This window comes from Camarhynchus parvulus, chromosome 10 (assembly GCF_901933205.1).
Source record: "Camarhynchus parvulus chromosome 10, STF_HiC, whole genome shotgun sequence".
Taxonomy (NCBI): domain Eukaryota; kingdom Metazoa; phylum Chordata; class Aves; order Passeriformes; family Thraupidae; genus Camarhynchus; species Camarhynchus parvulus.
The window spans coordinates 14,363,868-14,416,819 of NC_044580.1; the positions used below are offsets into that span (position 1 = coordinate 14,363,868).

General features: G+C 50.0%; 1 protein-coding gene across 2 annotated transcripts; it reads left to right on the plus strand.

Annotated features, from left to right (window-relative positions):
* The first annotated feature begins 397 nt into the window (after window positions 1-397).
* Window positions 398-32,687, plus strand: ST8SIA2 (ST8 alpha-N-acetyl-neuraminide alpha-2,8-sialyltransferase 2). Of its 2 annotated transcripts, XM_030955370.1 has the most exons (6): window positions 398-561; window positions 14,095-14,157; window positions 16,071-16,199; window positions 16,716-16,973; window positions 19,903-20,196; window positions 30,295-32,687. In XM_030955370.1, exons 1-6 carry the CDS (start codon window positions 464-466, stop codon window positions 30,578-30,580), a joined length of 1,128 nt encoding a protein of 375 aa, XP_030811230.1. In that variant the 5' UTR covers window positions 398-463; the 3' UTR covers window positions 30,581-32,687. The 2 variants fall into 2 exon arrangements, with proteins under 2 accessions (XP_030811230.1, XP_030811231.1); XM_030955371.1 differs by lacking the exon at window positions 14,095-14,157 and having other exon boundaries at window positions 399-561.
* The last annotated feature ends 20,265 nt before the right edge of the window (window positions 32,688-52,952 follow it).

Here is a 52,952-nt window from a genome sequence, read left to right on the forward strand (position 1 = left end):
GCCGCCCCGCCTGCGCGGTGCCCACCCCCTCCCCGGCCAGGACCGACCCCGCCGCACCGCGCGGTGGGCGCAGGGGAGGAGACGGCGGAGCGGCGAGGAGCGCAGCCCGCTGGCAGGGGCTGGAGGGGCTGACAGGGGCTGGAGGGGCTGACTGGCCGGGGCTGCGGGGGGCTCGCAGGGCGCGGCGGAGGCGGCGGCTGCCGGCTCAGCCCGGGCCGCGGTGCGGGACGCGCGGGCCGCGGGGCCGCGCCGCAAACTTTAGCGGCGGGGGGCGGCGGGCCGAGCCCGCCCCGAGCGCCCCTCCCCGCCCCTCCGCAGCCTCCCCGCGCCGGCGGGGCGGGCCGGGGGCGCCGAGGGCGGAGCGGCCCCGCCGGGCGGCGGCGGCGGCGGCGGCGCCGAGCCGGGACGCGGCGCCGGGCTCCGCACCCCGCGGAGCGGCCCAGCCCGGCCCAGCCCCGGAGCCATGCCGCTGCCGTGCCGGGGCTGGACGCTGGCGCTGCTCACGCTGCTCGTCGGTTTCCTCATCTTCGCCGATATCTCGGAGATCGAGGAGGAGAGCGGGTAAATCCCCCGTCCCCGCGCGGGGAAGGGGCGCGGAGCGGTGCTGGGCACCGGCGAGGAGGCGGTGGCGGCGGCGGAGGAGGGGGCGGGCGCCCGGACAGTTTCTTTGTCTCCGGCTCTCCGGGGTTTGCCGTGCCCAAGTGGGAAGGGAGCGCGCTGCGCTCCCGCGCGGCACCGCGGGGCCGGGGGCAGCCCCGGGCGGGACCGGCCCGCCGGGCAGGACGGGGCAGGATGGGGCACGGGGCCGGGGGCAGCCACGCCGGGCCGGGCACCGCCGCGGGAGCAGGTACCTCTCCCGCTAGAGACGCGGTGGTACCGGTCCGAGTAGGGATGCCGGAGCAGGTACCGGTCCCTTTAGGGATGCTGAGATACCTGTCCGGATAGGGATGCCGGAGCAGGTACCGCCCCGTTCCAGACACTGGGGTGCCGGTCCGGGTGGGGATGCTGGACCAGATACCACTCCCTTTACAGACGCTGAGGTACCGGTCCGGGCAGAGATGCTGGAGCAGGTACCGCTCCCATTAGAGATGCGGAGGTCCTTTTAGAGAGGCTGAGGTACCAGTGCAGGGATGCTCCATCAGGTACAGGTCTGGGTAAGGATGGTGGAGAGGGTACCAGTCTGATTAGAAATTTTGGAGCAGATCCTAGTCTGGAGAGAGGGATTGTGGCACGGGCAGTGCTCAGGTGCTGATGGACGGATGGAGCAGGTCCCTAAGTGGGATATTGGTGTGAGTGGTCTGCTGGACAGGGATGCTGGGGCAAATTGCAGCCCAGGGGGCTTTGGTGCCACTGCTGGTCCAGATGGGTGTGGTGGAGAGGGCACCAGCTGATGGGAGTGGTGGATAACAGAGCAGTCTGCAGGTGGATAAGGGACCAGTCTGTGGGATAGGAGGGACTGAGCAGGGATCAGTTGGGTGGGGGTGATGGAGCAGAGAGCTTAACCCACTGGTGTGTCCCTGTGGGATGCATTAGGGGCTTCGCGATCACCCCTTACTCATCTCTGTCATGGTTGGTGTTTACCTGCAGGTGCCATGTATGGCAGGGGCTAAAGCAGCCCCTCAGTCTGAGGAGCAACACCCTCCCCATAAACCCTATCTCTGAGGTCTGCTTGGAAATTTAGGGTATGAGAGGAACAAATGCAAAGAGCAGGGTTTGCATAAACTTGAGGAACTTGCTACAGCAATGTGGAAAACCAAATAATTTTAGTAATGAGGTGTGCACCCAGGGCGCCCAAATGGCACAAAGGTCTTTCTGTTTGGGACCAGCTGGCTTTGTCAGCTTTTACACTGAAACAAGCACCTTTATGAGATGATAAATGAAATGCAGTGATGTTTGTTTATTGTTTCATTGTTATGTTATGCTGAGTGCCACAGGCAAGAAGTGCTTAAAGGTCAGCAGCCTTGTCCAGAAACATCCAGCACCAGACTGTGGGTTACCAGGGTAGATGAATTGTTGCTCTGCAATGAGCTGGCACTATCTATATAATAATAAAGGAAATTAAAATCTTCTGATGCATCCTCCCCATTGGACAGGCTGCTCTGATCCCCTTGCTTTCTTCCCATCTCCTTTTCCGGCTCCTGTTCTTTCTTCTCTCTCCTCCCCTATCTGCTAGATCTACCCACTAGAACTTGCTGTGCCCTTATTGAAAATCTATTCTGTTTTGTTACTTACTTGTCCTGTTTTTCAACCCGGTTCATTAGGGATTCCCAGTATTGTGTATTTTTTCTCCCCTCTTTTCTATACATGGTATGGAAATTGGCTGTTTGCTGGCTGCTTATCTCCAAGCCCTGGCATCTGAGTTTGTTGCTGTAGTTCCTCCAAGGAAGTTCTGCCAAGCTGTGCGGCGGCAGGGACGGCAGCAGGGTCAGATGAGTTCTGTAGGAATAGCGGGCAGCTCGTTCCACTCAGCCTCAGAAATGGCAGGGCAGCAGGGAACTGGCTGAGGAGAGGAGCACCCTGCACCCAGGGGGTGAAGGAGTGTCCTGGGTCCCAAGCCCTCTGATGCACATCATCGCCAAACCTTTCACCGATCAGTGCCCACATCAGCTGTGCTTCCCATAGGGGAATAAACAGAGCAAAGGTGGGACCCTGCTGCGTTAATTGTATATTATTTAATCATTAACTCAGGCAAGCTGAACCTTTCTCTTGCTTTCTCCTCTCCCACCCACTTTTCCCCATTGGATCTCTAGAGAGTTTCGGGTTTGATGAGCTCCTGCATCCCAAACACTGCTCACCTGGCACAGAAGCCTGGCACAATGGGCACTCCATCCCTGTGTGCTGCCATGGTGCCAGGAAGGTGAGCACAGTGCTCTGACCTGGCTGAAATGTATTGCTGTGGTGATATGGAAAAGCAGAGTGCCCGGTCTGCAGCAGGTCAGGGGATGATAGCGGGTTTTCAACTGTGGGAGCCACATAATAGTGTTTTTGTTAACAACTCCTGTAGGTAAAGGGAACTGTGTGACAGCAAAAGTGCACAGCAGTGTAGAGAAGAGACCCTTCCAAAGTTTTCCAGGAGCTCTCTGTGTGTCCAGGAGGGAACAGCTCCTCTCTGTGAGAGGTTTGGGAGGTGCTGTACATTCGTGCAGCCTTCTCCCACATCAGGAATGTTTGGCTGTTGGACTGTGTGGCTCAGCATCCTCCTTCACACCCTCGCTGTGGTCAGTGCAGCAGGGCAGGAAGGAGCTGCCCAGCTGTCCCCTGGCAGGCTGGTGGCGCTGGGGGTGGCTGGGAGACACAGGCAGGTGCAACTCTTTTCTTCTTTTTCCTTGGCATGGAAACGCTCTCTAATTATTGTGAGGAGCGAACAGCTTGCCCACTTTTACACGTACCCTGCCCCCTGCCTGTGATTTGGATTGTCTTTGGAAGAACGTTCCTCGCACGGGTAGGAGTGGGGGGGGAACAGATTTCTCTCACCTGCAAACACTGAGAAATTTCAGAAAGAAAGCACAAAACGTTCATTAGGTTAAAAGTAAGAGAGAATATAACACTACTGGCAAAAGGACAAAAACCCAAAGCCATGCTGTTTCTCTGGACAATAAGTTCCCCACCTCGCAGGTGAAGGGAGATAGGAGCCGAGGGCAGCTGGAGCTGCTCTGCCTGTCACAGGCTTCTGAGAAAGATGTTTGTGCCTTAAGCAGTCCCATCTCACTCCCCTAGACATCCTTAGACCACCTCCCACAGCCAGGCGATGCTGAAACAAAGAGGTGTTGAGGCAAGGATGAGAATTCAGCAGTTTCTCGCTCCTGATGCTGTGTCGCTCTTGCTCAGCCCGTTCCTCCCACCCTGCAGCCACCCCTGTGCGCGGGTTTTCCCCCTGCTACATCCTTGTCACTGTCTGGACGTGTCACCTACGGCTGTGTGGCTTGTGTGGCAGGGCTGTGGGATGCTGGTGGGATGCTGATGGGATGCTGGCGGGATGCTGGCGGGCAGGGACACGCTGGCCGGTCTGTGCTGCTCCGTGAGGTATTGCTGTGCTGAGTGGTCTTGGCACTTTGTTTCCGAACAGGCAGCTGGTTCCGGGCTGCTGAACTTTTCCTGCAGCCCGGTGGCGCCTGCGTTTCCATGCAGCGCTCCCGCTCTTTGTTTGGCTGGCAGGAAACAAAAGACGCGCTCCGTCTGCCTTGGGGAGCGCTGATGGCATCGCAGCCATCCCTCCATCCGCGCCGGGATGGGGCAGCGCCACACACCTGTCCTCGCAGAGCAAAACAAAGGATTTGGCATCCACTGGGGTCACTGTTGTCGCTGGTGAGGAGGAGAATTCTGCTCGGGTTCAAGGGAACTCTCTTTGTTAGTGTGCGCCTGCTGTTGCAGTTCTGCAGGGGTCCGGCTGTGTCCTGATTGTCTGTAGAGGGAGCTGGTGACCCGCTGCCACCAGGTGACTTCTCGAATTAGCGTCTGAGCCATCTTAGGGAGCACTTGACACTTGGTCTTAATATGAGCCAACCTTTTCCCTGCTAGCCCAGACCCCACGCCTTTCCATCCTGATTACAGGAGGAATTATGTTCTGCTCGCTCCAAGTGACGGATGGGAGTCTCTGATATTGCTGGCCTGCCTGCCTGGGAGCTTGTCAGTAAATTGCCACTTTTTCCTCATGTGCCCTTTTCTAACACCTGCCTTTCAAAGGCTCAGGAAGAGACATTTTGTGTCCTTTATGGAGGCTGCTGCACTTGCTGTGAGCGGGCTGCAGTCGTAACATTTCTTGTCAGGGTTGGTCCAGGGGGTATAAATGTCCTGCTTACATCTTCCAGGCTGGGATTCACTGCACCCAGCCCAGAGTTAGTCTAAGACTTGCTCTCCAGCAGAAAGTTTTGCTGGAGGAAATGCTGCATTCTACCAACAAGTGCTTTTGTGCCCTCACACAGTGGGCAGCAATTATGCAGGTTGGGCTGGAGGAGGAGTGGCTCTCAGCGGGAGAGGAGCCCATAGACATCCTGGAAGTGTTCATGTGTATGGAGCCAGAGGAGACCTTTGTGCTCCTTGGGTATGGCAGGGCTCTAATAAAAGCTCCGTGACACATCAGGCTGGAAAATAAAAGCAATGTTGGAGCACTGATTTGAGTAAGAAAATACTCAGGGTAGGCTCTGATTGCAGCTCTTCTGACAATAACCTGAAGTACAAGCAGACGATTCCAGGCTGGCTGCAGAGCTCCCTCTCCTCCCCACGAAACTCTCCCTCACCTCCTGCCACAAAAACATGTCCTGTGCTCCTGCCTGGAGCAGGTTTGGGAAATGAATGTCCGCATTAAGCTGAGCTCTGAGGGAATGGTGGAATAGTGGAGGGCTGGGATCAGCAGGATGGAAAGCGCTCACAGACCCCCAAGTGAAACTAAAGGGAAAAGCCAAAAGGGCTAAGGGATTTCCAGTCTGTTGAAAAGTTACTCCTTAGCCCAGCATTGGTTATCAGCAGCTTACAAGACCCCCAAGGAGGAAATTTCTGACCTTGTTGGTGAGGAGAGCTGTGCTAGGAGGATGCACATCCCCAGCCAGCCTCTCTTGCATGCACGATTGCTGTAGCCAGGCCAGTTCATGCAACCAGGGCAATGGAGACAATAAAGCAGTTCCCAGTAGGGCTTCAGGTTTCCTTTTTGCCCAGGTGGGCTTTTTGTGTCCCACCTCTAACCCTGCAAGTGCAGAATTGCAGTTGGGAGTGCAGAGGAACCCTTTCTGTCCCACAGAGAACACGGAGCTGGGAGTGCTGGCTCATTTAGGGAAGGTTTGTTGAGCATCTCACGGTGACTTCAGAGATTCAGCCTCCTCTGGGACCAGGGCCAGCCGTGACACAGCAGATCCTGCTGCTGCCACCACCCCTCCCAGCCTTTCCCAGGCATCTCCACCCCTCCCAGCCTTCCCCCAGCAGGGATGAGCTCAAGGGGTTGCCTTTCTCTCACATGGCAGATGGGCTTTTGATCTTCCGGGAAAAGCATTTAACAGGAGTGCCTTTATCTTTCCTTGGGCTTTCTGGCTGTCCTAATGATAAGATGAGGAAATGGCCTTAACTAGCACCAGAGGAGTTTTAGATTGGATAGCAGGAAAAAGTTCTTCACTGAGAGGTCTCTGACAGGTAATTGGTACAGGCTGCCCAGGGAAGTGGTGGAGTCATGATCCCTGGAGGAATTTAAAAGATGTGTAGGTGTGGCTGTTAGGACATGGTTTCATGCTGGACTTTGTGGTCTTGGGATGACTGTTGGACTCAGTGATCTTTAAGGATATTTTTGATCTGTATGATTCTGTGATTCTACAGGTATTTTGCTTTTTCATCCTTGAGAATAGCAACACTTAAATACATCAGGCACAGATCCTGTAAAAACCAGTTGTTCCAAAACCAAACTAAAATTGGACTTCTTGTAATTGCCTCCCACATTTGTTTCCCATGGGCCTGGGTCATCCTCGGCAGTAAGAAATAAGCCCAAAGTACAAGATTAGACAATAATTATTTTGCTGTTTCTCTGGCTTCCATCCCCAGTGGCCTCAGGAAACAAGCAAGTTCCCTGGCAAAGTAAATTCACTGGAGGTGCAGAGTTTCAGGTGTCCTTCAACAAACACCACTGCAGAGCAGACAGGTGTCAGCTTCTCAGTCCCTTGCAATGCAATAGAAAAAGAAAGAAAAAAGAAAGAGGGAAAAAGGAGAGGATCTTTACAGCTTCTTTTTCTTCACATTTCCACTGTAAATCCTTGTGTTGGCTGGCAGCAGCCTTGATGCTGGTGGTGGCCTTGGGAGATGCATCTTCATCAACAGCAGCAGAATTGGCTCTGATTGGGAAGTGCAAGGGCTGATCCAAGGAAATGGGCACAGCACTGCTGAAACCTGCCAGAGCAGTGACAGCCACGTGGGGTGAGAGCTCTTTCCAAACTTAGGTCTCAATACTTCTTGCCATTGCAGATCAGGTCCTTGCTATTGCATGCAGAAATCCACTGGGAATATCCCAAACAAGCACAAACCCCAGCCCAGGCTCACTGTGTTCATGCTGAGCATGCTGTCCTTCCCATGCAGTGCTCTCCATGGGCAGGGCTGCTTTGAAAAGCACATTTTGTCACAGCTTTGGATGCTCTCTCCAGGCATCCTCAGTCCACCAGCATCCCAGTGGGCTCCCATGTGCCTGGCAGCTCTGAATCCAAGGGTGTTTCTTACAGCCAGGCTTTGCCAGCACCTTCAGGGATATCACTCAGCTCTTGGCCAGCAGCTACAACAGTGGCCATGTTTCCCCTGCAAAGGTTAAGCAGCATCATGGGCCATCCCCAGCACCTTTTCAGACACCCAGAAGCACACTGAACTGGCAACCAGCAGCTGCTCAGTGGGTAATTAAACTTCCTACTGCTGCCTGAGTTTCCATGATAGCTTTGTGAGCAGGAGTGGTGAGAGGAGGCCCAGCTCTGAAACCACCATGGACTTCCCAGTATTTGGCAGTTTGTCATTGTGATCTGGGATCTACATCACTGTGGAGGTCCTGGCATGGCTCAGTTGCTGGTTGTGGGGTGCAGCTCTCACCCAAGCACTCCCAGCCCTCTTTGTGGAGGCACCAGATGTTATTTATGTTATTTTGGGGATGCTCATACAGAAGAGCTGCCCCAGCAGGGTGTCTCTGCTCAGGAGAGGTCCCCAGCATCTGCATCAACAGGGGAAGAAGAAACCACATGAGACCTCCAGTATTCCAGAGTGCTGCACAGAGCACTGGGAGAAGGGATGAGAGGGTGTAGGGGAATGAGCCCAAGGGCCCACAGCCCCACATGAGAATATTTCATGTTGTACCATCTCCCAAGGTATGTGGTGCCCAAGATGCTGCAGGAGCCCCTGGGATTTCTGGTTTATGGGGCACGGATGCTCAGGGTGACAGGTTCTGCTGCAAGCCTGATGCTCTGCTGTTTGTGCTCCCTGAGAGCTCTGCTCTGTTAGCAGAAAGAATTATCTCAGGACAAATGTGTGGTGTAGACATGTTTTGTAAGCAGTGGGGCTTTTGTCTCAGCTATTTTCTAGATCTTGTCTGAACTTTTTTTTACCTTCTCCCTTCCAGAAGGAAAAAAACAGAGAAAGAAACTGAATTACACAAGCACATATGAAATACACAAACACCCTGCCCAGTCCTAAGCCCCTCTGGATGTTTTTTGCCTGTTTCAATGACTGTTTCTTTGCTGGCTGTTTCATTAACACAGCCAGAGAAAAAGACCTGATGCAAGGAATAATGTTTTAAAGATGAGGGAGGGAATAAGGTCCTGGCAGTACTCAGGATGGGGAGGGGGGAAGTGTCTGCCTTTAGAGCAGAGATTGAACAAGAGCATCTTGAGGTGATTGAGTCAGGCCGTGCTGATGTTGTGGCAAATGCATGTGGATGTGAGAGCTGACGCTCCACAGGTGCCAGAGATCCTTTTGTGGCTCAGGAGAAGCTCATACTGGGTTGGGCCCAGAGCTGAAGGCAGGGACAGGGGTTTGGTTACCCCAGTGATCCCCAGCAGTGTCCTGGTGAGAGGCTGCCACGGCCATCTCCCATTGCCTCGTGTCCATTTGCTGTCAGAGCTGCACCATTCCTGCTGAATTGTCACTGCTTTTGTCTCAGAAGTGTTTCAGACTCATTGGCATGTTCCTTATCAAGCAATGGATGTCTGGTTTGCAGACTCATGTGTCCTCAGCAGGCACCTGCAGTGGTTACACGCCGTGGCTCTCAGCCGGACAGGGCTGCCAGGGTCAAACCCTGCTCACATTTAGTGCAGAGCTGATGTGGAGCCACTGGCACACCTGCCAGGCAGGGATGCTGAGCACCACCAACCTTCCCATCCTCTTGTGGTCCCTGGGAAGGAGCCTGCAGGGTGGGTGATGTTGTGGAGGTGGGATTGGGGTGTGGGGAGAGGTGACCAAGTTAACAAGGCTGCTTTGCATGGCACTGACAGATCTGCATTTCCCATTTATGGGTTATGTCCATCTCCATCAGGTATAGGACTGTTCCTTCATTGACTTCTCCCATTTGTCTCAGATTCATTTGATTTCATCTTACCCTGACAGTGATTATTTTTCTTCCTTTCTCTAAAGAAAAATCCAAACAGAACCATCTAGGAGCCCATACTGGCAGGGGAGATGGGATAAGAAGGGTGTTGAAGCCCTGGAATAACCAAGGAGAGAGCTCAAAGCTAATGTCAGGGGGGCAGAGACATTATTCCTCATGACAAGTGCCATGAGCAGCAGTGGGGCCATTGCCTGGTGCCTCACTGGTGCTTGCTGGAAGATGCTGTTCTGCCAGCCTGGCTGCTCCTCAGGTACCAGCCCTGCACAGGGACCCCAGCTGGCCCAGGTGATGTTTCTGAAAGCCATAATACAGGCACACTTTCCCAAATGGGATTGTATGACTTGCTAGAATTAAGCTTGGAACACTAAAAGTAGCACCTGATATTTAGGAAATTTTTGACACTTGGGCTGCCAAGCTCTGACAATATAATCAAGTGAGATTTTTTAAACACATGGAAGTGTGATTTCAAATATCTCATCAAGAGTTATTGCAGGATCTTCTGTCCTAGCAGACAGCTGCTTTGGAAATGTCTTCCCAATTAATCCCTTGCTTGGCTGGGGAGTGTGGGTACCACAGCTACCACCCAGCAACCACCACTTCTCTTCATCACAGTCTCCTTCCTTCCACATCCCAGGGTGGAAGAGCCTCCAAAACGACTGGTGACATGGCACAGGCATGGCCTGCAAGGGTCTGATGTGCCAGCTCCCCCCAGTATTCAATGGGATGGGATGCAGGAAGGGGAGATGATGCTGGAGCCTGGAAGAGCAGCATTCCTGGAGGGGAACAGTGCCAGGAAAGTGTACAAAATACAAAATAGATACAGACTGCCTTAATGGGCACAGTCTGCAGCCATCTCAGGAGACTGCCTCTGCTTTTTGGGCCAGTGAAACCTTTGCAGATAATTCCTGTGGTCCCCTGGGCCCTCTCACCCAGCAAGAGCCACACCCAGCAGGTAAAGAGCAGCATTTTCAAGAGGACAGGTCTGCTGGAAGCTCACAGTGCCTGCTCCTGGCTTGTGGAACTCATTTTTTGGTGTTAAGGGCAAAGCCACTTCACCCCCAGTGTCCCAGCTGTAAAACAAGGATCATAAAACGCACGTAACATAAAAGCAGGTTGTGAAAAGCTCATTAGTAGGTGTTAGTCTTTTGAACCCCTCAGGTAAAAATTGTGGCACTCTGAACTCTCTTCCTGGGGAATTCAGGTGGATAAATTCAGCTTAATAATCCCCCAAGGGACTATTATCTAACTTTTATGTGGAGGAGGGAGAAGAGGAGGACTTGGGTTGCCCAAGGAAGAGGCAGAGGTTTTGTTCCACCAGGAATGAGCTTCACAAATGTGGTTAAATGCAGGAGGGTTGGAATGAGATGATCTTTAAGGTCCTTTCCAAACCCAGATCATTCTGTGAGCTATGAAATGGGTGGTTGGGTGTGGCTGAAATTTCCAGTTCCTGTTTCTCATGCCCTCTTCCCATGTGTATGGCCTGCCCCAAATGCTGGGGGGGAGCAGGACTTGGGGGTGGGCATTGTAAAACAGCCACGGAAAACACGTTTTCTAGTTAGTGAGCCTGGGAACGTGGACATGTGGAGCCTGCTCGTGGAGATCTGCTCTCCCAACGAGGCTCTGTGACCTACTTGTTCAGTCAAAGCAGCTTTGATTTCACGTGTCCAAGTGGCTCCAAGCGAGACCAAACTTACCTAGCAACAATTAAGAGAAGCATTTAAGAAGCAGGAAACGATGGAAATGGAAATAAAACCCCTAAACAGGCCCATTCACTGAGGGTAAATAGAGGAGTCTTTGCATCCCTGATTTTGTCACAAATTATTCATCCAGGAAAATTAGGACCTGAACCATATGACAATTTTTCCTTTACATCCTCTGATATATGAATCAGTGTCACTTTAGATCTGAGCACAGAACGTTTTGACCTATATAATATCCTAGATAGTGGCAATGCAGCTTGAAAATCTCAGAGAAAATGAGAAAAGATGGCATAAGTCAGTAAGATGGCATTAGCACATATAGATGCAACTTATCACTGGAAAACATCCCAGCAGAAGCCCAAAGAAAAATGTTTTGTAAATGATAGGATTAGGAAGCAGGTTGGTGCTTTGTGGAGCTGGCTATACAATGAAACTGATAACAACTAGATTAATAAAGCAATTCAGTCCAAACACAGTGTAGCACTAGAAAGCTTTTCAAAATCAATGCTATCTGTGCTATTTTAATCGAGGTTGGTCTTTGCCTTTTGAAGCAAAGAGATTTGAAACTCCAGGTCAGGGAGGTGTAATAAAATGGACTGGGGTTTTGGGGTTTTTTTGTTGTGGTTTAGTTTTTGGTTTTGGTTTTTTTTTTTAACATGTGCTTCTTAGTTAGTACCCTCCATTTCTAATGTTTTCCCCTTCCCAGGAGGGGGAAGTGAAGGTATACAGGGGTGCTGGCTTGCCTGTGTTGGCAGTGAAGTATAGCAGACCTTGGAGGATACTGTGTTTGGCTCAGTTTCTGGTGTTTGAGCAGCTGGTTTCTCTGGCTGGGACCCACCAGTGGGCTGGGCAGGGTGGCTGGACAGAGCCACACACCCCATGACATCCTACAGCACACGTTGCCTTCCACTGTACAAAGGGAGATTGCAGGGAAAATGTCCTGAAGTTGTAGAGTGGCACACAAAGCACCAAGGACTGACAGTTTGGAGCATTTTAAGATCCACAAAACCAGCTCAGACCTTCAGCCAAGTGTCATGTCTCAGCTTTGGGCAGTGTCCCTGTCTTGCAGAGAGAAGCCAAGCCCGGCACAGGGAGCAGTGTCTCTGCCAGCATCTCAGGTGTCCATGAGAGCATCGTGGCCGGCAGAGCAGTGATCCCAGTGCCATGGGAGATGGTTAGCAGAGCCTTGCTCTCCTCCACCAGTGAGCTGCCCCCTCCCTGTTCATTTATGACAGCAGAACCCTTTGTGCCTCTGTCTGCATTGTGATATTTTTGCTTTTCACAGTGTGTGAGGATGAGGGAGTAACCCCTGACACTGTCCTTGAGGCACTCTCAGCTGGCAGCCAGTCCCCTTCCCCACTGCTGCACACAGGCAGAGGTGCTCTCAACTTGTCTTCCTCACATGCAGCATCTCCAGCCCCTACACCTTAATTCCAGGAGGAAGCACACAGACCTGTCACTGGGGGCATGTGAAGCCAGACTGGATAAATGCATTTGAATAATACGTTGTGATGCTCTGAATCCTTCCTGCTGTAGCCACAAAACACGGATGAGGTAGGAACTAACACCTAGGGAACAGTCTTCTCTACTTCCTAATTTACCTTTTTTCCTTTCACACGTGAATCAGCATGTATTCAGGGAAAAAAACCCATTTCTTTCTCTAAGCTTTGTCTGTCCTACAGCGAGTGTGAAGGAGTGTGAATCCCATTTGGAAGCTCCTTCAGAGGAGACGTCTCTGAGCAGGTGCGTGGTTTGCACGCTAATCCAGCCTGCTCCCACACCCTGCAGTGAACCCCATTAATGTGGAGCCTCGTTAAATGCCACGAGGCTCCAGGAATGAGCCAGCCCTGCTGTTCCCTTGATGCACCAAAAAATGAAACAGCTCGCAGGCTTCTGGGTCTGTCAAAGGACAGGGGAGAGCAGGAATCGCTCTGACTTGGCCAAGGATGGTCTCTGGCAGGAGGGAGGAGAGGGAAAACCATGGTGGCATTTCCAAGGGTTTGATGTTAGGTGGTGCTGAGTGCTGTGCTCAGGCTAATGAGGGGATTTATGTGGCATCCTGCAAGTCTGAAAATCCTTTTCAATGGCACTAAGCACACTCATACGCGCTTTTCCTCTTTCATTTTTGTCTAATGCATTTGGGATTTTTTTTTTTTTTCAGAACTGGTAGAAATACATTCTCCTGAGATACATTTTCATTAAGGTGTATATTTCTGGGTAGCAATATTTCTGCTGGAAGAGAGTTTGGTTCTCTTTATGAGTGTGCTCATCAGGATATCTGTGCAACGGGAACAATAAAACAGAGCAATGAGTACATGGTGGTTAAAATGTGTCTGAATGGGAGCCCAGCTCCCTTGAGCATCACAAGATGGGTGGCTTGTTCTTTGTGACCCCTCTGAAAACAGCAAGCTAAAGCAAGAAGGAGCTCTGCAACCAGCTAGATGCAGACCAACACTTGTGTGTATTTAAGTGAGGATTCACAGCTCCTCTGGATGGTGTTCTCTGAAGGGGCTTGGTCCAACCTGTTCTTCAATGTAGCTTCATGGAGGTGCTGGAAACTTTGGCTGCTCATTCTCACAGGTCTTGGTCAGCCTGGTCTGACATCTGTCCTTGTGTGGTGGTGTCAGGCCATGGGAGTGACGCTGCTGTCACTTCAGGTCTCAGCTCCAGCGTGTGAATGACTGTGGTGAGTTGGCCGTGGAGCTTCAGCCAAGTCACACCAAAGGTGGGGAGAAGGGGCTTGAAGGCACTCACAGGATTGGAGTGGGCTGGAGTGGAGCTCTGGGTCTGGCCTGGGTCCCTGGGAGTGTGAGGTCTCCACAAGTCAAGGGGGCTGTGTAAAATAGAGATATTGGATGTTCTCAGCTAAAAGCCCAGGTGAGGACAGCAGTGGGATCTGTCCAGATCGTTCAGTGCCTACCTGAAAAGGACAGGGCAAGTCCATTGGCAGCCTGGAGATGGAGGAGAGCTTCTGTGTGCACTGCTAACACCTGGCTGGTAAAGAGAAGTGGAGATGTATTTAATGCAGCTGTAGGGTGCGCTCTGCTGTGGCAGCAGGACCAGATGTCTGTGATGGCTGGTTAGATCACACAGGAATTATTAATTGGGGTGGCTTGGGGCGTTCTTTGCCGGAGTGGTTTCATGGTCACAGCAAGGCAGTGGTGACAAGGGATGAAAAGCCCTTCAGAGGTATCAGGACATCTCCCTTCTGGATGGGGTGGGACACGGGCAGCGTGGCAGTGTCTCAGCTCAGAGCCATTCAGAGCAGGATCTCTGACTGTTGAACAATGCTTGGCAGAAAGGAGCTGGAATTATAAATAATGCATTTCCTTTGTCTTGCAGGAGTTCTGGAGGCAGAGGTACAATCAGATCAGCTGTGAACAGCTTACATAGCAAATCTAATAGGTTTGTAAATTAGATTTTGTGTTCATTTGTTTTTGCTGTAAGGCAGCTATTAATCTGCTTCTCCTCTTCGCTGGATAGTGCTGTTCTTATTTAGCAAATGTATCTGTTCCTTTTCACTTCTGCTTTGCATTTTCTTAATCATTCCCCCCCCCCTTCTTCCAGCTCAGTGCAATAATCATTTGCAAATAACCAGGGATCTGGAAGTTGTGGTGATTGAGAGAATGAGAAAGAGTTTACTTATTGTGAAAATAAGTCAGTGATAGAGTTGATAGAGTTGCTATTTTCCATAGTTTTAAGTGCTATTAGAGGAGCAATCACTGTGCTTGGGATCAGAGCTCCAGTTTTGTTGCAGTGCACTCCCGTCACATCCCTTTGTGGCAGAGTCATTCCCAGCCCCATTCAGTGCCTCTCTGTGTCATTTTTACAAAGATTCCCTGTCAGCCCAGCCTTGCCAAGTGGCATGTTTGAAAAGGTTTGCGTGACAGCATGCAAGGAAGAAGAGTGATATCATTCTGTGATGATGTCACCACCCGTGACCAAAACACAGAAAATGGATACAACAAAAAACCCAGAGTTATTCCCAGGATTGCTTTACCCTACTTCAGTCATGGTTTTTGACACCTTCTAGGTGAGGTTTCCAAGACATGAGTGATGCAGCAAAATGCAAGAAGCAAACAAATCCAGCAGACTGGCAGCCTCTGGAGAGGAACTGTACACACACACATCAGGACACTGGCAGCCAGCATTTATAAACACATTTCCTTGCCTTTTCGACACATTATACAGTGTGAGCCACCACGTGTCCTGGGGAGCTCTTTCCCTGAGCTGGAGATACCTTCCCAGGAGCTGGATGTTTGTCCATGAGCCTGGGCCACCACCTCTGCCCCATCTCTCACTCTGCTCCCTCCTTGGGGTTTATGTGCTTTATATAAATGCATTTATTTACAAAGCATTTCCCAGCTGGAAGAAGCCCTTTGCAGTGGAGAGGGAGATTCCCTTTAGCTGATAGCAAGTGCTTTGGCTGTGTATTTTTCAGAGTGCTCTGAAGTGTGAAGGCTTTTTTGGGTCTGCAGATAAACACACAGCTTCTTGATGAGATGCTTGGCTTTTCTTTTTGGAGGGCAGCTGGCTGGAACCAAATATTTGGAAGCTCCTTCAATTCAAGCAGTTTGATTTTAATGTCTCAGAAATGCTGGGGCTGATTTGCTTCTTTGAGCAGGGGTTAAACACTGGGGTCTCCCAGTGATCTCTGGCTGCTGCTCATTTCTTGACCTGGAAAAAGTGATATGGGTGCTGAAATCCTTGTGCACAATTCTAAAGAGGGAAAAAGTTTCCAATGAGCCAGCCAGCCCCTCTGTAGTACAGGATGCTCACAGCCCAGTCACACAAGCAGCACTCAGCAGCTCAGCTGAATTAATTTCTCCATTGGGTGAAGAGAGGGTTGCTCCTCCCTGGTGAGGATTTTAATCTTCTCCAGGAGCTGAGCTGGCTCCACTTTGGGATGTTTGTGTGTGACCATGAGGCAGCAGGGCATCCACCTTGGCTAGGAAGATTCTGAGTGAATTTTGGGGGCTTTGGGGTGTCTTGTCTGCAAGTGCCCATCTGCCAGCCTGTCACAGTGTGTTTTTCTGTGCATGCCTCCCTGCAGCTCAGTGTGTAGTGGTGTGTTTTCTGTGGAGCTGTGCCTGGCTGTCAGTCTGTGCTCGTGGAAGGGAGTGGGTATTTAAGGATCTCTGTCTGCTTGAGTGCAGCAGAATAGGAACAGGCTTTCACTTCTTGTTTAGCTAATAACTACAATTTGGCTTTTCTGATGAAGTTTGAATTCCAGCAGCCAGAGCTGAAGATGGTGATTAGAAGTGCCATTGGGATGCTAACGGATTCTGTCTCCCTCTCCCTGACTTTCTTTTCTCTAGAGCTGAAGTAGTAATAAATGACTCCTCATCTCCAGCTGTTGTTGACAGAAGTAATGAAAGCATTAAGCACAACATTAAACCAGCCTCATCCAAATGGAGACACAACCAGACACTCTCTTTGAAGATCAGGTACTGGTAATTACCTGTAGGACAAGAGACAGATTTGGTCCTCTCCAGTGCAAGCTGGCAAATTGTGTATCATCTAAAGAAGTCAAGGAAGAAATAAAAAGACTTACCTCCTGCTGAGATAGGCTTCATGTCTGTAAACGATTGCTTGGAAATAAGTTCTCAGCTAAGCCAGCTGGCCTGGCAACAACAAAACAAGGAGCACTTGAGCCCCTGTTTTTCAGGCCAAGTGGAATTTGTGTGTGCAGGTGATGGGTCACAGGGAGAAGGAGACCCTGAGTAAGCTCAGGGACCCTCACTAATGGTGGGCTGACTGTGGTAGCCTGCCCCGGGCAGGGATGAGTGGAGAGGGAGCAGGCATTGAGATGGAGATATCCTTTAGTGAGCTGTGCCTGGAGAGCATGGTCAGATGGACTGGCCAGAGAGTGAGGGCAGCCAGGAGGCAAGAGCTCATCTCACACCTGACCCAGCCTATCTCTGCGCCTCACCTGACAAGGCTCTTTTCTTCCCTGTGCTCAGAAAACAGATCTTGAAGTTCCTGGATGCCGAGAAGGACATTTCAGTGCTGAAGGGGACGCTGAAGCCGGGGGACATCATCCACTACGTCTTTGACAGGGACAGCACCATGAACGTGTCCCAGAACCTGTACGAGCTGCTGCCCCGCACCTCTCCCCTCAAGGGCAAGCAGTTCCCCAGCTGTGCCATCGTGGGCAACTCGGGGGTGCTGCTCAGCAGTGGCTGCGGGCCCGAGATCGACGCTCACAGCTTCGTCATAAGGTAGGGAGGGCACTGCTCCAAAAGCACAGGGCTGTGGAGTTTGTGGGGTCCCCCGTGGCAGGAAGGAAATGAATCTGACTCCATGTTCTGAGAAGGCTAATTTATTTTTACATATTATTTATTTTATTTTATTTTATTTTATTTTATTTTATTTTATTTTATTTTTACATATTATTTATGTATTTATTTCTTTACTATATATTATATTTATATTATATTTATATTATATTCTTAAATCTATTATTTATAATCAGTAATTATACTTATAATAATTAACTAATCTAATAATTAAATAATCAGTTATATTGCTATATTCATATTATTATATTATATATTATTTCTATATTTCTATTATTATATCATATTATATAATATTAATTATATCACATATTACATTATATTACATTATATTATATTACATTATATTACATTATATTATATTACATTATATTACATTATATTATATTATATTATATTATATTATATTATATTATATTACATTATATTATATTATATTACATTACATTATAGAATACTGTACTAAAACTATACTATACCAAAACTATACTAAAGAATAGACAAAGGACACTTACAGAAGGCTTGACAAGATACTAATTAAAACTCCTGACTGCTTCCACAGTCCAGACACAGCTGGACAATGATTGGTCATTAAGTAAAAAGAATTCACATGAAACCAATCAAGCAGCCACCTGTTGGATAAACAATCTCCAGCCACATTCCAAAGCAGCAAAACAGGAGAAGCAACCAGATAATTGTTGTTTTCATTTCTCTCTGAGGCTTCTCACCTTCCCAGGAGAAGAAATCCTGGCAAAGAGATTTTTCAGAGAATGTGATGGTGACACAGAGGGGCTTTGGGAGCAGTGCAGGGGGCTGGAGTCCAGGTCAGCTGGGGCAGCACGGCCTCACAGCCCCACATGCACTCAGAGTTCTGCTGGAAACCCTTGCATGCATCTCCAAGTGCTTCCCATGTGTTCTTGTAAGTGCACCTTGTCTTTTCTCATGGTGCACCATTTACCCCCTCAACAACCTCTTCTCTCAGGTTTGTCCTCTTGCAAACAAACCCCATCCTGGGCCCTCACAAACCTGATTCATTTCTGCCCTTGAGCACAAGCGTGCACCACACAATGCCCTGGCACCACATGCCCAGGTGTGACAGTGCCCTGTGTCCCCTCTGTCCCCAGTGCTGCACTGCCCCAGGGACCTGCAGCAGCACGTCCTGAGCCCTGCTGGGACACACCAAATTCACTTCTGGAGGTGTCTGAAGTGGAGAGGAGGAGCTCCTGCCCTCCCAACCTGATGCCCCTGTTAGCTGAGAGGCTGTGGAATCCACAGATGATTTATGTACATGCAGACATTTGTTTTCTGGTGAGTCTATTACAAGGACAGCCCAATCCATCAGCAGCTCACAGAGGCGGTGCTGGTGTGACGTGGCAATGAGGATAATGTCACCTCTGTCCCCCTCTCAAGCCCGGCTGCTCCAGCTGCCTGGCTGCTGGCAGCTCCAGCCTGCCCACGGGGGATAGAGCATCATCCTCAACTGGAACACGAGTGAGCAGAGGGAAAAACTGCTTACTGTGGTTCTGGCAAAGTTCAGCGAGGGGCACTCATGTCAGGCAGCAAAATTGCTGGAGAAAAGCTTTTCTGGATGTGAGGATGGGGATTTTGAGCAGCTTCTCCCCAGCCATGTGCTGGTGCAGGTCTGGCACAGACACACTTCCCACTGTAGGTTGTCTGAGCCACTGCTGGAGCCTGCATCTTCCTGAGGAAGGTTTGCTCCATCCAGGCAGCCTTTTCAGCGGGGTTGGCAGTGACCAGTGATTGGGTCTGTGTCCAGGAAACAGGTCCAATGTTTATTTTTACTGAATTCACTCCTGAAGTGAGTCAATCAAAAGGCCCCCGTGCCAGTAGCTGAATTTTCCCTTATTTTCCCCAGCTGTAAGTAGAGAAAACAGTAATAATATCTGATTATCAAGGCAGAAGCTTAGGATGCAATTCCTGCTTGTTAAATACTGTAATTCACTGTCAAACACCACAGCAGAGCACTCAGTGTGCAAGCATGGGTAGCCTCTGGTTTTTAGGGGGTTGGGGGAGCATCTCTCTGCATCTCCCCATCAGCTGGTTCCCGGTGCCATTTGCCCTGTGCCATGGGCATGGCACAGACACAGGTGACCCCCCTGAAGGAGCTGTAGGAAACCACTCTATAACCAGGGTGATTTGCTGGGAGTTTGTCCCACAGGCCCTCAGCCCTCGCACTGCTGTGGCTCAAGATACATGGCCCATGCCCACATGTACAATCTGAGAGGAGGCACCAATGAACACTGCAGAAAAAGGTGTTTTTTGAGGGTCACAGGCTCCAGACAGCCAGACCCTGTGGAGACCATGTCCTGGCATCCCTCTCCTGCTGGTGTCAGTGTCACCATGGTGCCACCAGGTCTGATGTTTGCAGAGACTCACCAGGGGAGAAAAGGCCTTTGGGGTAATGTTACCGCAGCAGGGCTGGAATTAAGAGGCAAGTGCTTTCCTTGAGTGGAAAAGGCTGTTTTGTCTAAAACCTGCCATGAGAGCAGAGACAGGAGCTTTGTTGCTGATGTTATTTTTTAGGGGCACCAGAAGAGCTGGTGCTCCCTGCAATCCACCCAGGTGACACCACAGTTGTGGCTGACACTAGCCTGGTCCCAGGGGGACATGTGTGCACATGCCATCATGCTGAGGGGTGGTGGCTGAGATGGAGATGGCTCATCATCACTAATTTACTGCAGAGAGTCATTCTCCCTCCTCTTCCTCCCAAAACCGCGGGCAAACGGGCACAATGTCACCAGCCCTGGCTTTTGGCACCACTCCCTGTTCCTGCCCATCACTGCCCTCTCTCAGTGCATTAAACAGAGCTGCTGGCTGTTCCCCTTTGCAGGTGCAACCTGGCCCCCGTGCAGGAGTACTCCCAGGACGTGGGCATGAAGACAGACCTGGTGACCATGAACCCCTCGGTGATCCAGCGCGCCTTCGAGGACCTGGTGAACGAGACGTGGCGGGAGAAGCTGCTGCAGCGCCTGCACAGCCTCAACGGCAGCATCCTCTGGATCCCAGCCTTCATGGCCAAGGGGGGCAAGGAGAGGGTGGAGTGGGTGAACGAGCTCATCCTGAAGCACCACATCAACGTCAGGACTGCCTACCCCTCGCTGCGCCTGCTGCACGCGGTCCGAGGGTGAGCGCCGCTCTGCCGAGCTCCAGCCAGCATCCTCTGGGCTCACTGGAGAGGGATCCCTGGGCTGCTGGGATCCCCAGGCTTGAGGCATCCCCAGATTGTTTTCCTGCAGGAAAACAGCACCAGTTGTTCCCTTCTGCAGACCATGAGGATGGGGTGGTGGATGGTCTCTAGATAAGTGTGGTATTTGTGACATCCCCAGGACGGAGGGGGAGTTGAGAATCTGACTCCATGTTCTCAGAAGGCTGATTTATTATGATATGATATGACATGATATCATATCATATTATATGGACTCTGGGACTCTAGAAGCAGTCATCACTTTTTATTAAAACCTTCTGTAAGTATCTTTACTCTTTAGTATGGTTTTAGTATAGCATTCTGTAATATAAGGTCATATCATATCATATTATATCATATCATATTATATCATATAATATATCATATTATATCACATCATATTATATCATATCATATTATATTATATTATTGAATGCTATACTAAAACCATACCAAAGAATAAAGATACTTACAGAAGTTTTTAATAAAAACTCCTGACTGCTTCCAGAGTCCCAACACAGCTGGACCGTGATTGGTCATTAAGTTGCAACAATTCACGTGTTGGATAAACAATCTCCAACCACATTCCAAAGCAGCAAAACACAGGAGAAGCAGTCAGATAATTATTGTTTTCATCCCTCTCTGAGGCTTCTCAGCTTCCCAGGAGAAGAATCCTGGGCAAAGAGGATTTTTCAGAAAATGTGACAATGACAGATAGGAACTTGTGAGCAGGTGCTCCCCACTGTGCTCTCTGAGTGTGAGGGCTTTTAGCAATATCCAAACCTCCAGGGCTTTCCTGGGGCATCACCATAACTCCCAAACCTGTAGTTAGGGCTTTCCTTGGAGAAATGGGTGTGCACTGAGGTAGCCATGAGATTTGTCACCTTGTGCTTCAGTGGCACAGGTCTGACACAGCTCCTCGAGTCAGGGAGCTCCTGTGTGAGCCTGGCTGGGAGGGGAGTGACGTGGTCTGATCCTGCTGGTCACATAAACAGGGCCAGGTGCTGGTGACTGGGTTTGCTCTGAGGGAAGGAAAGGCTCTTTCTGTTCTCTGCCTGATCTTCGGGTGTACAGGAGACACAGCTGTGGTGGGAATGAGAAAAGAGAGAAAATAAAAGAAAGAGAGCCCCAGGGGTGAGATTTTCATGTAAATGACTTGGGAATGGGGTAGGCTTTTGCTTTTGTGCTTTATTTCTCTAGGAAGATCATGATTCTTAGGCATTTAGGGAGTTGAGGCAGACAGTGACTTTTTCTGGAGATGACTTATGGCAGCAGTTGTCCTCTGATCCTGACCAGACCCCGTTAATCTCACAGGATGGCAATTTCCTTGTGTTGCTGGTGCTCCCAGTTCTAAAAAGCCTCAGCATTAACGTCCCTTGATTCCTCTGAGCACTTCTCCTGCACACCTCTGAGTCTCAGCTGGTCCCTGCTGGGTGTTTGCTGTCCCAGCTCAGGTTGTGTCAGTGCTGGGGGTGGGTAGGGGACAGGTTTTGGGGTCATTTCTGCCAGGAGCAAGCCCAAGGAGGGGCTCTAGGGCAGCCTGGGAGGAGTGGAGTGGTGCCATGTGCCTCACAGGCAGCAATAATGAGCAAGTACCACACCTGCCCCAAGTGTTAGAGGCTGCCCTGGGCCAGAGAGGCATCTCACAGAAAACACTGGCTTTGAGGCAAAAAAGGGAAGGAAATGATACCACAACTCACAGAAGGGGAAGACAGGAAGGGAAAAAAATCCCACAACCCAAATTCAGAGCTATTTCTAGCCATAATTGACTTACTTTCATCTGTCAAAATAGAATTAAGCTGCTGTAATAAGCCCTCTAAATCAACAGGCTGCTAATCCTGTGCTGGCAACCATTCCCAGCGCCAGAAACTTCCCATAGGAAGCTTTGCAGAGGAGTTGGCAAGGGTTAGGCATCCCTTTCCCGTGGGAGAGGAGGATGCCTCCACAAGCTCAGCTGCTGGGCTTATCTTCCACCTCACAGCATCTCCCTGGCCTCCCTGTGTCCCTGTGGTCCAGCTGGGCTGGCTGGCACGCTGGCTGTCCCTGTGCAGCTCCAGCAGAGCAGGGTTGGAGCCACCACCTGTGGCTGGCAGGAGCTGCCTGGCTGCAGGAGGAGGTGCAGGGATCTTGGGAGAAGCCCAGGGGCTCAATGCTGTCTCACAGAGCAATGCAGCCATGGCCTGGAGCAGTGCCTTCCTTCCTGCCTGGAATCCTGGAATCCTTCCTTCCTTCCTGGAATCCTCCCTGGAATCCATCCTTCCTGGATTCCTTCCTGGAATCCTTCCTTCTTTCCTGGAATCCTTCCTTCCTTCCTGGAATCCTTCCTGGAATCCTTCCTTCCTTCCTGGAATTCTTCCTGGAATCCTTCCTGGAATCCTTCCTTCCTTCCTGGAATCCTTCCTTCCTTCCTGGAATTCTTCCTGGAATCCTTCCTGGAATCCTTCCTTCTTTCCTGGAATCCTTCCTTCCTTCCTGGAATCCTTCCTGGAATCCTTCCTTCTTTCCTGGAATCCTTCCTTCCTTCCTTCCTGGAATCCTTCCTGGAATCCTGGAATCCTTCCTGGAATCCTGGAATCCTTCCTGGAAACCTTCCTAGAATCCTTCCTTCCTTCTTTTAGTATAACTCCACTGGGCTCCCATGCAAGGAATCGAGGTTTTTGGCTTCTCGGACCCTCCAGGGGCTCAGAGGTGCAGCCAGTGAGGGCAGCAGGCACCTGGAGGGCGCTGGGAGTGCTGGGGGTGGCAGCTGGACAGTGGCTGGTGCTGGTGGCAGCCCCCAGGGTCCAGGTTGGAGATGCAGCCAAGCCCTGCCTGCCGTGCCCTGGGCTGGTCACCGTGCTGGGGCAGTGCCAGGTGCCTCCTGGCAGCACAGGGGCAGCGCTAATTCAATTATAGCCACACGAGGCCATGCTGATCCTCGTCAGGGATTGCCCTCCAAGCCACGGGAGCTGCTGCCTGACCTGCCCTGCTGCTCTCACGAAGGTCAGCAGCAAAACAAGGATGCCTACTGATTAGCAATTAGTCTAATGAGAGGTGCAGCCCCCTCAGAAAGGCAGAGCTGATGGGAGCACTTCAGCACTGACCCAGGAGCTCCCAGAGGGCTCACCCTGGGCTGGGGGTGAAGGGCTGTGCTGTTCTGAGTCAGTGTTAACCCTTTCCTTGGTGCAGGTTTGGACTGGGGTGGATTTGAGAGTGGTGCAGGCAGAGCGGAATGAACTGGGCACGGCTGAGGGAGGTGGGTGATGCTCTTGGGGCTGTGTAGGAGATCTCTCAGGTACCAATGGGGCTGTCTTGACCATCTGCTCAGGGTAATTGATGTGATGTGGTTTGGGGTGAAGGAGTCCTTCCTCAGGACCAGAATCACCAGGAGTTTGCTTATCCATCTTCTGTGTCACTGTCCAGTTCCTGTGATCATCCCATGTTTTTGCTTATGAAGGGCATGGTCTCCAACATCCTCTGTCTCTGCAGCTCTCTCTGTGCTGGTTCATGGCACTGTGTTTTTATTTGACAGACCTGAGATTGGTGAAACAAAGACATTTTGTGGCATGTGGTGTGCAGCAAAGAATGAATAACCCACAAAGCCCCTCAGCATATCCCTCTGTGCTGCAGTGGGCTGCTCTTGCAGAGAGGTCCCATCTTCTCCCTTTTTGGATAAAACTACCTTTTATCATCTACCTCGAGTTGATTAGGAACTCACAAAGAAATGAGAAATGGGGGAAGTTTTTCAGCCAAGGCACCCCTTTATATTTTTTTTTTCCCAAGGAATAGCACTTTCTACAAAGGCTGACATCTCAGCCAACTTCAATTTGGCCACAAAAGTGTTGCCTTTTCTTTCTCCACTACCAGCAAGATACATTTGTGAGCCCTTGACTTCTCCTTGAACCACAGTATTTATTGTCCTGCTCTGCTTTCCCTCAAACCAAAACTCATTTCAAGTGGCAATTGAGCCTTTTTCCTATAATTTTCAGTGCATTTTGAGGCATTTGTAGAGGGTGCATTGCCGAGATAAGTAAAAGCATTTGGTTTTGTTGTCCTTAACAGCATCATTTGAGACATCACCTTTCAAGCTGTGAGGGTGCTTTAAATGTTTGCTGATAGTGGCAGCTTTTCTCACACGGTTCAGCTCTCACCAGGAGGGGAGAGAGCCTTCAGCATTCCAGGAGCCCAGAAAGGAGCCAGGTCACCCCCAGGGCTGGAGAGGGAGCAGTTTGGTGGCAGGGAGCCACCCCTGTGTTTCAGGGTGTGTGCATCCTTACTTTGCAGTGGTTCCATAAAATGTCCCCTGAGCAATTCCTCTGGCGAGGGGAGCAAGCAAACCCCTTACAAGTTGCCTGTTAGTGTCTCCAAAAATCCTTGTAATCCCCATTGCAATGCAGCTTTCATTAGAGAAATAACATGGAATGCAGGCAGAGAGGGAAAATAATTGTGCTGGGAGGTTTGTCTGTCACTGCTTGCAGGGAATTCAGGGACACATTTCACTTTGTCTGATCTGCTCTAGCATTTCTCCCTGTGTCCATCACAAGGGGCTCTTGGCAGTAACCAATTCCAGTCCCATAAGATTTTGTTAAGGGCTTCTTGAGAGGAAAAAAAAAATTAAAAATCAATAAACCTTCCAGCTCCTTGGCTTGGTCTCCCATTAGGTTTAAACCCAAGCAGCTGTGACAGCTGTTGTGTGCTCTTCAGGACAATCATGCACTCAGAGCTGCATCCTCACAGCCACAGGGTGCATTCCTCTTTGCCTTGGGTGTCTGCCTGGCCCCTCACACCCAAGCAGGGGCTGAGCCCTCACCTTTGCAGGGTTCCAGGGCTGCCTTTGCCATCCATCAGCCGTCCTGGGAGCCCTCCTGGTGGAAACCCACGCCTGCTCCCTCCTCTCCTCGTGTCCCCATCATGCCACCTCCATTCCAGCCCCCTTTGCCTCACCCAGGACAGGTGTGCAGATGGTTCTGACCTGTTCCTTCCACTGCATCCCTCCACAGCCTCTGCTTTTCTCTAACACATCACCAAGCTCCTGCTTTTCCCTTTCAGAGCCCTCCCAGCTCTGTTTTTCTCACCCTGTGTCTCAGGGTTGGTTCTGCTGTGTCCAGCAGTGTCGGGCCAGCATCAATCACTTGTGGGTTTTCCAAAGCAGCTCCTTCATCCTTTCCTCCCTGATGGAGTTCCATGCTCACAGGGGCTCCTCTGAAATACCTGCCCTGGGCTCTTGTGCCTTAAACCCTTCCCCTAAACATTAAACAAAGGGTTTAAGGGCTGTGGTCCTGCACTCCCATAAGGCAAAAAGATGTTCAAAGGGTGTAGGGAAAGAAAACAGCCATTGACAAGTGTGTGAGTGGAGTGGGGTGTGAGGGGGAGCTGTGGACACCCATAAAGCCTTGTGTGGGTTAGATCAGTGGAAATCCTGCAGAAAAAGTCCTTGTGTGAGCTATTATCCTCTCCTCTCCTGCACTTGAGGCACCTTGAACCCGAGCTGTGGTGTGTCTGCACTGGGGGCCCAAGAGAGTCAATTTGTTAATCTGGAAGGTTCAGTCTTTTCTTTTTCAAAAGAAGCGAAGTGGCGTAGAAAGGAAAGGTGAAAGAAAGAAGGTTATTCTCAATTATTTTTCTTTTTTGTCTGTTTAGAAAAGCTTTAACTTGAGGGTGTTGAGTACCATATGTGTTTGAAAAAACATCACAGCTCAAGATCTGGAGGAGAGGAGAGTTTTTTATCTGTGGCTCAGAGCTAATTTTCTTGTGCCAAGTCACCAAAGGCAGAACCAGGCTACATGGTCTGGACCCAGTCTAGACAAGGAGGCTGGGTTTGGTGTTTGGGCTTTGTCCAGCCTGTGGATAAAGCCCAGCTGACACCAGATGCAGTTTTTGGAGTCAGTGTTAGCATCTGGATGGGGACATGCCCATTCGTGCTTGTCCAGCACAGCTCTCATCACTGCTCGTGGCTCTTGGCTGTTCTGGTGGAGGTGACAGAGGAAACTCAATACCTGGACAGAAAAAGGGCTGGAAAATCTGAATGGGGGATATCAGCTGCTCCCTGGGCTCCAGCACTTCATCTCCATCCACCCAGCCCTGGGTTCTGTCCCCTGGCAGCACCAGCAGCTCCTGTCCCCCCTGCGCCAGCCTCAGTCAGGGCACTCACTCTGGTTATCTGTGCCTGGTTTTCCTGGGTGTTACTGGAGCAGGGTGTGTGTGGCAGACTGATAAAACACTGCTGCCACTCAAGGACCAGCACCTCCACAACAGCTTGTGTTTATATCACCCTTTCATGAGTTAGCTTCTTTAAAAGAGTCCGAAGTTCCATTATTTCAGCTATTCTGATTTGTGTCATGAAATAATGCGGCTGATAACTGCTGGAATTTGATTTCTTCATTGACCTATGTCTTTTATTCATTTCAAAAGGGCAATGGATTTGCTGTTAAGTTTATCCTGTGGGTTAACCCTTACCAGGAGGTTTAGGTTTTTCTCAGGCATGTCAGGTTGGTGAGCAGAGAGCAGACCCCTGCCCTCTCTAGCATGAGTGCTGCCTGCAGGGAGGAGTTCTGCATTGCAGCCCAGATCCAGGCCAGGCTCTTCTCCTCAGATTCAGGGAGGCTGAGCACTCTCAGTGTGGTGGGGCAGGTGCTCCAGGTGTGCAGTGGGGAGGTGCCACCTTCCCTGGCTCGTGTGGCATTCTAGGACAGTGTCAAAGTGTTGTCTCCTGCAGGATTCCCACTGGGCTTTGAGGTCCCAGCACAGCAGTTTCTTTCCCTGAGAAAAGGCACCTGGCAGAGGTTCTGCCTTAGGAACCTTCTGATCATCTCCAGTGGAGGATTAGGAGATGAGGAGCAGCCAGAACCATCCCCCAGCTGTAGGATGAGACTCTCTGAGCTGCTCTTCTTAAGTCTCAGTTCAAGAAGGTGTCAGGGCTTGTGTCTAGGCTGCCTCCTTAGAGAAGATGGCCTTGAAGATCTGATGGCACTTTCCATCTGTCACCACCATGATCTGAAACCAGAGCTGTCTCAGGCAATGTTTCCCTGACAGAATCCTGGTTCCTGTTCCGATCCTGCTCAGGCTCCTGCCAATCTCAGGAGCTGCATCCACCCCTGAGGGTTTATTTACACCAGCTCCTCACTGGGAGAACAGCTCTTAGAGCAGAGGGATTGGGTTTCAGGACTGCTCTTTGCTCTTCTCTTTTAATTGCTGTCTCTTTCCATAAAATGTTGCAGTTAATAGTTATGGTGATTGGTGTAGCCAGTTTGAAAAATAATTACTGCCTGCTTCAAGATTATCTTTCCTCCTAATTAAAATCCTGGACCTCACATATTAAAGGTGTGCTGTTGACACAGCATCCCATGTGCGCCCAGACAACCTCATTTGGATTTACAGAATTAATTAGGTTTTATTTCCATCCCCAGCTGTTCTCTCCTGCACCAGGGTTGTGGCTGCTGTCTCAGCTGGACAGTGGTGGGAGTGATAAGAGGAAGGTGTTGCATATTTCCCATCACAAACCAGTCATTAAAAAGTATTTCCCAGACCTCAGCAGAGGATTTCCCACCTTCACTGTGCAGGAAACAAATTGCAGGAGCAGTGGCATGGCCTGTTTTATGGATTGGGCATGATGTGTTATGTTATGTCATCCCTGTGGGTGGTTTGGGACAGCCTGGAGTCCCTCACCCCCTCTCAAAGCTGCACTGAGAATTTATAACGCTGCGTGAGTGGGGTTTTTGCAATGCCCTGCCCGCAACAAAGGGAGACACAGACAAAAGAGACAGGTTTTGATTTTCATTATTAAAAAAATATCTTGTGAGTGTTCCCTACCCCTATTGTCAACACCCACTATTATCAAGTGAGTGCTCACTAGCTGCCTTTGGTGGGGTGGATACCCTGGGCTGGTTGTGTTAGGGCTGGTTTTGGGTGGTGGTTTGTGCACACTTGTTGGGATTGGTAGGGTTTTTTGTGTGTGCTGGGCTGCAGAGGTCAGCATGTGTCTATAGGGTGCTTCAGTGCCTGACCCAGGTCATTTTTCTCCTTGTTAATATGCATGAAACTGGTGGTCACATGCATGGCCTGTGCCTCTGTACAAGAATCACTTCATCTTGCTGTCAGGACCCTTGGATGTTCATAGAGCCTCTCAACAAAACACAAAAGTCAGTATTTTGGGAGGGCAAAAAGTCACCAGTATTTTTCTGTGTACTCCAGCTGGTAAATTGATAGAAAGGAGAGTTTTGAGGCTAAAGCAGCTGCAGGACAAACCCAGACAGTTGTCCTCCCTCAAAGCCAGCTGGTTAATACGACTTGACAGTTCTTCCCAGGTGGCTTCCCTGCTGCATGAGGAGACCCTAACTCACAGTGTTAAATGGTTGTGATAATCTCCCATTTCCCTCTGCACACTGGGGGGCTAATGTGCTTACCCATAAACTCATCAAGGAGGCTGCTTTATGGCTACCTGTGGGAGCAGGTGGCTGTGGCACTGCAGTGAGCTCTGCTGGCTCCCCCCAGCACAGCCCCATGGCTGGGCAAGCACAGGAAATGCTGATTATACTGCTTTTCCCCAGTTCCTTGCTCTGTTTTTGTGCTGGATGCCAGCATGAGCCAGGCAAAGATCTCCCTCCCAAAACATCATATTCATCCTTTGCTTGAACACCCATGGATGTGCCACCCCAAAAAACTTGTCTCTGTGCCCTTCCTGCATATGCTGAGGAGGTCACTCTGCTTCCAGAATTTGATTCACCAGAAAAGTCAATTTTTTCTCTTATCTGGCTGAGAACAAGCAAGCACGTTTTGTGCCTCGGTTGCTAAATTTTAATGGCTTTCTTGAAAAGCTAATTTGCAGGATTAAGGCTCAGCTCTCCCAAGGGTTCCTGCTGTCTGAGCACCAGACCCTCAGGAGCCCAGCAGAAAGTGCAAATGAGGAGCAAGGCACTTCCTGGGGCTCCACTGCCACTGCAGGACCTGCCTCAGGATCCCAGACATCTGGAGAGGGCACAGAAGTGGCACGTGCTCTGCTCTGCTTCCTCGTGCCTTTTGTCCAAGGTGCTGCCAGTCACTCGCCTTTAAAAATAATCCAGAGAGGCTTTGGCACAGCAGGATGTGCCGCCTGCACCAGCCCTGCCTGCTCTGGCATCAGACATGCTGGGGGAGGAGGGACTGTGCCTGATGGGGATATTTTCTACCTCCCCAAACCTTTTGCTTTCTTATTTTGCTCCTCTTGACAGTGTTTTCCTGGGCGAACCAGATAAGTTGCTTTTGCAATAAATACAGGGCGCTGGAAACATCATCTTACAGGATGTTGATTCTGCAATAATTTTTATCAGCAGCCCAAAATACCACAGCTGATACCATTTCTGCTGCTGCATCACTACATCCCTGCATGCTTCCCCTGTTCTTTTTGCCATCCCTCATATAAACTAACGTGTTTCCCAGCAGTGAGCACAGCTGACCTCCATATCTCACATTTTCTGTTGCAGTGTGCCATATTGTGTGTCTGATGGACTCGTGCTGCCGAGTGTGGTGATGAATTTTGGTCCAGGATCACAGCAGCAGTGGCTGGGTGTAATGGGAACTCAGCAGTGCATTTTAGCTCTTTCAGCCTGGTGACCCTTTGTTCCAAGGCAGATGTTTTTCTAGCCCTGTCGTGTTTGCTGTCAGAGTAAAATCTCCATTCATCAATGAAAGCCATCAGCATGTGTTTGACTGTGTCTGCTTCGAGGAGTTGTTGGAGTCTACTTGACATGTGGATGCTTTGGTCTGTGGTATTGATCTCCAAGGTTGATTGGAAGATAATTGTAGGCTGAAGTACCGAGGGCCACTGTTGCAAGCAATTTGTTTTTCATAAAGGATTGTCGAGGCACGAGATGCTTCAGTGCCATAGCAACAAGTGAGATGTAGCCAGCAGGCAGAGAGCAGGAGCATGCAGTCCCTGGAGAGGCTTTTCCTTGGCATGAAGAGCCCTGCCAGTCAGAATCCTGTCACTTTGCATCACCAATACACCTCAGCGAGGGGCTGGAGAGGGAGAAGGTGCAGAGCAGGGTGTGCTGTGTGAATAACAGGCTCCGTGTCCCTTTGCAGGTACTGGCTGACCAACAAGGTGCACATCAAGCGCCCCACCACCGGCCTCCTCATGTACACCCTGGCCACCCGCTTCTGCAACCAGATCTATCTCTATGGCTTCTGGCCCTTCCCCCTGGACCAGAACCAGAACCCAGTCAAGTACCACTACTACGACAGCCTCAAGTACGGCTACACCTCGCAGGCCAGCCCGCACACCATGCCCCTGGAGTTCAAAGCCTTAAAGACGCTGCACCAGCAAGGAGCCTTGAAGCTGACTGTGGGGGAGTGTGATGGGGCCACGTAGGCTGGTCCCCAGGCACGTTCCTGCACAGCCACAGGAAGGGAGGGAAGGGGGCAGAGAGGACGAGTGGTGCCTGGCGGGGTTGGTCATCTTCGTTAAGGCGACACAAATATATCTACGTGGTACCTATATATATTGACCTGAGTGTTATAACTGTTCGGTGTTCACCAAGGGAGGGGCAGGAGAGATGCAGGGGTGTCTCACAGGACTGGCCTGGGCAAGACCCCCTTTGCTGTGGGGCTTGCTGCACTCGAAGGGTGTTTGCCTTCCACGGGAGAGGTGCGGAGGTGGCCTTGGTTTCTGCGGGTGTGTTGGGGATGGTAACCGTGAGCCGTTTGTCGTGACTGGTGCCAGGTTGGTAGTTAGTTTGTTTGGCCAAGGGCAGCGAGGTGCACCCTTGGCCCCGTGCTCGTGGGGTGGGAGGGGGTGGGCAGGGAAGGTTTGTTGGTGGCTCTCACAGCCCAGGGTCCCGTGGCACCGAGCGGGAGCCGGGTCCTGCTCCACAGGGAACAGTGGCCAGATCCATCCAAACACAGGGTGGGCACAGCCTTGGGAGCAGGGGAAGCCTCTGGGGCTGCAGGAGGTGGCAGGGAGCAGATCCCAGTGGCACTCACACGTGTGAGGGGCTCCAGAGAGGCGCTGGGCAGGGGGATGGTGAGGAGGATGCTGAATGTTTCTGCTGAATATTGAATATTTCTCTTCCGAGGAGCAGAGATGCTGGAATGTCACAGGAAGGAGCTTTGCTGCCACAAAGCAGCGCCATTAGTATTGAGCAGTCTCACTGTGTCACAAGGACACCCAGCATCTGTCAGGGCTTGTGAAAACCATAAGTATATCCAGCTCTAATTCCTCAAATTCCCAGCTGTTCCCTCTAAGCAGCCTGCCTTCTTTCCTCCTCCAAAAACTGCCAAAATGTGGATGATAGGCCTAGACCCAGCCAAGCTGAAAGACCACAGGACTTCAAGGGACTTTTTCAAGTCTAAATAATTTATTTTCAGTTTCTCCCTGAAGAGCCAGCACACAGTGCTGAATTCCTGGAGTCCCACTCTGTCATTCCTTTCAAGCCCTAATTATCTCTCACTCCCAACAGTTAAATAGGATGTCAGATGGATCTTGATGGGATGCTTGCCTAGTGATGAACATCATAGAAATAATTCTTCCTTTTTTTTTTCCTGCCAGACAGAACCCAAAATATAAAGAATTTTTTATAACCACATTTGCTTTTTCTCTGATTTTCGGGCATTTTGAAGGAAGCAACTAGATTGATCTGATGATTCTGTTTCATTTTCTGCCTCTGTGGCCTATTCTGTTTGTCTCCTAATTAGCACTCAGTGCCAGAATGCAGGTGAGTCCAGGGTTCAGCGAGGGCTGTTTGGGTTTAATTTGTGGGAGAGTAAATAACACTGCACAGGCAGACCTCAGGCATGCACTCCACTGCTGCCATGGCTGGCTATCATCACCTTTGGGCCTCCTCCTGCTACTGTGTTTTTTAAGTTAAAAAGTGTACAGTTTGGGGCTGAAATACTTGACATTGTCTCTTTAAAAGCTGAGTGCTTCAAGTGGTAAAAAGAAGAGCTCACTTTCATGTTTTGGGCTGTAAAAGCTACTGTACCCATAGGAGCCTCCAGCCTGCTAATTAGTGTCAGATGAAGATGGCTAAGATTAAGGTATAAGCAACATTATAGTGGATAAATGTGGGCTAATCTGCCACTGAGGGGATGTTTCTTTCCAGCACCAGAAAATCGTTTCTTTCATGTCTTTTTTTTTTTTTTAACCTGGTGCCTTTTTTTTTTTCCCCTGCATATTATTTTTACTTGACTTTAGTCTCACAATAAAGCTAAACCTGGCTGTGAACCTCGGCTTAAGCTGAGACAGGAGGAGTAAAACTGCAGGATGGAAGTAATCTGCAATCCCAGGGAGCTTCCCACGATTCAGGAGTGGTTCTTAAAGCCAGACAATTCCCAGGTTTGTCCCCAGCACAGGGGGAGGGACAGGGCAGGGCTGGAGCTGCAGGGACTGCTAAAGCCAACTGTTGTATTGAGGGGCCTGGGCCGTGGTACTGATTGCTGTTAGCAAACCTTCTTTTTAAATAAAAGTAGAGGAAATTAAATCAATGTGCAGGGGTTTTATTTTTATTCTGTATTTTCATCGAATGTGTGGGGGTTTTATTTTTATTCTGTGTTTTCCTCAAACAGAAGGGCAAGGGGGGGAGCCAAGACCATGAAGTGCCCATGGGATCAATTCCAGGAGACTCTGGAACCCCTTGGGCTGAGAGGGGAAGGCTGGGCTTGTTTGCCCACGTGGGGTGGGTGTCAGGGCTGTGCCAGGGAGGCATCCAGAGCCATCAGGATGTCCTCTCTGTGCCTACAGGGATTTTTGAGCTGAAGCTGCAGCAGCACAACGAGGGTGTGCCAGGGGGTGAAAAGGGGATGGGAGAAGGGATTTTTCCTTTCTGGCGCTCTTGAAGCAGCTGCTGCATCAAAGCACGGGTAAGTTATAAGCAAATTATTCAGGGGGATGGAATTGCTGGTGATGTTTCTATTCCCAGAATGGGTCCTGTTCCACCCCCGTTGTAAAAATGCATTAAACCATGAGCAAGACCCTGCAGCTATTGAAATCCCTGGCTGAGCTCCCATTTCACCTTGCTGCCATGCAGGCTGGTCTCTGCTGTGTTTATATGCACAAAAAACAACTAACAATTTCCCCTTGCTTCAGTGTTTTGTGTCATGCCCTCTGGTCTGGTTCTCTGAGCTTCTCCTCAGGTTGAAAACACAATTTATCATCTCAGTTTCCAGCAAATAGGTGGGACCTGGCTCCACCAAGCCCCAGAGTGCCATAAAGCCCTTGTGCTGTTCATGAGCAGCAGGAGCAGAGATCCAGATTCACCTCCTGCAGCAGTGCTTGCGGTGAGTGGATGATTTTTGGGCTATTTTGGGGCAGCACAGCAGCTGCCAGATGCTGTGGGGACCCAGCAGCTGCACCAAGCTGCTGCTTGATGGATTTCTTCATGGCCAGTTAAGGCTCTTGTGTCATCAGGAGTGAAGCAGAGGAGAGCACTGATGCTACTCAGGCAGAGATGCAGGTGCACAGTGTTGCACCATGGATGTGGCTGACTGCCCTGGAAGGCAGCAGCAGCTCCCCTTGCTCTTCCCTCCTCCATCCCAGCACTGCCTCCAGCCCTGGGGCTGGTCCAAACTGGTGCTGCTGGTGGCTCTGGGATGGGGAGCTCCCTCCCATGGGTTTGTGCCAAAAGGCCCCTGGATGGTAAAAGTGACCTAAACTTCGAAAATAGAGGAAAACTTGAGTCTCCAACTGGCTAAGCCCAGAGTTTGGGGACTTTTGGGGCAATGCTCTAAAAGGGCTGCTGGCCAAACAGTGTTCTCTTCACCCTGTGCTAGGTCCAACAGCTTGGGGGAAAGGGCTGTGTGTTCCCTGCTCCCCACACCACAGTGAGAAGCTCAGCTGTCTTTTCATTTTATTCATGTTTTGCTGGGTTACATCCTACCCTTGGAGTCTGCCACAGCTTTGGCATCCATATATATGTAAATATATATATCTGGTGGCATGGCTCTTGCTCTCCTGGCGGAGATCACGCCATATCTGCCCTGACACCAAGCACATCTCCTCTGGTCAAGCTGCAGAGTCTGCAGGCTCCACTGCCAACATTAATTTATTGTCATTAATACCTGCACTGCCTTCTTTAGAGCTGATTTGAGTTGCAGCAGCTCCCCTGAACTGCAGCACAGCATCCCCTGGCTGCTTCCCACTCTGCCCAGCCCCTCCCAGCCCCACAGGACAGGAATGGAGTTTGTCCCCTTCCCCCAAACTCTCCTCCAGCCAGGACTTGCTGCAGGTCAATAACCAACCCTGTGCTTCACTCCCAGCCCAGATAATTAGTGAGCAAAGTGCAAATAGTCACTGTGATTCAAATTACCTTTTAATTTCTTTTCAAGGTGCCTGAGGGGTTTCTTTAGTTCTGTGAAAGAAACTGATTTTTCTTTTTTTTTTTTTGAGACACCAATCTTGCAAACCAGGAAGACACAATATTTTGTATTCAAGGTGTAATGAAAGCTGTTTTCATTTTTGCACTGCATTTTGGATACTTCTTGGGAATAACACTGAGCACTTCAGACAGTCTCAAAGGATACAAATTATTTATGTTGATCCCAAAACAAATTCATTTTTAATTTTGTGCAAAATAGTCTCAAAAAGGTTGCACCATCTACAAATCATAACATAGATAATGGGTTTGTCTATTTTTTTATCCACCACTCCTTTTCAAAATTTAAACAATCCAATTTCATGCTAGAGAGGCTTGAAACTATGGAGATTAAAGCTTAAAGCTTTGAGAGACCCACAGGGGACAGAAGGAAAGTGGTTTGGTTTCCTCCAGAGTGGCCCCCAATGTCAGGAGGTAAAACCAGGCACATAACCACGGTCTCCAATGTAATGCTTTGACAAACCATACATTTTTCAGCTCTTTCTTTTGGTTGCTTTAATTTTTAGGTTTCTCATGTTTATGAATGATTCATTAGGATATATTTTCATTTCTCTGTGTTACTCTATCACCCTCAGCACCAGACAGCAGAATTTCATTTTGGGGTCCGCCTTTTAACCACATCAAATGCTTTCTAGCCTTCCTCCTCTTCACTACTACTTAAACTTATTTTTCTCTGTGAAAACAACTGAGCACCTCTGAGCTGGCCAATCTTGTCTGCACTCCAGTAGTGCTCATGTCCAGGTTTTACACTGGGTCATCTTCCCACTGTGGACACCACCAGCAGCAGGGAAGGGACTCCATGTCTTCTTTGTGCTCCCCAGATGGTTCCACATCACCCATGCAGGAAACTACTGAGAAAGGAAGGGAAATTACTGAGAAAGGCCTTGGACGGGGGCCTGAATGATAGCCAAAAAAACATCACCCACCCAAGAGGATGGACTTGTCTCCCAGTATTAGCAATATCAAGGCATTCAGCAGTAAGCTCCTTTTCCAGCTGGAATAACTCCTGCTTGATGAACTCCTGCTCATCAAACCTACCCAGTGCACGAGCAAAGCTGTCACCGGCTGGTTCCCTTCACAGCCCAGCTGCAGGCAGATGCATTTAGCTGCTTAACATCATCCCCAAGCAAATCCACCCATGCCCCTACAAGAACCAAGGTCAGCACTCACTGACCCTTCCTACTGTGGTGCCCCCAAGACCTCGTGCATGAGCTGAGAGCAAATGTGAAGCAACAACATGGATGGAAACATCTCCTGCTTGGTTAATGAAGGAAGCTTCAGCCATCTCCAAGCCCTGAAGAGAGGAGGACAGACCCCAGGGATGGTCAGGGAGATGTCATCCTGAAGGAGATGCCAAACTCTCCAGGCTGAAGGCTGCACAGGGCAGGCACTGAATTTACTGCTCTCATGCTCAAAATGAAAGTGGGCAGTATCTGTTGATTGTATCCAGGAGAAAAGCACAGAGTTTGGATGGATTAGGAAAAAACACTGAATGCCAAAAAGCATCTGGGACTGTTGTCCCCTCTCAGAGTGCCCAGCCAGAACAAACCCATGGCTCTGCTGGAGGAACGCTGCCAGCAATAAAAGTTAAGTCCCCCTGTGCTGAAATGGTGGCAGGCCATCTGACACTAATCCTGTGCTCCAGCAAACAAAGCCTCCCAGGCACTGTGAAATATCCTCAGCTATCTGCTGGCTCGGTTGCCTGGAGAAGCTGCTCCGTGGAAGGCTGGAGGAGCACTCGGTGTTCTCACACAACCCAGGCAGCAGAGGTTAAAGCACATTAGAGCAGCATAATGAGCTTTTTAACCAGTGCTCCGGAAAGCCTCACGTGCCACTCTCTAGAAAATGTTGCAATTTAGGCTTTGGAGGAAGCACAGAGCAAGGAAAATGTTGTGCTTGGACCATCCATCCTGTGGTGTCCTGCTGCAGCTCTTCCAGATGAACTTGCTTAACTCAGCTTGTGCCTGGAACAGCTTTGGGCTGGAGATTGCTAGGAAGAGGAGAAGAGGCATGCTCTATTCCTGGACTGCATATTAGTGTTCCATATGGGTGCAGAGCCAAAGCATATGGACCTCCATCTGTCAGGCAGGCCTGGTCTGGCCCCATGGATGGTTTGTAATGCGCGTAGATTCATCCAGATTTGGGATTCCTCCAAAGCAAGGCGAGAGCCAATGACTCAAATATTGTGCAAAGCCATTGAAACCGATGGCACTAAACAACAATCATTTGTCTCCTGTTTGATTTTACTTGCTGTAAAATAATGAATTAGTTACGGGCGTGGGTGAGTATTGTGCTGTGGATGGAAGCTTTGAAGGAAACATGGCTAAAAGAAAACAAAACAAGAATCATCCTAGTAATTCTGCATCAGCTTCCTCCTGTGTATTATTCCCCAGAAAGTAAGCTGTGTCCTTCACCTTCAATAACATGGCATTTATGCTCCATCTGTGATCAGATTTAAAGATGTTTGCGGGCATAATTCAGGCAACTTTCAATGACAAATTCAAGGAAGCTGGAGAAAGAAAACTCTTGAAGTTCTTCCACGACTAAAACAACTCTAGGGAAAATGAACTTTGCTCCTACAAGCTCTTTATTAACCACAAGCTCCGGACTTGGATGTTTTCTTTTCTTTTAAAACAAATAATTAGCCCCAAAAGACTCCAAGTCTTAGCATGGTGTGCTGTTTCTTGCACTGAGAAGCCAGTGTGTGGTGGGACTGGTCCTGACCTCGCTGAAATCAAGAGGCACTGCAGCCCAGCAGCACCACAACTTCATCCTTCTTCAGGTCACATTTCCGCTTTGAAAGATGGGCCTCAGAGGCTGAATTTCAGGCACCATGCTGGAAACATTTCTGCTGAATTTTCCTGCAGAGCTGTGTGGGACACACGATTAAAGCCATGGGATGACCGCCAAGGAGATGGGCTATTGTGGCAGCCCCTGGGAGAGCTCATAGCAGAAAAAAAACCCTCTCTCCACTAAATTAATTAATTGCCATGCATGTTAGCTCTGGGGTTTGGGGAAATTACCGTGGCCTGATTTCCTTCAGCACTTTTATTCCTGGCTGGAGACCAGGGGAGTTGTTGAGGTTGCTGACTTAAGACACCATAACAAATGGCTGGAAATGACCGGGCAGGAGCTGTGATTTGTAACCTGTGCGTCTCACCTGCCTCCAGCATGGCTTTCATGGCTCCTTTTCTGGGGATTTTATGGAAGGGGCAGGTCTACAAGCATGCCAGCCTCCTCCTGGGCTTCACAGGAGACACCAGGAGGGCACAAATTTCTTGGCCGAAACCCATCCGAGGAGCCAGGCAGCTCTGAACATTCTGTGGTTTATTTTTGGAAGAAGCAATTTTGGTAATTGCATGCGTTAAATGAAAGGCAATTAGGGATGGAGGGAAGGTGTTGCATATGTGTTGGAGCAGGAGCCAGCTCCAAGCCAAAGGGCCTGTTAAAAACATGGACCCCTGAATGTGCCACAGGCCAAAGGGGACAGGGAGATGCTGGAGGGGTGTGTGGGTATTTTGGGGTGTTTAATGTGAAACAGGGCATGGAAACACTCACATCTGTGATGTGTCTTTTATGGTGTTCCCAAGGTTTTAATTAAAAAGGCAATAAAAGCACGACGAGCAGAAACCAGGATGTTTTAACAACCAGCTGTTATAAATTGTTTTGTAGGGGGGAAAGAAAATCAAAGAACAATTGTTCATGTAAAGGAGTTTGGGACACTGAGTTCACAGGGAGAGATAAATCCACTGGGAAAGGTTTTGCTGTCAGGAAGCACGTGCTGCACAGACAATAAAGTGCAGGGGGGTTTCCATGCTGGCTGTGTCCCCATCAGGTACATCAGTCTGCCAGAAACATGGCACATGCCAGAGGATTGGGAGCAGGATCACATGCCAGGAGGTGGGATGAGGAGGATGTTGGATTTGGGCTGGGATGATCTCTGGATGGCTCTGAGGAGTTTCAGCTGTAATTTCTGAGATTGCAGAGCACTATGCATTTTGTGCTTGGTGACAGGCACACTAAAATCATTTTGTACAGCACCTGTTGCCTCTGGCAGAGGTGACAGCAGGGAAACACTGGAACAGGATGGAAGGGAGTTAATGAGGCCCACAGAGGCAGCTGCAGGCCATGCAGGCATCATCTCTGGCTGTTTTTGAGGATTATGAGGATTTGGGTTTGTCCATGGCCTTGGATAGGATCAGGGGTTTGCTGCCTAATGCTGGGGTGCCCAATCCATCTGGAGATGAATCCATCTGGATATGTCTGTGAGCTGGTCCCCTTCCTTGTGTCTCTGTGTTTACATTCTCAGTGGGAAAGGGAACCCTGGGCCTGCCACCCCAGCACTCCTGAGCTCTTTCTCCATCTCTTCCATGACCCTGGTGCCTTCAGACTGTTTTCTCCATGTGTGTTACTTAGCTTTTTGCAAGAAGAGACCTGCCTGTGCCCCCAGCTGGTCCTTGCTGCTCCCACAGAAGCATTCTGGATGGGTTTTCTCTCTGCCTTCCAGAATTCAATGAAAGTCCCCAACAGCCACGGCTCCCAGCAGCTCCCAAGGACCACAGTTCCCTGAGTTTGTAGTTTCAGTGGAGATTAGCTTCTAAAATTTAACAAGGATCTCTGTGAAAACAGCATCCCAAGGATAAAACAACAACCAAAAAAAAAAAGGAAGCCCATTGAATACCCATCCAATTAAGTCTTCCAACTGATCCTAATTAAACACCCATTCCTGACATTTGACAGAGTGGTTTAGATTAGAGCAGTGAAAAATCCCCTCAAAAAGGCAGATTGACATTTTGCAGAGGAGTGTTTTCATAGTAATACTAATGGCTTCAAACCCCTAGCTTATAACCTAACATGAAAAAAAAAAAAAAAAAAAAAACCCAAACCAAAACAACTTTTAGCTTGGCAAAGGGGTAAGGAGCAGCCAGGCTGGCTGGCAGGGAAATTCCTGGTGACCAAACTCCTGGCTGTAGTGAATGCAGACAACCCCTGGCATTGGCTCTCCATGTGCAGGGCCCTCAAAAGGCAGCATTTAATAAGATACAGAAGCTGGGGTTTTTTGGCTGAGCTGAATATGAAATCGCCATGGCAACCTTTCTTCCAAGGTGATCTGAGTCAGGTAGCAACAGCAGGGATGAGTTAAAGGTCATCCCTGCAGAGGAAGATGGGCACTGATAGAGCACTTTAACAAGTCCCAGGGGAGGTGGCATTTAAAAGCTACTCAAAGGGCTCAGCTGGATCCATGAGGGGAGAGAAATCCAAGAGCAGCAGTGATTGGAAAGCTCCTGGCTGAGCAGGCAGCTGCATCAGCAGTGCCCAGAGGGCACTCCCAGGAGGGCCCTGGACCCATGAGATGTCCAACATCAGATCGCCAGCACCTGGAGAAGGGCTTGTTTAGCAGCTGGGTAGGGACTGGGCAAAACCTTTGCAAGAAAAGCTCCTGTTCTGGAGTGAAAGCAGCAACTCCGTGTAAGGGATGAGACCTCACCCTCCAGCAGAGAAATAATAATTTCAAAAATCATCTAAGACTAATTGCAAACTGATTTTCACCAGGACTTAAGCTTCCAAAATGCCTGAGGGCCTTTGAGAAATATCTCCTCCCACCTCAGAGGAGGGGCTCAGTGTGATTTGTGACAACGAGCCAATGCTGTTGTCCTCACTCCACAGAGAAGGAAAACAGGGGAATGGAGGGGGGTGCTGTCATCTCCACAGCCAAATCCAGGCATTTAAAAATGCAGCTTGGACTCCAGTGATAGCAGCTGCTGTGTAGTTTGGCCAAGTGCTGGCACATTACATTTTGGGCATTACAGGGTTGGGGTGGCTTGGTTTTTCACACATTCACAGCAATTCACAGAATTTCTAGGTTGGAAGAGACCTTTAAGATCATCGAGTCCAGCCCATCTTCCAACACCTCAACTAGATCATGGCACCAAGTGCCAGATCCAGTCTTTTTTTAGACACATCGAGGGATGGTGACTCCACCACCTCCCTGGGAAGATGATTCCCTTAAGCCACTTGTTGATGATGCGGATTCTCCTATTTCTTTCTATAATTTTCCTCCTCCACCAAAGGGACTGAGCAGAACGCTACCTAAGCACCTGCCCTATCAACTACCTGCTAGCGCCTGGCGGGCGTGCGCGGGCGCGCGTGCCGGTCGCGTGCCGGGCGCGTGTCGGGCGTGCGTGGTCGCGTGCGGGCGCGTGCGTGTCGCGTGCGGGTCGCGTGCGGCGGGCGTGCGCGTCGGCGTGTGGTCGCGCGTGCGGTCGCGTGCGTGCGTGCCGCGTGCGGGCGCTGCGGCGGGTCGCGTGCGGTCGCGTGCCGGGCGCTGCGGTGCGGGCGTGCCGGGCGCGGCGCGTGCGGTCGCGTGCGGGTCGCGTGCGTGGCGCGCGTGCCGGGGCGTGCGGCGGTCGCGTGCCGGGCGCGTGCCGGGCGCTGCCGGGCGTGCGCCGGGCGCGTGCCGGGCGCGTGCGGCGCGGGGCATGCCGGGCGCGTGCCGGGCGCTGCGGCGGTGCGCGCGTCGCGGGCGCTGCGTGCGGTCGCGTGTCGGGCGCGCGGCGGTGCGAGCGCGTGCCGGGCGGCGTGCCGGGGTCAGGTGCCGGGCGCGTGCCGGGGTCGGGACTTTCACTGTTAGAAACCAGGGGCTGTGCCTGATGGCTGGGAGGGAAACCAGAGGTTCAGGAGATCTTAAGAGCCTGTTCTTGCTGCTGTACTGGTGGGAGCCTGACTGCCAGAGCCTCTCCCACAGTTTTAAGCAAGACCCAAATGGGAACTTGTGCCGCACCCTGCCCTGTGGTCTCTAAGCTGGATGCTCTCATTGCGAACTCTGCTGGATCTGTCCAAATCAACTAGCTTTGTTTTGGAAGGAGAAGGTGAGGAAAAGGTGGGTCTGAAGTGAAGCCCAAAGAGAGGGCACAGTGGGACCGTGGTCTGCAGAACACGCAGAGGCTCCAGCCCTGTCCAGATGCCCAGAGTTTGCTGGCTCCTGCTGAAATTTCTGCTTCTCTGACCAAAGCCACGTGCTCACTGCTGGCCCTCCTGGCTGCCAACCCATCTGAGCACTGAGTTACACAAGTGCTTTGTGCCCTCCCTCTGCTCAGAAATGGGGACAAAATAAACCATTCTGCTCTGCTCTCAAGGAGGGTCAGCCTGCACCTTGCTCAGCCTTTGGAGCTGCCATGGACTTGTCATCAGAGCTGCTGTAATTTGAACTAATGACTGGGGAACTCACTGCTGATCGCAGGGCACTGCCAGGCTCTGGCTGCCAGCGCACAGAAATCCAACTGCCCCCGCAAAGCCTGCTAGGATAACATCTCAGAGCAGCGCCAAAATGGACTTCAGCCGTTTATTTTGACAGCTGTAGTTTTAATTATTCATGTTTAGGTTTTACAGTGTGCTGGTAAAAGGACCACGAGGCATTTCATAAACAAAACAAAACAAACAAACCAAATTTAAAAAAAAATGAGCCTTGTAGACCTTGGGCTGTGATAAACCAGGACAGAGAAATGGGGAAAGGCTGTGCCAGAGGACTAAGACTGGGAATCTTCCACAGGCCACAAGGAAAAGCTATTTCTCTTTGGACAGCTCAGTAATTACCATAAAGCTGAGTGAATGGGCAGTTCAAAACTTTGAGATGGGGCACAAATTTGCAGTTTTTTGGAGCACAGACTTGTTGCAGGAGGCAGGGGACCTGTGAGCAGGAAAATCCATGTGTTCCATCCCTTTGACAATTTAATCCCATCCCACCCACCAGGCAGAAGGGCATTTCCACCGCAGCACCTCAGCATTTGCCTTTCTGGGGAATGGAGACAAAAGCCGCACATTTCCAAGATGAGAAAGTGACACAAATACACATAAGGGAGGGGGAATTTGGAATGGCTAAAAAGGTTCCAGCCTGTCTGACATCCACCCACATGTTGAAGAAAAGCCCCACTGGCATCACAGTTTGGATCAAACATACCCTGGGGTCTCCTCTCCTGCTCTGTGGGGCTGTGGGGTCCACAAGACATCTCACAGGTTGGATAAACATGCCTGAAATGTGCAGCTTGGGTCATCTTGATTTTTTTTTCCCCAGTCAAGAACATCTGCAAAAAATCATCTAATTCCCATGGAAAACTCCAGGCACGCAGAACTGAAAATTTCATCAGAAGTATATTTAATGGGAATTATTTCCCTGGTGGTGCTGGGCAGCCCTTAAAATGTGTGAACTTGAGGACATAATTTAGTATCTGCTGCCTCAGCTCTTGATTTTCCAAAGGGAGAGGGAAACAGTAGCCCACCTTATTAAAGCTCTGGGAGACAGATTGTTGAACATTAAATAAAAGCTCCCTGTTACCATTGAACAAGGGAGTATTTGAGGTCCTGCTGCTCTCCTGTGAGGCTGAATTTGCACCAAAACTGGTGCTTGATGGATGTGAGCCCGTGGCAGAGGCTGTCCCAGAGATCTGCAATCACCACTTCAAGTGTTGGTCTGAGGGGACCCATCACTTCAGAGGTGATTTTAAAGGGGAGCATGAAATGAGCTGAGACTTCACACCTGCACATCAAGAGGAGATGGATGTAAAAAATAAATGGGTTTCTCAGGCAGGGGGTCAGGCTAATCACCTGCAGGTTCTGTTTGCTTGGTGTGTTTCTGACACGGCAGCCGGACTGGATTTTTGCCCATGTTAAAAGCAAGTAGGGACCTGGAACTTTGGGATGGGGCTCAGGGAAACCCTTGCTCTGGGTTTTCTGCCGTGGTTCTCCTCACATGAGGAGCAGGATGTTGTAAGAGCCAAAAGGAGGGATGTGGGACCCCAGGGGCTCTCCAAAATGCAGTTTATTCCATTTTACAAGAGGTGACAGCAGTCCAGGGTGGTGGGTGACAGAGCTGTGCCTACAGCTGTCAGCTCCAGCTGCAGGCAGGCCTGGAGACCCCGAGTTTAGGTTACAATGCATTATAGACTTTTCTTTTGGTTACAATGCATTCTATACTTTTCTTTGCTGAGCATCTTAGTACAGTAGAACCAATCTATACCTTAACTTTTATCTATAGCCTATCAGAACTGCCATAATTACCATATTCGTGTTACTGTTCTCCAATCACTCAAAGTTAGTACATTACAGTTTAAGCTAGAAGTTGTTTCTCAGTTTTCTTGCAGTGGAAATTCTGAGAGCTTTTTTCTGCTTGCAACATTTGATGACTTGTTTGCCTGTGCTATCTTTCTGCTTGGTAAAAACATCTTCTTGTTTGGGGTGGGTTTATCCTTTGCTCTAAATCATAAAAACCCCTTCTAACTAACACACCCTTTGCCTCCTTGGTTATCCAGTAAGACTGGCTCAGCAATTCTTTTCTTCTATATCAAAACTTGCTTCCATCTCTATTCCTTCATCAGATTCTACATTTAAAAATCTTTCTGCCAGCCATACATATCTGTGAGACTTTCTTGCCAAACTTCCATCCTTCCCAACAGGACCTGGCTGTGCCCTCCCCACACTGAAGGAGCTCCACGAGCTGGTTCCGCCATCCCTGACCAGTGAGGGCTCATCTCTGCTGCCCTCCATCTCCATGGCCCTCTCCATCAGCCTCAAGTCCCTCCAGGTCGTTTCCATGGTCATATCAAATGGATACAAATGACTGCAGAATATGCAGGGCAGAAGAGACTCAGCCCAGCTCTCAGCAGAGCGTTCTGCAAAGAGGATTAGCAGCTGTGGGGGATGATTATTATCATTAATGATGTCAGAAGGGAGGCAAGCAGAGAATTCAGCGTTTAGTATTTTGACAGAAGCCACGGGGTCTGGATTTGCAGTCAAATTCTGCAAAATGTTCTGCACCAAAGGCTTAAAAAACAAGTTAAATGTTTATTATGCTAATAATTCTTCAGTTAACATCAAGCCAGGTGAGCAGGGGATCTAACACTTGATCCCCTGCTAAGGCTTTGGCCAGTGCAAATGCTGAAAAGCCCCTGTGAGGCTGCACAGGATGCATAGAGGCAGCAGCTCAAGCTGCTGGGGCCTCAGGAAGGGCTGCTAATTGCCCAAATCTGCCAGCACACTGTTCGTGCCCTGGCTCCTGACCTCCACACAGCCTGAAATGCAGCGTGCTCCTGCTCTCCAGCATCAGACACACGCCAGGAGGATGCATTTGGCCCAGGCAGGATAGCTCTGGCTCTCGTGTGATGCCCTTACAGTCTGAGCACACCTCTTCAGAAGGCTGTGATCCTCCTCTGAGCCTCATATGCCTTCAAAGAGTGCTTTTCTTTCTGCAGCTCCAGCTCCTGAGCCTGAGTCCGTGCTCATTTTTCACTTCCAAACCCCAAACCAGAAGACCTTGCAGGTGACAGGGTGGGCAGAGAAGTGTGTAAACAGCTGCCCACTGAGATGCTCAAGTTAATTAGGAGGCAACATAATATAAAACACAATAAAGGACTAATGAATAAACAAACAAGCCTCATTTGGGATATTTTCAAACCCTTTCAAGTTTTGACTATTGGATGCTTGAGGGCCTGAGGAGAGGCAGCACCAGCACTGGTTGTGGAATCCCAGAATCACAGGATGGGTTGGGTTGGGAAGGACCTTAAAGATCATCTCATTCTAACCCCCTGCCATGGGCAGGGACACCTTCCCCTACACCAGGCTGCTCAGAGCCCCATCCAGCCTGCCTTGGACACTTCCAGGGATGGCACAACCCTGTGCCAGGGCCTCGGCAGCCTCACAATAAAGAATTTGTTCCTAATATCGAATTTGTAGCTCTCCTCTTAAAGTTTAAAAGTGTTCCCCCTTGTCCTATCACTACCTGCTTCTGTAAAATTCTTGCTCTTTTTTGGAAGCCCCTGTTGGGTATGGAAGGTCACAATGAGGTCTCCACAGAGCCTTCTCTTCTCCAAGCTGAACAAGCCCAGCTCTTTCAGCCTGAAATTCATAGGAGAGTTTCTCCAACCCCCAGATCATCTGTGCACTCAAAAATGTCCTGCCTTGGTTGCCACTGGCAGCACTCCTGCTGTTGTCTTCACTGGAGGCAAGTTTCTCATCCAGGTTTCTTCTTCCTTCACATAGGTGAGGGGAAAAAAAATCCTGTCAGGTGCTTTTTGTGCATAAGGGAATTCTTCGTGTGCTTCATCTGTCTTTTACAAAAGTGCCACTTTCACTGATCCTTTCAGACCTTGTCACCATCCATCACATCACCTCTACACCTGAGACACCCAGGAAATGTGAGTCATACTGACTGGATCTTGTGCACAGAGAGCAAGGAAAATGCCTGGTACTTTCTCTAAGTTTGGGAGGATATTTAAAATGGTCCTGGATTATTATTAGCAATTCCTTCCACAAGCTAAAGATGAAAGACAAAAAAAAATCTGAAGGAGGAAGAATGGCTTGAGAAAAGAGGGAAAGAAGAAGAAGCAGCATCCTTGTATGCTCTGAGACAAGGAATGGAAAAAACCCCATCATTCCTGGTGCCTACATGCCCTGGAGAAGGCTTGTGAGAGCTCACAGCAGCCACCAGGTCACCTAGCTGTGCTTGGTGGCCTTTCAGTGACACAAAAACATCTGAAAGGGCAATGATGCTCACCCTGGGAATGCCTCCAAATCCTGGATAGCCTGGCATCAAGGACACGGCACAGCTTGAACAGCTGGGGGAACAGAAATAGCCCAAATTCTCTCCTGAACTGTTTGTTTCAGGACTGAGATGCTTTGCACAAACCACTATGGATGCTGCTCTCCTCTTCCTGCCTCCCACAGCTTCCTGAGGCTGCCCAGGGAGAGCCATGGCTGGCACTGGTTCCAGGCTGTTGTTGGCTGATGGAAAACAGGGCAGGCTTGGTTCGAGCCCAGCACACTTGGTGCAGCACTGATCCCAAACCTGAGGGGCTCCCAAACCTGAGCACAGCCTCCCAGAGCCTTCCCAGAGCCACAGAGCCCTGCTGCCCTTGCCCAGCCCTTCCATCATGCCCTGTGCCTGTCTGCATCCCCCTGCTGCCCTTGCCCAGCCCTGCCATCATGCCCTGTGCCTGTCTGCATCCCCCTGCTGCCCTTGCCCAGCCCTTCCATCATGCCCTGTGCATGTTTGCATCCCATATCTCGTGCACAAATGTAGGTCATTGCTAAGACCATGTCTCAGCGCACTGTGGAATCTCAGCTTGGCCCCTTGCCTTATGTGCAGGAGGATTTTCTCACCTCTCATGGCCCCGGGCTGCTGCCACACTGAGCTCTTCCTTCTCAGCGAGTCCCTGCTGCCCAGCCAGGGCCAGGAAATCTGCTGGCAGCAGCAATGGCAAATGCCCTGTGACAGGGCGAAAAGAGGGCGAGGTGTGACAAACTCCAGCCTCTCACCTGAATCTCTTCGGTGCCACCACCCACCCACCACCCCCAGTGCCACTGAGACCCCTCCCAGGTGTGCCTCCCCTCTGTGCACCGGGGTGAAAGGAAAACCAGTTTGTTTTGTACACACAAGGCACTGGACTCTTGCAAGCAGGGAGGAAAGCTCCACATTGGTGTTGGTGGCAGCAGGAGCAGGGTCCGTCCTTCTGGCGTTTTACTGCTGGGTGGGCAAAGTCAAAAAACAAAAACAAGATGTCCATGAGAACAAAAGAAGGGCTTGCTGGCTGGGAGCTGGCAGCACAGGAAATCCACCTTTGTGCCATCTCAGCAGAGGCACAGCTGAACCAGCTGCATTTTTGGCAGGAGCCCTTCCTCCCTCCCTCTCTCGTGGTCAGTACGTGCTGCACCAAAGGCTAATGCAGGCTGAGTGACACCAAGCTGTGACATCCCCTGTGTGCTTGGAGGTGCCACAGCACATCTCCAGAGACCCCAGTGATGAGAGCCAGCCAGTGGAGTGTGCTGGGGAGGGAGCTGGAGCCATTGAGCCAGATGATTTAATGTATTGGCCGTGTTACACACGGGGCTGAGCTGACCTCCTCAACAGCAGCAATTCCAGATTCTTCCCCCAGTGCTTCAAGCCAGGCTCCTTCCCCTGCACCTTCTGCCTCCATCCCAGCAAGGCTTCTAAGCCAGCAGAGTTATTCCTGCTAAATAAAGGCAGCTCCCAACAAGGGCTCCTGGTGTCTGACCTAGCAGTTCATGGTTTTTTGGGAGGGTCACAGACATGGTGTGCAAAAGCTCAGTGCAGCACTTACAGCACTGACTAACCCCAGCCCTGCTGAACTCTCCATATCTGTGAACTCCATAAAGGTTTTCTCTGTTTGCACACATTTTTATCAGCCCTTAATAGGCTGAAATAAAGTATTTTCAGGTCCTGCACAAAAACAAAATGCCAAAGGAAGCCTAAAATTCCACATTCCTCATGTCCTTCCTCAGATTTCACCTTTTTAGACAGCACATCAAAACAGGAACATAATGGAGCTGCTATTACTGCTAATGCTTTTCCCACTATTCGAGGTGCAGGGAACAATTAGGTGGCATTAATGAAATGTTGCTACACTCAGATCTGCCGAGCTGCAGCTCCATTCACCTTCTCCCCTCCCCTTCTGTTCTTCCCCACCTGCTCCCCGTCAGAGGGCGAGGCACAGCCAGCTTGCTCTGCTTCCTCTGAAAACCCCATCAAAGAGAACTCCAAACGCTCCGAGTTCCTTTCAGAAAAAATGAAATGAAGTGAGGAAACACTGCCTTTCAGCGGCTTTTGCCCCGGAGCAGCAGCAGCACCTTGATGCCTCTGGCACAGGGCAGATTGCTCAGCAGCTCCCCGTGGCAGGGGCAGACCCACCTCGTGCCTGGCTGCCTGCTCTGCTCGTGAAGAGCCTGGCAGGTCTCCTCAGCTCTCCTTCCCAGCTTTTATGAGCCAGATTCATTAATCACCTCTCCCTCACCAGGAGAGACCTCACTGCACACTCCCTGCTTGCCAGCTTTGCAGGGAAGAGAGGCAGATGGGGCTGCCAGGCTTTTGACCTGAGCTTGTGGGAGCTTTAGGTTCTGCAGCCCTCTGTGCACGGCGGTGATGCCCCAGCTGACTTGTGAAGCCCTGGTTAAAGGCTGGAGGTCTGAGAGGTCTTTCCTGTGGCTCAGGCTGCCCAGGCTGGCACAAAAGCTGCAAGCCCAGCCTGATGGAAAGCCAGCCAGCCAGCCATGCAGTGATTCCAAGCCCAGCCACACAGTTAAACAGCTGAATAACCCTGCCCTGGCACTGGGGAAGGAAGTGTCATTCATTTTATGGCTGGAAGGAGCCAGGAGAAAGCATCTTCGAGGAGGAAGAAAAGCACACAGCACGACTGAAGCTGTTGGAGGATTTTTTATTGTGAAGTTCTGTGCACAGGGATTCCAAAAATGGCATTTCCCCAGAAGCACAGCCGTGGTGCCACAGGCCAAGCACTGGGGCAGCCTCAGCATCCTTGCACTTAGAGGGATGTGATTTGGTGAATCTGAATAAGAAACTTCCAGCCCAATTTTTACACAAGCTGCCAGCCCTGCTTGGATCTTCACTGGGCTTCCTCCTCCACCTGGGCCTTGTGAACAGTGATGGGGTGTGAGGAGCACTTTAGAGAGGACAGAACTTGGCAGGTGCTTGGTCACTTGATGAGACTGGAGGGAGGAAGGGTCAGGACCAGAAGAGGATAAAGGGCACAAGTGGAGCAGTCACTGCAAGAGGTACAAGGTGGTTGGTGAGTGATTTGTTAGCTACAAGCTCTTGGAGACCACCAGAGCTCCACACCTGACCAGAGAGATCTCCAGGGTCCTCCTCGAAAAAGTAACTCAGAGGATTTGCTCTGAGCACACAGAGGTGTTTTGGTTTAAAGTGAAATAATGCTGGTGTCAGAAACTACATTTGTCCATCTGCTCGTTTGCTCCTAACATCCCTCTCCAAATGGTTGGATAATGCTCAGGGTGGAGAGGGGATGCCTGAGACATCCAGATTTGAGCCTGGAAAAGGGTGAGGGATCTGTGACTTCCTTCCAGCAGTAGTGAGGTGATTGGTCACCTGTACCTGACCCTCAGGCTTGAACCCACCAAGGTGGACATCAGGACTCCTCAAAATCCTGAAGGTTAAAGTGCCTGGAGCTGGCGTGGCCAAGGGCAGCAATGCCAGCTTGGAGAGTGAGCACTGGGTGTACTGGGCCTGTGCTTTCACAAGACTGAAGGGTTGTGCTGTGTTCTTGTGTGTTTAGAGCACACAGAGCAGGGATTGATACATCTGGAGTGCTGTGTTCTACATTTGACACCGTGCGTGCACCTCGTGTGTGTGAATTCCTCCTCCAAACAGGCTCCTGCCTCTTTGCTCTCACACTAATGAGATATTCTCACTCATTTCTTTGTTATGCCAGCTCTAATTTCCAGCTCTTTGACACAGCAACCATTTTTCTCTAAAAGGCTGAGATCACATGGCAGGATTATAAATTTACTCCTGAAATGCACCATTAATAAATAATAAAGTGTTTATAAATATGCAAAATAGATTATTAGTCAATTCTATAAAATCTTGGCTACAGGAGCATAAAAGTGTGCCCTGCAGCTTGTATATCTATTATGAAAAAAAGAGGAAGAAACTAAAAAGAAATTCAGATTCCCTTTTTAACTTCCAAGCAGTAAACGCTGAATAACTTAAACCTGATAATGATTATGTTAAAAGCAAATCATTTGTTTCCTTGAAGAGCAATGAACAATGCACTGCAAATATGTGATTTAAAAAATATTATGTACAAGCAGAGGGACAGATATGTCCTCCATTTGAGCAGCTCATTAAATAGAAGCTCCTCAGTGAGAACACCCTGTCTGTGAGCACCCTGAGCAGGATCATTCTTTTATTTAAGCTTAGCAAGCTTCAGGAGTGCTAAGAGCATCTAAATCTGCCCATGGAGTCAAACATGGGAAAGTTCCTGAGGATCTCAGCATTGCTCTGGGTAATCCCTGCCCTTCTAGCAGCACCCATCCTCATCAGGAGGTTGTTGCAGCAATGTTTTGCCTCGTTAGTCCAAAATGAAGGGATTTATTTCTCCTTTGCCACAGCTTTATCCACAGGGGTGTTGTTAATCTGTAACACACAGAGGTTGGAGGTGGGAGTCAGGAAACTGGGAATTTGGGGGCAGAAATACCACGGGAAGCTGGATGGCAAAAGGGGCAGGAGGGGAAGAAGGGCAGGGACCACTGCATTCACTGCTGGGCTCTGAAAGCATTGCTGCACCATCAGCAGGAGGAACTGCTCTGACCCAAAAAAGGTTATACACAGAAAAGCAAACAGGAGACATTGCCTAAACAGACAGTTTTTTCTGTTTACCTGAGAATCATCGCAGTGCCGCTGGGATCTGTGCTGAGTCCTTATGCAAGGAGATGGAGAGAACCAGATAATTTCAGACACTGTCCAAAAGGCAGCACTGGGACAGCTCTGCTGACAGCCAGGCAAAAATGAAGTGGGGAAATGTCAAATGTTCTTGACCTGAGCTTAAACTTTTATGAATTGAGGGCAGAGGGAGAGAAATGTGTCTGTAAAGAAGAGCTTCTCTTCAGATAAATATGTTTGTATCAAGGCACAGACAGTCTGGAAATCCGTGGAGGGGAAACATCTGGGGAGGCAAAGGATTTGGAAGTGATGCTTGCAGGAATTGATGACAAAGAATTTATTTTTGCTCAGCAGCAGTGCAGTGGTTATTCTGGGCTGGCATCAGAGCTGAGTAGGAACAGTTACATCAACACAGGGCCCTTTAACAGACTTATTCCCTGGCAAGAAATGCACATCTGAAACTCTCATCTGAGGATTCGCTGTGAGCAGGGCCAGCAAGTCTGGAGGGGAGGTTGGCTTCTGTGATCCCATAGCCCAAGGAAAGTCTCTTTCCAGTCTGGATGTAAGAGAGAATTGTGCCACAGTTATTTCACTGGCATTTAGACTTGGCAGAGGAGCCCCCTAGGGATGTTCTGTGCTGCTCAACACAGGTCAGAGAGGATGTTTAAATTGGTTTATTTGGCTTTTGGAATTGGTAAAGGTCCTGGGCAGGTATCTAGTGCTAGACTGTTGATAGGACAGAATAACAAGATGTACATTGAATTAAATTATCTCCAAAGAGCCACTGCAAGAAGCTCAGAGGAGTTAGGCTGAGCTTAAGCAGGTGCTGTGTTACCCTTCACAGAAAAGCCTTCAAATAAATTGTCCTGGCTGAGGTGCTGCAGTAGGTCATCTAATCCTTATCCCTCCTCATCCTTCAAACAGTTCCCCATTTGCACAGGACAGAGCTGAAACCCTGGCCAGGGAATCTGAGTCCTTGTCCTTGCTTCACACTCAGATCAGTGGGTTCCCCCCACCGCTGGGCAGGATGGATTGGGCAGACAGACAACAACCAGGAGCATGTTCTCAAGCCAGGGCTGGCAGCCTTTGAAGGCTGGCAATTAGGATTTCAACATCTTCCAAGATAGAGATTAAAGATGCTGGTTGAAGCTTTGAAGCAGCTGCTCAAGCTCCTCAGGACCTGCCTTCTCCTTCCCTGTCCATCTGCAGCCTAAATGAACTCTCCCCATGGAGCTGGAGGGAGCTGAGCTCCCCTGTGCTGATGGTCCCCCAACGTGGAGACAAGTGAGGGAACAAGGGGGCTGGAGACACTAGCATGAGGGGACAGAGAAGCCTAGAAAAGAGCCTTATGCCTCCTGAGCCATCAAAAACAGCATCTGGGTTTTTAACACCCTTTGCCTCTTAGCTTTAAAAGCAATGGCCATGCCTTCCATGCTGGTTTCTTCAGCTGAAGAGTTGTTTTCCATGAATTAGAAATACTGTTTTGAAATTTATTTGGCTCATCTAGCAGGCTGTGAGCAAACGGCCAGGGAAGAAGTGAGCCAACCTGGAGTGGGTGTCTGTCTGGAACCAGAGCTAGAAGAGTTTCTGGCCTCTTCAAAATTGGTAATTGCCAGCTGACAGGGAGATTAACTATCCTCAAGGCTTCTGTGCAGCCTAGTTACAGACTACTCAGTCTTAAGCAATTAGAGCTGTTCCTGTTTCACACTCTTAATAGAGCTTGTTGTCAGGCATGATTCCAATCATCTCAGTGCTCAGCTCCTGTCTCTGATAGCATTTGCCACACATCACTGACAATTTTGCAGTTATCAGTATCAAGGCATCCAAAGATCACTGACACTGAGACACAAGGAAGACAGCGCCCCCCCCACCTTTTCCAGGGTTGTAAATGTGAATTAGCTCTGTTCACTTAACCTCACTCCTGCACACAGACTCAGCAAGAAGAGCAGCAGCTTGTACGAGGGTGGTAACAGCCACCCACGGCAGAGGGGAAGCTGTGCTGTACTCTGGCCCATGCAGAACTCTTCTAGATACTGCAGAAACGTCCCCTTAACAGGATCCACTTAGGAAAAAAATATATTAAGACTTGCCTGAGAAAATCTTTGTTGGGTTTTCAGATGTAGGTTTTCCCAGATTTGGGTTTTCCCATGTCAAAATTCAGGAAGGGCTAAGCT

Excerpts from the sequence above, each read along its gene's own strand:
- ST8SIA2 (XM_030955370.1), top strand. The coding sequence starts at position 464 with ATGCCGCTGCCGTGCCGGGGCTGGACGCTGGCGCTGCTCACGCTGCTC. Across the intron at positions 562-14,094 it reads GAGATCGAGGAGGAGAGCGG|GAGTTCTGGAGGCAGAGGTA; the intron begins GTAAATCCCCCG and ends TTTGTCTTGCAG. Across the intron at positions 16,200-16,715 it reads ACACTCTCTTTGAAGATCAG|AAAACAGATCTTGAAGTTCC; the intron begins GTACTGGTAATT and ends CCCTGTGCTCAG.